Source organism: Bos grunniens, chromosome 15 (genome assembly GCF_055505025.1).
Source record: "Bos grunniens cultivar Pamir isolate PY7600 chromosome 15, Bosgru_T2T1.0, whole genome shotgun sequence".
NCBI classification, from domain to species: domain Eukaryota; kingdom Metazoa; phylum Chordata; class Mammalia; order Artiodactyla; family Bovidae; genus Bos; species Bos grunniens.
The window spans coordinates 46,786,547-46,858,635 of NC_141179.1; the positions used below are offsets into that span (position 1 = coordinate 46,786,547).

At 39.8% G+C, this 72,089-nt stretch overlaps 4 protein-coding genes, 1 non-coding gene and 1 pseudogene across 5 annotated transcripts; 2 read left to right on the top strand and 4 right to left on the bottom strand.

The window, feature by feature from the left end:
• The first annotated feature begins 5,831 nt into the window (after nt 1-5,831).
• LOC147357864 (olfactory receptor 2D3-like) lies at nt 5,832-6,797 on the top strand. The gene has a single exon (XM_086340379.1). It carries the CDS (start codon nt 5,874-5,876, stop codon nt 6,795-6,797), a length of 924 nt encoding a protein of 307 aa, XP_086196505.1. The 5' UTR covers nt 5,832-5,873.
• Nucleotides 6,798-16,360: 9,563 nt separating this feature from the next.
• Nucleotides 16,361-20,048, bottom strand: LOC147357865 (olfactory receptor 2AG1-like). The gene has a single exon (XM_086340376.1). It carries the CDS (start codon nt 17,396-17,398, stop codon nt 16,466-16,468), a length of 933 nt encoding a protein of 310 aa, XP_086196502.1. The 5' UTR covers nt 17,399-20,048; the 3' UTR covers nt 16,361-16,465.
• A 1,659-nt stretch (nt 20,049-21,707) lies between these two features.
• LOC147357866 (U6 spliceosomal RNA) lies at nt 21,708-21,813 on the top strand. The gene has a single exon (XR_015142539.1). It is a non-coding gene; the product is annotated as a U6 spliceosomal RNA (small nuclear RNA).
• Nucleotides 21,814-25,013: 3,200 nt separating this feature from the next.
• Nucleotides 25,014-26,578, bottom strand: LOC147357867 (olfactory receptor 2AG1-like). The gene has a single exon (XM_086340371.1). It carries the CDS (start codon nt 26,227-26,229, stop codon nt 25,285-25,287), a length of 945 nt encoding a protein of 314 aa, XP_086196497.1. The 5' UTR covers nt 26,230-26,578; the 3' UTR covers nt 25,014-25,284.
• A 19,365-nt stretch (nt 26,579-45,943) lies between these two features.
• Nucleotides 45,944-47,281, bottom strand: LOC147357868 (olfactory receptor 2AG1-like). Its single transcript, XM_086340372.1, has one exon. The coding sequence runs from the start codon at nt 47,279-47,281 to the stop codon at nt 46,337-46,339; it is 945 nt and encodes a 314-aa protein (XP_086196498.1). The 3' UTR covers nt 45,944-46,336.
• A 20,812-nt stretch (nt 47,282-68,093) lies between these two features.
• LOC147357869 (olfactory receptor 2AG2-like) lies at nt 68,094-69,064 on the bottom strand (annotated as a pseudogene).
• Between the last annotated feature and the right edge of the window lie 3,025 nt (nt 69,065-72,089).

A 72,089-nucleotide genomic window follows, 5' to 3' on the forward strand; every position in this document is an offset into this window, starting at 1 on the left:
AATTTTGTCAAAGGCTTTCTCTGCATCTATTGAGATAATCATATGGTTTTTCTTTTTCAATTTGTTAATGTGGTGTATTACATTGGTTGATTTGCAGATATTGAAGAATCCTTGCATCCCTGGGATAAAGCCCACTTGGTCACGGTGCATGATCTTTTTAATGTGTTGTTGGATTCTGATTGCTAGAATTTTGTTAAGGATTTTTGCATCTATGTTCATCAGTGATATTGGCCTGTAGTTTTCTTTTTTTGTGGGATCTTTGTCAGGTTTTGGTATTAGGGTGATGGTGGCCTCATAGAATGAGTTTGGAAGTTTACCTTCCTCTGCAATTTTCTGGAAGAGTTTGAGTAGGATAGGTGTTAGCTCTTCTCTAAATTTTTGGTAGAATTCAGCTGTGAAGCCGTCTGGACCGGGGCTTTTGTTTGCTGGAAGATTTTTGATTACAGTTTCAATTTCCGTGCTTGTGATGGGTCTGTTAAGATTTTCTATTTTTCTTCCTGGTCCAGTTTTGGAAAGTTGTACTTTTCTAAGAATTTGTCCATTTCTTCCACATTGTCCATTTTATTGGCATGTAATTGTTGATAGTAGTCCCTTATGATCCTTTGTATTTCTGTGTTGTCTTTTGTGATCTCTCCATTTTCATTTCTAATTTTATTGATTTGATTTTTCTCCCTTTGTTTCTTGATGAGTCTGGCTAATGGTTTGTCAATTTTATTAATCCTTTCAAAGAACCAGCTTTTGGCTTTGTTGATTTTTGCTATGGTCTCTTTTGTTTAGTAGAATGAAAGAAATCTTAAAAATTAGGGCAGAAACATTCAGTTCTTTCTTTTTAAAATCAGGTTATGTATTTTCTTGCTATTGTGCTGTTTGAATGAATGTGTAGAGATTAAAACTGAAGTAAAATAAGTTTTTTTTTATAGTATGCACTTTTGTTGTAATGCTCAGAAAGGTATTCTACTACATGAGATCAATGGATAATTACCTTATTTTTAAATGTTTAAGGTTATTTATATGTGTGTATCCATGTGTAATGAACAGACACATATCCTTCACCCTTCTGGAATGTTTTCTTTGTAATGAATGAAGTGGACACATTTCATTTGTTTGTCAACTCTAGACATACCTCAGAGATACTATGGGTTCGGTTGCAGACCACTGCAATGAAGTGAGTATTGGAATAAAGTGAGTCATGTGAGTTTTTTGGCTTCCTAGCACATATAATAAAAGTTATATTTACACTAAACATACTAAAGACTATTAAGTGTGCAATGACATTATGTCTAAAAAACCAATTTACATGCCTTAATTTAAAAATACTTTATTGCTAAAAATCTAACCATTATCTGAGTCTTCAGCAAGTTACAATCTTTTTACTGGTGGAGGGTTTGAAATATTGTGAGAATTACCAAAACATGATATAGATACACTAAGTGCAAAAATGCTTTCTGGAAAAAGTGGTGCAAATTGACTTGCTCAACTCAGAATTGCCACAAATCTTCAATTTATTAAAAAAAAAAATGCAGTATCTGCAAAGCACAGTAAAGTGAAGTGCAATAAAAAAAGGAATGCCTGTGGTCAATTATTCCAGCGTGATTTGCTGAATAATATGTGCTTTACTGACTTATCAGAAGCATTTACACAATTCTTGCACAGCCTTTGAAGGTTCTATTTCTATTCTGATCCAGTGATATATCTTTCCATTTTTACATTATTCTAATATTATTTTCATTGTTACAATTTGTATTGCTTGTACTGTATTATCATTGTAATTCATTCAGGTTTTTCATTTTAAATAATTTAAATTTTCTTTTTTACTTAGAAAATGCAGGCTGCATTGTACAAGTCAAACAATACAGACAGGCTTAAAAAGTAAAAGTGTGATCTCAGTCACTTGCCCTGCTCCCTCAAGAAGTCTACTTTCTGGGGATCATCACTGTTAATAGAATAATTTCTATTGATCTATAAATCATGTATACAAACTATTCTTCTATAGCACAATAGACTTTGTAAGAATCCTTAAATATGGTTATTTTTATTTTTTATGCTTGAATTTTGAGAAAAAGCTGGGTTCTAATGTTAGACTTATCTGACAATAATTTCCCTTTTAGACTTTCAGTAATAAAGGAGCTTTTAAATAGCTATAAGTATATTTTATTATGTCAAACTCTAATAAGTTAGATGATCAAATTATCAAAACTGATTAATGCATTTGAATCTTATTATTAGGTATTTGACATTTTATTTACTATTCTCTTCACTTTCATATATGTTTGGAAATTTCCATAGTAAGACTTTCAAAAAGAGAGAAAAACATGACTAAATCAAAGTATTAAGTTTGTCTTTGCCCTTCATTCCATATACCTAGAAGCCTCTCATCATCCCCTATCATATTTGGCCTTAACATTGAATTCTGCTAGCAACACAGATCCACTTCCAAAGGATGAACAAAGGGCAAAAGAAAGAAAAGTGTAAAAACAGGGAGAAGAAGCATTTTCCTCACTCAGACCTAGCAGCCATGTGTTACTATGCTTTGTCCTTAATTTTCCTAATCTTTCAGTTACCTCTAGATTACAATCCCATTACTGTAATGGGATATTATATAATATTATGGGCTAGCTTTGTTTACTGTCTTAATTTCTTTAAATGGTTTGTATGTTATTTAATGTTTACATAAGCACTATAAGATATGTTTTATTAATCTCATCATTTTGCAGATGAGGAAAGCAAGGCACAGAAAAGCCAAGTAATTTGCTATTGGTCACACATCAACCAGAAAAACTAGGATTTAAACCCTGTAGTTTAACTGCAGAGCCCCAACTGCCAATCCGTGAGTTATGCTGTCTCCTGACAAATGGCAGCAGCCCATGAGCAGTTGACTCTCACTGTAGGAGAAATGACTGTGGGAACACAGATATACCACAAATATACATGTATACACAGATACACACACCCATTCACACTCCATTTAAAAGTTTAAAATTGTCACACATACAAAGTGTGACAATTTATGTATTTATGTTATACAGTTATATATAATTGATTTTGTAAGTCCTTTATATATTGAGGGTAATTTTAAAATTCTGTTAAAGTGTTTGCAAATATTTTCTCAGATTTATTTATTTTAAATTTTGTTTAGAGTGGCATTCTGATATTCTTAAATTGCCAGTTTTTTTTTAATTTTTTTTATTTTATTTTTAAACTTTACAATATTGTGTTAGTTTTGCCAAATTTTTCTTTATGATTTCTTTCTCTTTGTGTGTACGTGTGTGTGTGCTTGTTTAGGAAAGTTTTTACTACCAAAGATTGAATAGACTGATAGATAAATCAAAAAATAGATAGATAATCTAATTACATAGAAAACTAAAGTGTTTTTAAAAATTAGATAATTCAGTTGGGATTAAATATTGCTTATACGACCAGTCCTGGGTGTTCATTGGAAGGACTGATGCTGAGGCTGAAACCCCAGTACTTTGGCCACCTCATGTGAAGAGTTGACTCATTGGAAGAGACCCTGATGCTGGGAGGGATTGGGGGCAGGAGGAGAAGGGGATGACAGAGGATGAGATGGCTGGATGGCATCACCGACTTGATGCACATGAGTTTGGGTAAACTCCGGGAGTTGGTGAAGGACAGAGAGGCCTGGAGCGCTGCAATTCATGGGGTCGCAAAGAGCTGGACACTACTGAGCAACCGAATTGAACTGGTACTTACATTATATGTATGTATAAATATGTTTATATAAACATGTATGTTCTAAAGTTAATATCCAATTGTTCTATATCATTTAGAAGTGATACACTTCAGATGCCACATTTGTAAAATATAAAATTTTCATACATACTAGGAAATGTTTCTGTTCTATAATATATTTATTGGTCAAATGCTTTATGCCAGTTCAGTACACACTTATTAGTAAGGAAGGAAATTTTTATTATATATTTTTATCTGGTTGGATATGTTTCCTCTGTTCCCTCATTTTTCTTTTCCACACCTCATTTTCTACTATAAAATTATGAATCTAGAAGAAATTAAAAATAAGTTTATTAAATTCCAGACTTCCCTGATGGCTCAGAAGGTAAAGCCTCTGTTTACAATGCAAGAGACCTGGGTTCGATCCCTGGGTTGGGAAGATTCCCTGGAGAAGGAAATGGCAACCCACTCCAGTACTCTTGTCTTGAAAATCCTGTGGATGGAGGAGCTTGGTGCAGGCTACTGTCCATGGGGTTGCAAAGAGTCCGGCATGACTGAGCGACTTCACTTTCACTTTATTAAATTCCATTACAAAAATCTGTGAATTTGGTTGGAATTTCAATGAATTTATGGATGAATTTGGATGAAATGAACATCTTTACAAGATTATGTTCCATGTAAGTCAGACACAACTTAGCGACTGACTGAATTGATGCATAAAATTAATCTGCCTATTCACTTATTCAAATATAATGTTTCATGGTTTTCTTCACATAAGTCTTTGAATGTTTTTTAACTGCACACTGTTAAGTTTAGCAACTGTGAAGGAATTCTTTTTTTTACTAAAATTTCTACTTACTTTTCACTTACTCATCTTACTAAACTTGCTTTGGATCCTTTTGCGTTTTTTAAAGATGTACAATTAGAGATCTGGAAATAGTCAGTTTTCTCAATATTTTTCCTTGAATTCTCTCTATTGTCCTTTAGGCAGGACTCCTCAAAATGCTTTAAAATATGTTCAAATATGCCTGTTATTTGTGTGCCTATAAATATGAGTTTGAGTTAACTCCAGGAGTTGGTGATGGACAGGGAGGCCTGGTGGGCTGCAGTCCATGGGGTCACAAATAGTCAGACACGACTGAGTGACTGAACTGAACTGATAAATAGCTCCGCCATAGTGGATGAGCTCTAAAACCCTTAAAATGGAGAAAGTCTGTGGATTTATCTTCAAGGAGTGGAGAGAACTGAGCTAAACCTTAACCTTCTCTACAACCAGTTTTTTAGTAGGAAAGGAACATAATTGCAGGATATAGAAAGGGTGACAAAGGCTTAGATGAACCAGTTTGAAAATTTCTGAGTCTTTGTTTCATCATCTGTATTTGGGGGATAATAATAATTAACTCATGGAATTAAGATTTAAAATTAAAAGGATAAAGAAACAATAATGACTGGCCCCAGGAGAGTGCCTGACACATGATAATTAGTATGAATCTTGCCAAAAGGCTTTGTGCAAAGAGAGAGAAAAGAGTGTTGAGGACAGAATAGGGCATATTTAAAGGACACCACAGAGTACAATGACCAAAGAGGCAGCTATTTTTACTGATGCGCCTCAGCGTCCTCCTCACATTGAGAACAAATGACAGATGAATTTGTTTAAGGGCCGGGATTACAAACAACAATATCTTCCTTTAACTTCCCTTTCCTGGCTTCAGAGCACTTGTTTAGGATTACTTTGTAAATATAAAGACAAAAATCTGCCTTCACAAATGTTGTCAGTTTGCAGCATAAAAATCTAACTGGTTTAAAGCAACTGCAGTATGTTTGTTTCCCAAATTTATGTAAAAGAAAGGATGCACTGTGAGCAGCTCTTAAAATCTTCTCAGAACTATGTGTAGTCCAGCCAAGGCTCGGTCACATAGTATATTCAAGATGATTGCTGGCTCTCTGGTTCTACTGAAAGATTCAAGGGCAGAGAAAATCAGAAATGGATTTCAACTGTCAGAACTACCAAGCAAAAAGAAAACTCTTTCTTCTAACATATGGAAGCAAATAAAAGTTGGAAGTCAATGGCCCAGTTTTGTTTATTGATTGATAAAATACTTGTTACTCAAATAGTTTTTAACTGATCAATATGTGTGTGCTTTTTTTTCTTGGTGTTGACCTATAAAGAATATTAAATATTCATGGAAGAAGGAAACCAAACATATGTGACTGAATTTGTCTTCCTGGGCCTTTCACAGGATCCACACACACAAGTCCTGCTCTTCTTCCTTTTTCTGATCATCTACCTGCTGACTGTGCTGGGAAATCTGCTTATTGTTGTGCTCATTCACATAGATTCCAGGCTCCATACACCCATGTACTTTTTCCTTAGAAACTTGTCCTTTGCTGATCTCTGTTTTTCTACTACTACAGTTCCCCAGGTGCTAGTTCACTTCCTAGTAAAAAGGAAAACCATTTCCTTTGCTGGATGCTCAACACAGATAGTTGTTTTACTTCTGGTTGGGTGTACTGAGTGTGCACTGCTGGCGGTGATGTCCTATGACCGGTATGTAGCTGTCTGCAAGCCCCTGCACTATACCACCATCATGACACATCGGGTATGTGCCCAGCTGGCCACAGGGTCCTGGACCAGTGGAGCATTTGTGTCTCTGGTGGACACCACATTCACGTTGTGTCTGCCCTACCGAGAGAACAATATCATTAACCATTTTTTTTGTGAACCTCCTGCCCTCCTGAAGCTGGCTTCTGCGGACACCTACAGGACAGAAATGGCCATCTTTGCAATGGGTGTGGCCATCCTCCTAGCTCCTGTCTCCCTGATCCTGGTCTCCTACTGGAATATCATCTCCACTGTGATCCAGATGCAATCTGGGGAGGGACGGCTCAAGGCTTTCTCTACCTGTGGCTCCCATCTCACTGTGGTTGTCCTCTTCTATGGCTCAGCAATATTTACCTACATGAGACCGAACTCCAAGATAATGAATGAAAGAGATAAAGTGATCTCTGTTTTCTATTCAGCAGTGACACCCATGCTGAACCCCATCATTTATAGTCTGAGGAACAAGGATGTCAAAGGGGCTCTCAGGAGGGTGACTGCAAAATAGTGTTTTTGAAAGTGGGAATCTCTGATTTTGATGACAATTTTAGGTATGCGGAGAGAAGCGACTTTTTTATAAAATTTTCCCATTTTCATTCCATTCCTACACTTCTGTTTTCTTCTCCTATTTTCCCACGTCTTCTCAAATAAGTTCAGCATATTGCCTAATCAAGGCAAGGGACCTTGATAGACACAGGAGAGTAATATAGAAAGGAAAAGAAGGGAGAAAAATATAGGAAGAAAGGGAAAGAGAAAAGAAAGGAAGGAAGGAAATGAAAGGTTGATGAATAAACAGTCACTACTCTTCAAGCCCATACAAGCTAATAAGGAAATCAAAACAAGTAGACAACTATACATCAAAAAAACAAAGATGCAAACAAAACTATCACAAATACAAGATTGTATTTCTGGCAAATGGATTCATTTTCTTCATACTTGCATGCATTCATCAAATATATTTTGATTACATCATATATTTCAGGTATATTTCTGGAAGATCAGGCTATAGATGTAAAAAAAATAAAGTCTTGATGGTGTTATATTTCTAGCATAGCTTAAAATTCTCATTTTAACAATATCTGAAATTTTAAAGAGAGAATATTTAAGGAACAGCAAATGGCAGAATTTTTCTAAGAGTATGTATATGTTGAGGGAGAGGGTGGGAAGATTTGGGAGAATGGCATTGAAACATGTAAAATATCATGTATGAAACGAGATGCCAGTCCAGGTTCGATGCACGATACTGGATGCTTGGGGCCAGTGCACTGGGACGACCCAGAGGGATGGTATGGGGAGGGAGGAGGGAGGAGGGTTCAGGATGGGGATCACATGTATACCTGTGGTGGGTTCATTTTGATATTTGGCAAAACTAATCCAATTATGTAAAGTTTAAAAATTAAATAAAAATTTAAAAAAAAGAAAGAAAATAATGAGCTATAAAGACGAAAGTAAGACAGAGTCTAGATTGAGAAATACTCTTTTTTTGTACTGAAGAATTTGCCTAGCACGTAATTCTGAAAATGCTGAATATGGGTAATTTATAAGACAGTAATAGATAGTGAGGATGAAGTTAAGAAAATGAGAACTGTGGCCCTACTTTATGCCTTGGTAAGGCATTTATAATGTAAACCATAGTTTTACGTATTATGACAAAATGATTCCTAGGTCGTTTTTTGAAAATATTGTTCAATACACAGTGGGGTAGGGAAGTAGATCTTAGGAATCTCCTTTTGTAATGAGTCCCAAATGATTCTTAAGCACACTAAAAATTGTACACTGCATTTTAGGTAATGGAATGGCTTTTGTAGAAGCAAATTGTATCATTTTTTGCTTAATATCTGATTCATCCATTAGGCTGCAAATTCCATGGCCGTAAAAACCGTGACTGCTTTGTTGATCTCTATATTATCATTTATAGTAAACTATCCAGCCATTGTTATTGCTCAAGAAATACCATTTTCAAATGAATGGATAAAGCTAGAGTTTAAAAGAGAGATATGGGCTGGAGAAATAGATCTTCAAGTTTACTGTAAATAATTGCAAGTGAAATTTGACATATCTCAGGATATATGCCAAAGGTTTTAATCAGAAAACCAAGCTTATGCATTGCAATCTTGAAGGAGTTATATTAAAATGCAAATTCTTGGTCCTATTATAGACCACAGGGGTGGCAAAGATGGAGGCAATACAGATGTTTTGTAACAATATCCCAAGGTAATTCTGAAGTGCAATCGTGGATGAGATGTGATGTTCAACAAAGATAGTGGGAAAGAATCCAAGACAGAACCTTGCAGTTACCAACATTTCAAGGTGGAAGTATAGCCAATGAAGTCTGAGGCAGCAAGAATCAGAGAAACAGATGGAGTGTCAGATGTGGTGAGAGGAGTGACCGTCCAGGAAAGATTTCTCAAATGACTCAGAGTTTTATGTATTATTGATAAAAGCCTATTGAATTCATCAATTTTGTCATTATTGACCTTGGCAAAGATTATTACAGCAGAATAATTGAATGGCATAATTATAGACTTTTGGAAATCATACAGAATCAATTTGTGAGGAGGCAACTTTTAAGTTGAAAACTGAAGGATGAAGGAGTCAACCAGATAAACGTGTGATGGGGGATGGGGTGGTGGTGGTAAAAGGCTAGAATCCTTTTCTTTTTACTAAGAGAGGCTTTTCTCACCCCTAATATAACAAAAATATTATATGTCATCTTCCAGTTCTAGTTCTAGTTTTGATACCCCAAATCTGGATTCACCTTTTGGTGGGTATCAAGTCAAAAGACACAGCTAAGGCAAAGTCAAGAGAAGGAAGGATTTCTTGTTTCTTGACTTTTCTGTATTCTTTTGCTCCCTTAAGATCATTAATTGCTGAGACCTGCTCAAGGGCTAGCAGTATGGCCAAACTTAGAGCACAAAATGGTTTAGGTGAAAAATGGCTTCTTCCTATGTCAAGAAAGCCATGCCTGGTTCTCTTTATACAGTGATCCCCTACCTTAACTGCTCACAGTTTTCCTTTATGTAAAATAATACTATTTGCTTTAGCATAGTAGTCAGCACACTTTTTCTGCAAAGGGGTAAAAACTAAATACATTCAGGCTTTGCAGGCCATACTGTCCCATCACAGCTACTATTGCAGTGGGACAGCAAGTCATGGACAATACAAAAATGAATGTGTTCCCACACAACTTCCCTGGTGTGTTTACCAGTCCCTGTTCTAACACATAAATCTCAGATCTCAGTGGTTTAACAAGCAGAAGCTTATTTTTCACTTACACAAATTCTAGTTGAGGGATGGAGTGGAAGATGTGTAGACCTAGGTTGACAGAAGTTCTGCTGTTTGCAGGTTTCATGGTTATCTTGCATGTCAATATCCAGAAAAATGAAGATTAAAAGGTTTTTCATTGGTAGGCTTTGTGCCTTAGGAGGAGCACACATCATATTCCACTGGTTGAAGTTCAATCACATGGTCCCACATATGCACAGAAACAAGAGGGACATGAATCTGGGGTGGGCAGCCTGACATTAGACTGTTTTAACCATTAGATCTTAAAAAAATCTGGAATTTATTTTAGGAGAATATATATATATATATATATATATATATATATATATATATATTCATGTATTGTGAATTAATATGGTACTATTTTCTTAAATATTTAGCCAGTTTTTCTAGTATCATGGTTACTCATCTTTTCCCATTAATATCAAATACACCATAAAATACACTAAATTTCAATATGAATATTACCTATTTATCAACTACTACACTTTATTATATTTCAATTACTGTAGTTTTAGTTGGTAGGACATATCTCTTATATATCATCTATTCTACAATTTTCTACTTCTTAGCTTGTCCAAATTCACTTTTTAAAATGCCATTAAAGCTTTGATAGTTATAAATTTGAATTTATAGGTTATTTAGCAAAAAACTAATATACTGTATTTAAATAAAATAGTAATCTTTGTATGTACGAACATAGCATATTCCTTTATTTCATCAGTGAAGATATATACATGCACTTACATGCATATACATTGCTATTGTAGAGACTATTCTACATCCATACCTCAATTTTTATGGAGAAGAAGCTATGACACACACATAGCAGAGTCCATGCTCTCACGGAATTTTCATTTTGGAAAGTGGAAACAGAGAGTGAGCAGGTAAACCAAGGTGTAAGAAAGTTTTGCATGATAAATACAATGAAAAAAATTAAAACACAGAGTGTGATAATGCCTTTTGGTTTGGGTGCATGCCACTTCAATCAGTAACCTTTTTGAAAAGTTAAGATTTTTAAGATGAGATGTGAATGACAAGAAGTAGTAAGACAAGCAGATCTGACAGAAAAACAGGCTAGGACAACAGCTACAAACTGGCTCTAAAGCAGAAATAATTTTGAACCGTGTAATGGACAATAGGGAGGTCAAAGGAGTTAGAGTGAATGTAAGAGAGCATGGTTTCAAATATGGACTGACTGGTAGACACAGTGAGATCATGTGTATCCTTCTTGAAAAGTGAAATGCTCTGACATGTTTATGATGGTCAATCTTAAACCATCATGAATAGTTTAAGGAGGGAGAAAAGGAGAAAGCAGATTATAGAGGGAAAACAATGGAAATAAGAAATAGCTACTATGGAACAATAGGCACCAGATTATGGTGACTGGACTAAGATGCTTTGGGGAGAGACTGCAACAAGTGCCCTCATTTGGAATGTATTGCATGGATGAAACCAACAGGATTTACTGGAGTCAATAAGCAAAAAGAAAAAACAATGTCTATCATTTGTTGTACTATAAATGGTAGCAGCACAACATGTTTAAGCTACTAGAGAATAAGCATGTGTTTGTATGTGCATGTGAGTCCTCCTTTTCAGCATAAATACATATCTGTAGACTCACACATCTACACATGTCAAACATACCTTTTGCAAGTGTAAGGATATTTCAATATAGCCTTGAGATAATGGAAAACTAATCTTGTTTGTGTGCTTGTTTATTGTGAAATAATAAACATATCTGTTTACTTACAGCCTTTGCTGATGCCTTGTTTTTCTTTTACTCATTTCAGTATTTTCGGAATTTTAGGCAGCATTAAAAAGTCTCCATGTCAAAAACAAAACAAGGAAAGATAAACAAATAAAAAACACCTGTTGCACTGTCCAAACTGGGGAGTTTCCATGATGGCTGATGTTTGGAAAAAGGAGGAGTGAACATGATGCAAATACATCCAAACCACTACTAGTGTGGGCATTAAACTAGGCTGCTGACATGATCTTTTAAAAAGGTTGTGTGTGCATGCTCAGTCACTCAGTCGTGTTCAACTTTTTGTGACTCACCCGGACCATAGCCCAGTAGGCTCCTTTGTTTCTGGAATTTTCCAAGCAAGAATACTGGAGCAGGTTGCCATTTCCTCCTCCAGGGTATCTTCCCGACCGAGGGATCAATGTCTCCTGCATCTCCTGCATTGGCAGGCGAATTCTTTACCACTGAGCCACCTGGGAAACCCTTTTAAGAAGGTCAGTTGGTCTAAAATTTGTACAAAACTCAAGTCCCTGACCCTGATAACTACATCTCATCAGCTGTATGGTCCTTGTTTAGGCTTCCCAGTTGAAACTTTCTTTTTTGGGACCTTATATTGGTTCACTATGGACTCCTCCAAGTCAGAAGTCATGTCTGAAGTTTGCAAAACCTCCCTCCCCATTTAATACTGTAGTTAATTGGGAAAACAAAGAGTAAATTTTAAATACAATGTGATCAAATAACAAATGCTGGAGAGGGTGTAGAGAAAAGAGAACCCTTCTACACTGTTGGGTAGAATGTAAGTGCAGCCACCCTAGAAAACAGTATAGAGATTCCCCCAAAAGAGAAAAATTGAATTACCATATGATCCAGCAAGCCCACTCTTGGGCATCATCTATCTGGACAAAACTACAAGTCAAAAAGCTACATGCACCCCTTTGTTCATACCAGCACTATTCACAATAGCCAAGATGTGGAAATAAACTAAATGCCCATTACCAGATGAATGGATGAAGATGCGATATAGGTATACAATGGACTACTACACAGCCATAAAGAAGAATGAATTAATAATTAAGTATAATTACAATATTTAATTATGATATAAATAACTATAATTAAATAATTATATTATATTGAATACAATTAGTATGTATTTATTTACTTAATTATATACTTGATTTAATATTAATAATTAATTATAATTATCATGTGCTGTGCTTAGTTAGTCATGTCTGACTCTTTGTGACCCCATGGACTTAATTAACAACAAATGCATTAATTCATTCTTTTTATGTCTGAGTAGTATTCCATTGTATATATGTGCCATACCTTCATCTGTTCATCTGTTAATGAGCATTTAGGTTACTTCCATGTCTTGGCTATTGTGTGGAGTGCTGATACGAACAGAGGAGAGCATGTATCTTTTTGACTTGTAGTTTTTTTGACATGTATCTTTTTGACTTGTAGTCCAGATAGGCGCCCAGGAGTGGGATTGCTGGAGCATATGGTAACTCAGTTTTTTTTTTTTTTTTTTTAAGAACCACTAAAAGGTTCATCTAGTCAAGGCTATGGTTTTTCCTGTGGTCATGTATGGATGTAAGAGTTGGACTTTGAAGAAGGCTGAGCGCTGAAGAATTGATGCTTTTGAACTGTGGTGTTGGAGAAGACTCTTGAGAGTCCCTTGGACTGCAAGGAGATCCAACCAGTCCATTGTGAAGGAGATCAGCCCTGGGCTTTCTTTGGAAGGAATGATGCTAAAGCTGAAACTCCAGTACTTTGGCCACCTCATGTGAAGAGTTGCTCATTGGAAAAGACTCTGATGCTGGGAGGGATTGGGGGCAGGAGGAGAAGGGGACGACAGAGGATGAGATGGCTGGATGGCGTCACTGACTTGATGGACGTGAGTCTGGGTGAACTCCTGGAGTTGGTGATGGACAGGGAGGCCTGGCGTGCTGAGATTCATGGGGTCGCAAAGAGTCGGACACGACTGAGTGACTGATCTGATCTGATACTGTTTTCTATAGTGGCTACACTAACTACATTCCCACCAACAGTGTCGGGGCATTCTCTTTTCTCCACACCCTCTCCATCATTTGTTATTTGATCATATTGTATTTAAAATTTACTCTTTGTTTTCCCAATTAACTACAGTGTTAAATGGGGAGTGGAGTTTTTGAAAATTTGGGACAGGACCTCTGACTTGCAGGAGTCTATACTGAACCAATTTAAGGTCCCCAAAAAGAAAATTCAACTGGGAAACCTAAGCAAAGACCATATAGCAGGGACAAGGACCTTGAGTTTGAACAACTTTTAGACCCACTAACCTTCTTAACGGAGAAGGCAATGGCACCCCACTCCAGTACTCTTGCTTGGAAAATCATGTGGACAGCGGAGCCTAGTAGGCTGCAGTTCATAGGGTCGCTAAGAGTCGGACACGACTGAACGACTTCCCTTTCACATTTCACTTTCACGCATTGGAGAAGGAAATGGCAACCCACTCCAGTACTCTTGCCTGGCGAATTCCAGGGACAGGGGAGCCTGGTGGGCTACCATCTATGGAGTCACACAGATTCGGACATGACTGAAGCGACTTAGCAGCAGCAGCAGCAACCTTCTTAAAAGGGTGGTTATAGGAAGATGGGGGCTTCACTGATGGCTCAGGTGGTAAAGAATCTGCCTGCAATGCAGGGCACTGGGTTTATTCCCTGGGTCAGGAAGATCCCCTGGAGTAGGGAATGGCTACGAACAAAGCTAGTGGAGGTGATGGAATTCCAGTTGAGCTATTTCAAATCCTGAAAGATGATGCTGTGAAAGTGCTGCACTCAATATGCCAGCAAATTTGGAAAACTCAGCAGTGGCCACAGGACTGGAAAAGATTAGTTTTCATTCCAATCCCAAAGAAAGGCAATGCCAAAGAATGCTCAAACTACTGCACAATTGCACTCATCTCACACGCTAGGAAAGTAATGCTCAAAATTCTCCAAGCCAGGCTTCAGCAATATGTGAACCGTGAACTTCCTGATGTTCAAGCTGGATTTAGAAAAGGCAGAGGAACAAGAGGTCAACTTGCCAATATTCGCTGGATCATGGAAAAAGCAAGAGAGTTCCAGAAAAACATCTATTTCTGCTTTCTTGACTATGCCAAAGCCTTTGACTGTGTGGATCACAATAAACTGTGGAAAATTCTGAAAGAGATGGGAATACCAGACCAGCTGACTTGCCTGTTGAGAAACCTATATGCAGGTCAGGAAGCAACAGTTAGAACTGGACATGGAACAACAGACTGGTTCCAATTAGGAAAAGGAGTACATCAAGGTTGTATATTGTCACCCTGCTTATTTAAATTCTAGGCAGAGTACATCATGAGAAATGCTGGGGTGGAAGAAGTACAAGCTGGAATCAAGATTGCCAGGAGAAATATCAATAACTTAGATATGCAGATGACACCACCCTTATGATAGAAAGTGAAGAGGAGCTAAAAAGCCTCTTGATGAAAGTGAAAGTGGAGAGTGAAAAAGTTGGCTTAAAGCTCAACATTCAGAAAATGAAGATCATGGCATCTGGTCCAATCACTTCAAGGGAAATAGATGGGGAAACAGTAGAAACAGTTTCAGACTTTGCTTTTTGGGGCTCCAAAATCACTATAGATGGTGATTGCAGCCATGGAATTAAAAGACGCGTACTCCTTGGAAGGAAAGTTATGACCAACTTAGATACCATATTCAAAAGCAGAGACATTACCTTGCCAGCAAAGGTCCATCTAGTCAACGCTATGGTTTTTACAGTGGTCATGTATGGATATGAAAGTTGGACTGTGAAGAAAGCTAAGCACTCTTGAACTGTGGTGCTGGATAAGACTCTTGAGAGTTCCTTGGGCTGCAAGGAGATCCAATCAGTCCATTCTAAAGGAGATCAGTCCTGGGTGTTCTTTGGAAGGACTGATGCTAAAGCTGCAACTCCAATACTTTGGCCACCATATGCAAAGAGTTGACTCATTAGAAAAGAATCTAACACTGGGAGGGATTGGGGGCAGGAGGAGAAGGGGACGACAGAGGATGAGATGGCTGGATGGCACCACCAACTCGATGGGTGTGAGTTTGAGTGAACTCCGGGAGTTGGTGACGGACAGGGAGGCCTGGCGTGCTGTGATTCATGGGTCGCAAAGAGTCAGACACGACTGAGTGACTGAACTGAACTGAACTGAACCCACTCCATTATTCTTGCCTGGAGAATTCTATGGACAGAGGAGCCTGGTTGAACTACACAGTTCATAGGGTCACAAAGAGTTGAACGTGACTGAGTGACTAACACTTTCACTGTTGGAGACATGAGTTCAATCCCTGGGTCAGGAAGATCCCCTGGAGAAGGCAGGTGGCAACCCACTCCAGTGTTCTTACCTGAAAGATACCACAGACAGAGGAGCCTGGTGGGCTACAGTCCAAAGGGTCACAAAGAGTTGGATATGACTAAGCAGCCAAGCACAAGCGCACAACAGGAACATGGATGGAAATAGAGATCATCATACCAAGTGAAGTAAGTCAGAAAGAGAAAGAAGAATACCATAGGCTATCACATGTATGTGGAATCTAAAGTATAACACAAAGGAACCTACTTACAAAATAGAAACAGACTCACAGACATAGACAACAGACTTCTGGTTGCCAAGAAAGAGGGAAGGAGGAGGAGGGGTAGACTAGGAGTTTGGGGTTAGCAAATCAAACCATTACATACAGAATGAATAAACAAGGTCTTACTGTATAGCAGAGGAAGTTATATTCAATATCCTGAGATAAGCCATAATGGAAAAGAATATAAAAATGAATATATATATATATATAACTGAGTCACTTTGCTATATAGAGAAAATCAATACAATATTGTAAACAAACTATAATTCAATAAAAATAAAAAAATGAATACTTACATAAATACAGTCTAATACATATCTCAGAAATTCACAGAAAGACAATTTAAAATAGCATTTGACAAGTAAAGCTACATTCTTCATTTTCTATTAAAAGACATACTCTCCACTATGGTGCTTTTGCCATGAATATTTCATTTTTAGCAGAAAAACTTCTGACTTTGAGGAGGAATGAATTCTGGTGTCAAGCTATAAGCTCTCCCAAGATGGTGAAGTGTGTTCATAGCATATATTTTTGTAGGACCCTCCTCAAGGCCCCCATAACCTCTTTATTCCTCAGGCTGTAGATGAGGGGGTTCAGGGCTGGGGTGACCATCGTGTAGAAGACAGAGATGATGTTGTCCTGCTTGGGGCTGTGCAGGGAACTGGGCAGAACATACATGAATGTGGCAGCTCCATAGAACATCCCGACCACAGTCAGGTGGGAAGAGCAGGTGACCAGGGCTTTCTGCCTCCCTTCATTTGAGGGCATGTGGAGCACAGTAAGTAGGATTAGTGTGTAGGAGGCAAGAATAGCAACAAGAGGTGGAATCAGGAAGGTCACACCAGTCACATACAACATGAGTTCATATCTAGAGGCATCTTCACAGGCCAACTTCAATAGAGGTGGAATCTCACAGAGTAGGTGGTTGATTTTCCGGGACCTGCAGAAAGGGAAGTGCATGGTATACAGGGTATGACATAACGCATTCAAGGAGGCCAGGACCCAGGGTGTGGCCATCATGAGCCAGTAGACCCTTGGCCTCATGAGGACCATGTAGTTCAGAGGATGACAAATGGCCACATACCTGTCATAGGCCATGAAGGCCAGTAGGAGGTCCTCTGCACCACCCACTGTCAGTGCCAGGAACATTTGAAGGGCACAGCCCCCAAAGGAGATGGTGTTTTCACTGAGCAGAAAATCTATGATGGCCTTGGGAGTGACAACAGATGTGAAGAGGAGGTCCATGAGAGAGAGCTGCCTGAGCAGGAGGTACATGGGCACGTGGAGCCAGGCATCCATTGTGATGACCAGGAGCAGCAGGCCATTGCTGGTGAGGGCCAGCATGTACAGGACTGAGACTGTGGCACAGAGCAGCCCAGGAAACCCACTGTTATTCAGAATCCCCAACAACATGAAGTCACTTCCCAGGGTGGAGTTCCAGTGCTCCATTCTTGTGTTATTTCTTTAGTTGCCTAGAACCAAGTAGATTCTTGGTGAATTTTTGTTATGATGGCTCCATAGTTTTGTAACATCAGAGGCCCTGTAGGATGGCCAATCCAATGGTAACTGATTTTTCCTCTTGATCTCTCAATTTGTGACTCTTTATATCTTGCTAAAAAGAACCCATCTAGTTGGAGAATAAGCATCACAGTAATAGATAAACAGTAAGAGGTCACTAGATGAGAATATTATTCAGGATCTAAAACCTAAATATATATCTCCCCAGAAAGATCAAATCACCTCTCTCATAACAATAAAGCAATATTCTGACATCCATGCTTCTGATTTTTCTGGTACTTAGGTTTTAAGTATAATGTTTAATCAAATGATTTACATGCCCAGTCTGCTCTGCATAGGCCTATTTTGAAAATGTAATACTAAAACAGGTACAGAAATGTGATTTCAATAAAGCACCTCAATATACTTCCCCAAATGACTTATGTTGACTTTGCTTACAGCATTCAAAACTGTAGTCAGAGCCTCATTAGAAGAGATAAAGTATGTCCAACTTAGTTCATTGGACCAGGCTTTCGCTCTCTATGAGCCTAAGAGAGAAGGGATTATAGACTGTCTGCGACTAGAGATTGTTGAGTTTGAGGTACTGTCACTATTAGAGCTAAACCTTTAGGATCAATGCAAATAAAAAAGGGTTTTTTTTTTTTTTTTAATAGGTTATGATAAAATGTCAGCCTGAGATTACTGAGAAATATGATAAAAAATAAAGACCTACTCAAGAAATTCAGATTGTTTTGGGCAGAAGTGGTAAAAGATGTCAGAAGCAAAAGAGTTTGTGTTGTATGCTGTAATCAGGCTCAATAATTCTAGCTTTTCTCTCTTGCACCTTATCCAGATCCCCATTCTCCCTCCTGCAGGGCCAGGGTACCTACACACCACTGAGGAGCCACAAAGAGGAGGAAGATGAGTTCCTGTTCTGGCACCTGCTCTTGGGGTGTGGTACCCAATCTGAAGGAGAAAATCAAAGAGACAGGGATCTGAGGTTGACAGAAATCAGCCTCATGCATCTTAGGAATTGGGCAGATAAATCCAACTCTGAATATAGGAATCTGTAAGTGAAACATATTTCTCTGTCATTTCCCTCCACTGTGTCACAGATTTGGCATTTACTGGTTTCTATTAGTCCCTATGGGGTTTACAGGATTTTGATGGTAAAAAGGTGTTAGAGCATGTGATAGACCTATCAGGTGCTTTTTAAAGTTCCTTTGGAGGCATTTATTATAATCTAAGTGTAAATACATTTATCAGGAGCCAGAAAAAGTACATGGGGTCTGAAGACAGCTCCTGATGCTTTCACCAGGAAGTAGATACCCTGGCCTGGGATGTAGCATAGAATCTTCTGTCAGTCCTCACTGATTCCTCTTCATGTTTAGAAAGCCAAGAATAGAGGGAGTTGGGGTGAGGTTTAGAGCCCAAGCACCAGAGATCCTAGAAGACAGAGTAGCTGAAGTTCTTAGGTCTGCACTGGGCTTCATCTTTTAAGAGGCTGTCCCCTGAAAGTGAGCCAATATTCTTACCTCAGGTGGTTGAGAAACCCAGCTGCTTGACCACACAGACTACCCAGGGGATTGAGGGTCACGGAAGATCCAGTAGAAAAGGAGAAGGACGGGGACTTCCCTGGTGGTCCAGTGGTCAAGACTCTGTACTACTACTGCAGGGAGCAAGGGTTCAAGCCCTGGTCTGGGAACCAAGATCCCACATGTTCTACAGTGCAGGCAAAGGAGTTGAATAAATAAAATAAAGTAAAATAAGTTTTTTATGAAGAGAAGGAAGATACGACCTTTCCAGCAGTATTCAATTTGTAAAATTTTGGCTAAGTTGGGTTAGAAGTCTGAGGAGTTTGACCAAGAGAAGTATAGGACTCCTGTTCCTTCAGTTCCTCTGCAGATGTGCTCTGGAAATGTGGCACTTACAGATAGAGAGCTAACTGAGTCCTTGGGCCTTGGAAGTTTCTATGGAACAAGAATACGGCTTACCTCTTCTCAAGCCTGTAGAGAATTAGGAGAAACTTCTAATTCAGAAGCTGTGTGCTTCTGTCACACAGCTCCTCAAGTAAGAGGCTCATTAGCTATGATGCATTTGTCAGACAAAGTTCATCGGTACTGATGCTACTCTTGCTGGGGTCTGGGAGAAAAATTGAAAGCAGTGGGAATCTGGAGGAAGTAGATATTAGAAGGGCTGCTCAGAGGAGACCCAGTAATGACTGATCTCACTGTCCCTGGGGCCAACACCGAGCCAGGGCCTGTCCTGGGGGAGGCTGCCCAGTTTCCTCATCTCATAACCCCACCCCCTCTATTCTACCCCTGTGTTTAGAGGGACGTAGCCTAACTTCTCAGCAGAAATGGTCTCCCCTAGAAAAGCTGGTTGTAGAAACAGGATGGTAATGAATCCCTTTGGGCCTGTTTCCTGGTCCTGTATCCCTGCACTCTTCTCTCACTAAATGAGCTTGGAGGCCCTGGGTTTCTATGTCACCTAAGGGAGGCACTGATGGCCTGTTTCCAAATTACGACAGAACTGAGCAGAAAGTAAAGGTCCCTTTCATGGTCAGCCAGCCCTCTACCCCAGATTTAAGGTGGGTTTTAGGGCATCTGTGAAATGTTGCTTCTCACCTCCATAGCCCTGGCCTCTCTCATCATCCTCTTAGAATGGACTATTTAAATCAATATGACTGTGCTCTGTGAAGTCTGTAATTATCAGGTCTTCTCTTCATTGACCTTTGTGTGAAAGTCACTCAGTCGTGTCCAACTCTCTGTGACCCAGGCCTAGGGGAATTGCAATCCAAGCCAGAATTCTCCAGGCCAGAATATTAGAGAAGGTAGCTGTTCCCTTCTCCAGGGGATCTTCCCAACCCAGGATTCAAACCCAGGTCTCCTGCACTGCAGGCACATTCTTTACCATCTGAGCCACCTCTGGCGATCTGTTGTATCTTCTACATAAGTTTGTGTATTTGGTGTTATTATTGTCTGCCACCAGTAACATCTGAAGAGAAAGTATGAAAATCTGTGAATATTGGGCAGGAGCCACAAAAAGAAATAGAGACAGTACTGAAGTTGGAGAATGTTAGTGTTAATGAAAATCTTTCAAATGCTCTCAGAAAAAAATGACAGATTTCCCACGGACAAAGACAGATACAGACAGAAGATAGTGGAATTTTAACTGCCAGTAATCAGACAAGAAATAAACACCTTCAAAAGCAATGAGGGAACATAACTGCCCCCACTTAGAGTTCTCTCTATGCATAGATAAAGTATCACTAGAGAGTGAGAACAAACTACAAACAGAATCACAAGACTTTACCACCAAAGATGCCCAATAAAATAATTTCAGCAAGAAAAAGTGTGATGCCTAGGGATGTTTACAACACAGGAAGCAATAGTGAACACGGAAACTGACTCAAGAAATGTGTTGCTAATTTTAACTGACCAATAATAAATATATTTGTATTTCAAAATAGTACAATTGAAATTCTTGACAAAAATCAAGAGATGGCAGGGGAATTTTTCCATTGGTACTTAAATAAGGCTGTCAAAGGAGAATATTAAAAACTTCATATATATTTATCTCCAATTATTATTTCCCACATTTTTTCATTTTTATTAAGGAACAATTTTCATACAGGAAAGCTCACCATTTTTAGTACAGGTTTTGACAAATATATATAGTATATAACCACCATCAAAAATCAAGATAGAGAAGTTGTACTGACTCCCCAAATTCTCTGTTGCCCTTTGGTATTCATATCCCACCCTCACCCAAACTCTTGCTAACTCTCTGATTTGTTTACTGTTGTTCTTATTTTCATATTTTTCTGCATGTTATATGAATGGTTTCAGATATTTTGAGTCTAGCTCCTTTCACTTAACATAATATGTTTGAGATTCATCTAAATTCTGCTATTATTCTGTTACCACTTTTTGCTGAGCAGTGTTCAGTCATATGGGTGTATCATAATTTGTTTATCCATTCACCAGTTAAAGGACATTCGTGTTGTTTCCAGTTTCTGTTGTTTGTGGAAAAAGTCATTCTAAATATTCACATGTAGGTTTTTGAGTAAACATAAGTTGCTATCCACTTGGGTAAGTACCTTGTAGTGAGCTTGCTCACTTATGATAAGTGCATTAAGTTGATAAGGAACTGTTTTCCATTGTAACTAATCCATTTCATTCCGAATTTTATTCTCATTTTTCATTCTGTTAAGCAATAAAATATAGAGTCTTTAAATTCTGATTAAAAGTGAAGAAAAGTGCTTACTTTGGCAGCACATATACTGAAATTGGAACAATACAGAAAAGATTAGTGTGGCCCCTGTGCCAGGATGACAAAAGATTCATGAAGTGTTCAAAATTTTTGTTCATTGCAATACTATTCACAACTGCCAGGACATGGAAGCAACCTACATGTCCACTGACAGATGAATGGATAAAGAAGGTGCAGTACTTATATACTAATACAGTGAAATATTAGCCATACACAGGAATTTGAGTCAGTTCTAGTGAGATGGATGAACCTGGAGCCTGTTATACAGAGTGAAGTAAGTCAGAAAGAGAAAAACAAATGATGTATATGAACACAAATATGGTATCTAGAAAAATGGTACCAATGAACCTATTAATATTTGTAGGGCAGTAATAGAGATACAGACATAGAGCACAGCGGGGGAAGGAGAGGGTAGGACGAGTTGAGAGAGTAGTATTGAAACACACATTTCGGAAGTCCGAAACATACATTACCACAGGTAAAATAGACAGCCAGTGGGAATTTGCTGTATGACACAGGGAGTTCAGTCCAGTGTTCTGTGACAACCTAGAGGGATGGGATGGGGTGGCAGGTGGCAAGAGGGAAAGGACGTGTGTAAATCTATGGCTGACTCATGATGACATATGGCAGAAATCAACACAACATTGTAAAGCAATCATCTTGGTATTAGCATTTAAAGAAAAAAGAAGAGTTTGGGGTAATGAGCAGGGTCATTTAAGCAAGTAAACAAGGATGTGCAATTCAAGACAGAAAGTCATTTGGGGACACACACACACACACACACAGAGTTGGAAACTGAAAATTAATGAGTTAAATCCTGACTATTTAGCAATTCTGGAAATATTCTTAAAATTATTAAAAGTCTTTCTGAGATATGTAGATTATAAAGATTTATTGTATCTTCTATGGAATGTAGCTGTTAATCACTATGCCCTTTTAGGCTCATTGGTAATCGTTAGTAATAGTATTAAAATTCACATTTTATAAAATACATGAACAGTCATTTCTTTGGCAGACAGATAAGTCATACACCTCTGTCACTGTTTGACAAGCTCTACTCTAGTGCTGAGGGATTGAGTGAGGGCAGCCTGATTATGGTGGCATGAATCGTGAATGGTAGAAAAGCATCAGAAGCTATAGGTACAGTTAAGTCTTTCAAGACTATTTGCTCTGAGAAATGGAAGGGGGAGCCTCTTTAAGATGGGAGATACTGGAGCATGTGTTTAACCTGTAGTAAATGTTCTTGTAAGGAGGAAGATGATACAGAGGGAAGCAGGAAATTCCAAGACCAGTATCTTTGAGAAGTGAGAGAGCCTGGCTGAAGAGTACTATTGGAGGATCTGGCCACTGATGGCCTCTTTTTTATTTGACAGTGGAATATTAGTCATAAAAAAAAGCAATTCTACCACTTGTATAGCAATGTTGATGGACCTAGAGAATGTGATGGGCTCTTCTGAAAGAAAAAACACTATGTGCAGACGGGCTGGTGAGTGTGGTATTGGAAGGTGAGGGAGTCCTATATGACGCCTTCTCTTTTCTCAGTGATGCAAAGTCATAAGCTAAGAGTCAAGGGCATTTTTTAAAAGAATAACAGATTTATTAGGGTAGGGCAATAGGATACTATGTCCCTGGAATTTAAGACTGAGTATTGCAAAAAGACATTATTTCCAAATCAGTGTGTGAGTTACATGCAATTGCAATTAATATAGAATTTTTTAGACATTTAGCAGATGACTCAAAAGTTCATCAGGAGGAATAAACAGATGATAAAACTTTAAGAAATATGAGGAAATATGAGAAAGGATACCCCTTACAAAACACAGAAACTAGAGAACATACCCAGAAATACTCCCTACTGCTCTACTTCTAAAAAGAGAGTTTATAGTCAAGGGGTTGTAAATAATAGTGAGAAGATCCATGATAGGAGAAAGTTATTAAGGAAGCTAAAAGTAAAATCAGCTATTTAGAAACATATTAACTTAAAGTTTCACCATCCATCATGTACCAAAATAACTGCAGAGAAATTAAAGCTAATGTCACTTGTGAGATTATTAAAGAGATCTAAGAGAAATATGCAAATTTCTCTGAACAAACAATGGGAATTGTAATGGCACAATTACCTTAAAAATACAAAGGAAAATATGAATATATGAAACTACATAAATATTGTAGCACTTCTCTATCCAACAGACTCCACTACATATCTAATTTTAAACCTCAGTAATAAACTAAAAATAAATGTTGGAACATGAATAACTGTCAAATTGTTGGGGACCTTTGTCTATAAAGAGCTAAAATAAAGAGTTAAAATAAAACCAAGTAAGTAATATAAATGAAAACATCTGTTACATTTTCATTGATATGTTTAATAAATTAGCAAATAGTTCATATAATGAGATAGCCCTAGAAAGAGTACAGTGAGGCAGGCACTCCCACATAATGCTAGCCAGTATGCAAACAGTTTCCAGCTTTCTCAGAAGCAGTCAGCTCTGGCTCTTTGTAAAGAATTAATTTTTTTTTTTTTTTTGCCTATATCCAGTAATTTCACTTCTAAAAATTTGACCTACCATAGTAAGAAAATTTGGGGGAACAAAATTAAATGTAAGCAAATCCCTAAATACATTATATAGGATTCAAATGATGATACTACATAGTCATTTATATTGATCATTTATCAAGACTATTTACTAGTTATTCATATAACAGCTAGCACATATTAAGCACTATTTGCCAGGCTCTGGTCTAAGTGTGTAATTATCTTATTCAAGTCCCTACAAAACATCATGAGGTTATCATAAATCCTATTATTATCACCACTTTTCAGATGAGCAAACTGAGACACAAATGATTCAATTTAATGTTCACAGATGATAAAGTGATAGCAGAGATTACACTCGGCACTCTGACCCCCTCCCTCCCTCCCTCCTCCTCTTCTCTCCACCCCTACCCTATAGTGTTCCCTCTTCACAAGAAGAAGCTTCACCAAATTTTAAATGATAAAGCAAGACCTTAACCAACATGTACAGAACTATTTGGTAAACTGCATGTATGAATAACCCAAAAAAGTGAATGCCAAACTTGAGAGTCCCTTGGACTGCAAGGGGATCCAACCAGTCCATCCTAAAGGAAATCAGTCCTGACTATTCATTGGAAGGACTGATGCTGAAGCTGAAGCTCCAATACCTTGGCCACCTGATGAACTGACTCATTTGAAAAGACCCATGATGCTGGGTTTTATTGGTTTCTGTCTTTTAATTTTAAATTAAGTCACTATTAAATTTTCCCATTTGGATTTTTCCATTATCTCAACAAAAACTGTCCCTTGAAACTGAAGTAGATGCATAGACACAAACTGATTCTTCTTTCCAAATAATTATTTAAACAACAGCTACATAACAGACAAGAAGTCCAGTATATCTAAGAATCTTATTCAAACAAGAGAAGTCTTCCTCTGATTTTAAGAGGCTATTGGAGTTTGCTCAGACTAAATCTACTGCTATTGATGACTGATACATGATATTGACTGAAACTTAGTCCCCTAGCATGTCTATTTTGTAACTGTGTCAGGAGTGTGTCCGCAGCATGTATTTTTGTAGGACCCTTCTCAAGGCCCCCATGACCTCTTTATTCCTCAGGCTGTAGATGAGGGGGTTCAGGGCTGGGGTGACCATCGTGTAGAAGACAGAGATGATGTTGTCTTGCTTGGGACTGTGGAGGAAACTGGGCAGAACATATATGAATGTGGCAGCTCCATAGAACATCCCGACCACTGTCAGGTGGGAAGAGCAGGTGACCAGAGCTTTCTGTCTCCCTTCATTTGAGGGCATGTGGAGCACAGTAAGTAGGATTACTGAATAGGAGACAAGTATAGCAACAAAAGAGGGAATCAGAAAGGTCACACCCATCACATACACCATGAGTTCATATCTGGAAGTATCTGCACAGGCCAACTTCAACAAAGGTGGAATCTCACAGAGCAGGTGGCTGATCTTCCGGGACATGCAGAAAGAGAAGTGCATGATATACAAAGTATGACCTAAAGCATTCAGGGATGCCAGGACCCAGGGTGTGACCACCATGAGCCAACAGACCCTTGGCCTGATGAGGACCATGTAGTTCAGAGGATGACAAATGGCCACATACCTGTCATAGGCCATGAAGGCCAGTAGGAGGTCCTCTGCACCACCGAGGGTCAGTACTAGGAACACCTGAAGGGCACAGCCCCCAAAGGAGATGGTGTTTTCACTGAGCAGAAAATCCACAATGGCCTTGGGAGTGACAACAGATGTGAAGAGGAGGTCCATGAGAGAGAGCTGCCTGAGCAGCAGGTACATGGGCACATGGAGCCGGGCATCCATTGTGATGGCCAGGAGCAGCAGACCATTGCTGGTGAGAGCCATCGTGTACAGGACTGTGATTGTAGCGCAGAGCAGCTCAGGAGACCCACTGTCGTTCAGAATCCCCATCAATATGAAGCCACTTCCCAGGGTGGAGTTCCAAGGCTCCATTGTGTTGTTTCTTTAGTTGCCTGGAAACAAATGGATCCTTGGTGAATTTTTGTTATGATAGTCTCATAGTTTTATACCATCAGAGTTCCCATAGGATGGCCAACATGAATCCAGTGGGATGATGCCTTTCCCAGTGGTAACTGATTTTTTTCTCTTAATCTCTCAGTTTCTGACTTTTTAAATTGTATCTTGATAAACAAAGAGCCCATCTAATTGGAAAATAAACATCACTGTAAGAGCTAAACATTAAGAGATTACTACATGAGGATTATTCAGGACATCAAACCTGAACATGTATCTCCCTAGAAAGTCAAATCATCTCTTTCACAACAATAAAGAAATATTCTACTACACATGCTCCTGATTTTTTCTGGTACCTATGTTTTAAGTAGAATGTTTAATCAATAATTTATATACCCAGTCAGTGTTCTGCATAAGTCTTTTTTTTAATTGATTTTCTGAAACAGGCAGGGAAATGTGATTTCAATAACGCACCTCAATATACTTCTCCACATAATTTGTGTTATTCATCCTACCTTCTCACTTTTGCTTAGACTCAGATCCCCATTCTCCCTTTGACAGCGCTAGGGTATCCACACTGGATTGAATGGCCACACAGAAGGAGAAGAAGAGCTCTTGATCTGGAAATGGCTCTTGGAGTGTTGCACCCAATCGCAGGGAGAAAACAGAGAGCCAGGCACCTGAGAATGACAGGAATCTGTGTTGCTCAGCATGGGAACTGGGTAGATAAGTCCACTTTTGAACACAGTGAAGCATATTTCTAAAAATCAATTTCCTCTATTGTGTCCTATATTTTGATGTTTCACTAATTGCCATCAATCTCTACAAGGTCCACAGAATTTTGATGGTAAAAGGTATTAAAGCATATCACAGACCTTTCATCTACTCTTAAATGTTCCTTTGGAGGCATTTATTGTAATGTAGGTGCCAACAGTTTTATCAAAGGTCAGCAAAGTCTATGGAGTTTAAAAGCAGGTCCTGAGGCTTCCACCAGGAAGCAGATACCCTGGTCTGGGATATAACTTAGAATCTTACAACAGGCTGTAAGATTCACTGATTCCTCCTCATGTTTAGAAACCCAAGAATATAGGAGTTTGGGATGGGGTACAGACCAAAGCACCATAGAACTTGGAAGTCAGAGTAGCTGAAGTTCATATGTGTGCACTGGGCTCCATCTCTCAGCTCAGCATTCCTAGAAGCTGCACACTTTCCTGAAAGTGAGACAACACCCTTACTGTGGGAAGCCAGCTTCCTGAGCACACAGTCTGTCCTGGAGATAGTCTGAGTGAAGGAAGTTCCAGTAGAAATGGAGAAGGAAGACAGGCACTTTCTAGCAATATTCAGTTAGTTTTTTGCTAAGTCGAGTTAGAAGTCTGAGGTATCTGACCAAGGTAGGTGTCAGGCTTATTCTGTTCCTTCAGTTCTTCTGGAGGTCTTCTCTGGAAATGCAAAAATGCAGAAAGAACATCAATACAGTCCTTGGATAGCTTCTATGAAACAAGAAGATAGCTTTCCTGTTCTCACACCTGTGGAGAATTATAAGAAGCTGCTTCTGTCACACAGTTCCCCAAGTAGGAGGCCCATCCAGCTCTGCAGCATTTGTCTGACTGGGTTGGTGGGTACCAATGCTCAGACTTTCATTTACTCTTGCTGGGGAATGGGAGAAAAATGAAAGCAGTGGGAATCTGGAGGAAGTAGATATTAATTAGAACGGCTGCTCATAGAAGACACTGCAATGACTGACCTCACTGTCTCTGGAGCCAACACTAAGCTAAGGCCTCTCTTGGGGGAGGCTGCTTGGTTTCCTCACCCATGACCCCACTTCTCTACTCTATTCTACCCTTGTGTGCAGAAGGACTTAGCCTCTCAGCTGAAATGACCTCCCCTGGAGGTTGGTCCAGGACACAGGGTGGGAATCAACCCCTTTGGACCTGTTTCCTGGCCTTGTATCCCTACACTCTTCTCTCACTAAATGAGCTTGGAGGCCCAGGGTTTCTATGTCACCTAAGGGAGGCACTGATGGTGCATTTCCAAACTACTGACTGAATTGAGCAGGAAGCAAAGGTCACTTTCATGGTCATCAGTCCTCTGCCACAAATTTAAGGTGGGTTTTGGGGCATCTATAGCATCTTGCTTCCCATCTCCACTCCTCTGGCCTCTTGACAAAAGATTAATCTCCAAAACAGACAATCAGTTCAGGCAGCTCAATATCAGAAAAACAAACAACCCACTCAAAAAGTGGGCAGATGACCTAAACAGACATTTCTCCAAAGAAGCCATTTATTATGGCTAATAAATACATGAAAAAAAAATATTCAACATCACTTATTATTAGAGAAATGCAAACCAAAACTACAATGAGGTTATCAACTCACACCAGTCAGAATGGTAATCATCAAAAAATCTACAAAAAATAAATGCTAGAGAGGGTGTGGAGAAAAAGTAACCCTCTCGCACTGTTGGTGGGAATATAAATTGATTCAGCTGAAGGAGGAAACAGACAGAGCTGGACTCCATCTTAGGCCAGGCTGCGAACATTAGGCTACACACATGGTCACCCTCCCAATGGACTCTGAACTTTGTGCCCGGTGTCTACAGAAATGGCATACCAATGGAAAACCAGACCCCTGGATAAAAGAGCCTCAGGACTTGTACTTGGACTCTCCATTGCCTAAAAGAATATGCTAATTATCTCTGTAACAGAACAAAGTGGTAAATTCCATTATGTTTATCGGGATATGACCACAGGCCTATCGATAAATATCCACTGTTTATCTAGTCTTGTGACACATGAATCACAGGTTAACTTTGATTGTATCTCTCTTTTACCTTGTCCAGACTAGTTTCAAGGAATTTGGGGAGGTGGGTTTGAGCAAGTACACTTAGGGTATATAATAAGGTTTTCACAAAAACTGGTCAGGGTCCTTGGCTAAGAGGAGAATCTGCCTTGGGCCCGCCCGTGTAATAAACTGCACTCCACTATCTGCGTTGTCCTTCTGAGTGAGTTTGTTTCCCAGAACGTGTGGCTACAAGAGTTGTCCACCACCAACTCTCCCGGAGTTTACTCAAGTCCATTGAGTCCAAGATGCCATCCAACCATCTCATCCCACCTTTGTCGTCCCCTTCTCCTCCTACATTAAATCTTTCCCAGAATCAGGGTCTTTTCAAATGAGTCAGTTCTTCGCATCAGGTGGCCAAAGTACTGGAGTTACAGCTTCAGCATCAGTCCTTCCAATGAATATTCAGGATTGATTTCCTTTAGGATGGACTGATTGGATCTCCTTGCAATCCAAGGGACTCTCAAGAGTCTTCTCCAACACCACGGTTCAAAAGCATCAATTCTTCGGCTCTCAGCTTTCTTTATAATCCAACTCTCACATCCATACATGACTACTGGAAAAAACCATAGATTTGACTAGACAGATCTTTCCTGGCAACTCTGCATTTTAATATGCTGTCTAGATTGGTCATAACTTTTCTTCGAAGGAGTAAGCATCTTTTAATTTTATGGCTGCAGTCACCATTTGCAGTGATTTTGGAGCACAAAAAAATAAAGTCTCTCACTGTTTCCACAGTTTCCCCATCTATTTGCCATGAAGTGATGGGACCAGATGCCACAATCTTAGTTTTCTGAATGCTGAGTTTTAAGCAAACTTTTTCACTCTCCTCTTCCACTTTCATCAAGAAGCTCTTTAGTTCCTCTTCACTTTGTGCCCTAAAGTTGCTGTCATCCGCATATCTGAGGTTATTGGTATTTCTCCCAGCAATCTTGATTCCAGCTTGTGCTTCCTCCAGCCCAGCATTTCTCATGATTTACTCTGCATAGTAGTTAAATAAGCAGGATGACAATATACAGCCTTGATGTACTCCTTTCCTGATTTGGAACCAGTCTGTTATTACATGTCCAGTTCTAACTGTTGCTTCCTGACCTGCATACAGATTTCGCAGGAGGCAGGTCAGGTGGTCTGGTATTCCCATATCTTTCAGAATTTTCCACAGTTTATTGTGATCCACACAGTCAAAGCTTTGGCACAGTCAATAAAGTAGAAGTAGATATTTTTCTGGAACTCTCTTGCTTTATCCATGATCCAGCAGATGTTGGCAATTTGATCTCTGGTTCCTCTGCCTTTTCTAAAACCAGCTTGAACATCTGGAAGTGCACAGTTCACGTACTGTTGAAGCCTGGCTTGGAGAATTTTGAGCATTACTTTGCTAGCGTGTGAGATAAGTGCGATTGTGCAGTAGTTTGAGCATTCTTTGGCGTTGCCTTTCTTTGGAATTGGAATGAAACCTGACCTTTTCAGTCCTTTGGCCACTGCTGAGTTTTCCAAATTTGCTGGCATATTGACTGCAGCACTTTCACAGCATCATCTTTTAGGATATGAAAGACCTCAACTGGAATTCCATCACCTCCACTAGCTTTGTTTGCAGTGATGCTTCCTAAGGCCCACTTGACTTTTCATTCCAAGAAGTCTGGCTCTAGGTGAGTGATCACAGCATTGTGATTATCTGGGTCGTGAAGAACTTTTTTATATACTTCTTCTGTGTATTCTTGCCACCTGTTCTTAATATCTTTTGCTTCTGCTTCTGTTGCTGCTTCTGCTGCTAAGTCGCTTCAGTCGTGTCCGACCCTGTGCGACCCCATAGATGGCAGCCCACCAGGCTCCCCCGTCCCTGGGATTCTCCATGCAAGAACACTGGAGTGGGTTGCCATTTCCTTCTCCAGTGCATGAAAGTGAAAAGGGAAAGTGAAGTCGCTCGGTCGTGTCCGACTCTTAGAGACCTCATGGACTGCAGCCTACCAAGCTCCTCCATCCACGGGATTTTCCAGGCAAGAGTACTGGAGTGGGGTGCCATTGCCTTTTCCATCTGCTTCTGTTAGGTCCATAACATTTCTGTCCTTTATTGTGCCCATTGGCATGAAGTGTTCTCTTGGTATTGTTGTAGCCATGCGTTCTGGGAAACAAACTCACTTAGAAGGACAATGCAGATAGTGGAGTGCAGTTTATTATACCAGCGGGCTCAAGGCAGAGTGTCCTCTTAGCCAAGGACCCTGACCAGTTTTTGTGAAAACCTTATATACCCTAAGTGTACATGCTCAAACCCACCTCCCCAAATTCTCTGAAACTAGTCTGAACAAAGGAAAAGAAAGGTTCAATCAAAGTTAACCTGTGATTCGTATGCCTTAAGCCACGTAGTTAACAGTGGGCAATTATCAATAGGCTTGTGGTCATACCCCAATAAGCATAATAGAATTTATGATTCTATTCGTTTACATAGATAATTAGGGTATTATTTTAGGCGACAGAGAGTCTAGGTACCAGCCCTGGGGCTCTTCAACCTGGGGGCTCTGATTTTCCAGTTTGTATGTTGTTTCCATAGATACAGGGCATATAGCTTTAATTCCACAGTGCGGCTCAAAATGGAGGCCTGCTTTCAAGATGGAACCTGTTCTGTCTGTTTCCTCCTTCAGTATCTCTGATTTGCTTGAAGAGATCTCTAGTCTTTCCCATTCTATTGTACCCTCTATTTCTTTGCATTGATCACTGAGGAAGGCTTTCGTATCCCTCCTTGCTATTCTTTGGAACTCTGCATTCAGATGGGTATATCTTTCCTTTTCCCCTTTGCCTTTCTCTTTTTTTTCTTTTCACAGCTATTTGTAAGTCCTCCTCAGAAAACCATTTTGCCTTTTTGCTCTTCTTTTTTGGGGGGATGATCTTGATCCCTGCCTCCTGTACAATGTTACGAGCCCCCATCCATAGTTCTTCAGACACTCTGTCTATCAGATCTAATCCCTTGAATCTATTTGCCATTTCCTCTATATAATCATAATGGATTTGATTTAGGTCATACCTGAATGGTCTAGTGGTTTTCCCTACTTTCTTTAATTTCAGTCTGAATTTGGCAATAAGGAGTTCATGATCTGAGCCACCATCAGCTCCCGGTCTTGCTTTTGCTGACTAGATAGAGCTTCTCCATCTTTGGCTGCAAAGAATATAATCAATCTGATTTCGTTGTTGACTATCTGGTGATGTCCACCCGTAGAGTCCTCTCTTGTGTTGTTGGAAGAGGGTGTTTGCTATGACCAGTGCATTCTCTTGGCAAAACTCGATTAGCCTTTGCCCTACTTCATTCTGTACTCCAAGGCCAAATTTGCCTCTTACTCCAGGTATTTCTTACCTTCCTACTTTTGCATTCCAGTCCCCTATAATGAAAAGGATATCTTTTGGGGGTGTTAGTTCTAGAAGGTCTTGTAGGTCTTCATAGAATCGTTCAACTTCAGCTTCTTCAGCATTACTGGTCCCAGCATAGACTTGGATTATTGTGATACTGAATGGTTTGCCTTGGAAATGAACAGAGATCATTCTGTCGTTTTTGAGATTGCATCCAAGTACTGCATTTTGGACTCTTTTGTTGACTGTGATGGCTACTCCATTTCTTCTAAGGGATTCTTGCCCACAGTAGTAGGCAAGAATCACCAGTAGGATTCATGGTCATCTTAGTTAAATTCACCCATTCCAGTCCATTTTAGCTTGCTGATTCCTATGTTGACGTTCACTCTTGCCATCTCCTGTTTGACCACTTCCAATTTGCCTTGATTCATGGACCTGACATTCCAGGTTCCTATGCAATATTGCTCTTTACAGCATCAGGCTTTACTTCTGTCACCCATCACATCCACAACTGAGTGTTGTTTTTGTTCTCGATCTGTCTCTTCATTCTTCCTGGAGTTATTTCTCCACTGATCTCCAGTAGCATATAGGGCACCTGCCAACCTGGGGAGTTCACCTTTCAGTGTCCTATCCTTTTGCCTTTTCATACTATTAATGGGGTTCTCAAGGCAAGAATACTGAAGTGGTTGGCCATTCCCTTCTCCAGTGGACCACGTTTGGTCAGAACTCTCCACCATGATCCATCTTGAGTGTTGCTACATGGCATGGCTCATAGTTTCACTGAGTTAGACAAGGCTGTGGCCCATGTGATCAGATTAGTTAGTTTCCTGTGACTCTGGTTTTTAGTCTGTCTGCCCTCTGATTGAGAAGGATAAGAGGCTTATGGAAGCTTTCTGATGGTAGAGACTGACTGAGGGAGAGTTCAGTTCAGATCAGTCGCTCAGTCGTGACCAACTCTTTGCCACCTCATGAACTGCAGCACGCCAGGCCTCCCTGTCCATCACCAACTCCCAGAGTTCACTCAAACTCATGTCCATCGAGTTGGTGATGTCATCCAGCCATCTCATCCTCTGTCATCCCCTTCTCCTCCTGCTCCCAATCCCTCCCAGCATCAGAGTCTTTTCCAATGAGTCAACTCTTTGCATGAGGTGGCCAAAGTACCAGAGTTGCAGCTTTAGCAACATTCCTTCCAAAGAAAACCCAGGACTGATCTCTTTTAGAATGGACTGGTTGGATCTCCTTGCAGTCCAAGGGACTCTCAAGAGTCTTCTCCAGCACCACAGTTCAAAAGTGCTCAGCTTTCTTCACAGTCCAACACTCACATCCATACATGACCACTGAGAAAACCACATGCTTCAATAGACGGACTTTGGTTGGCAATGTAATGTCTCTGCTTTTCAATAAGCTATCTAGGTTGGTCATAACTTTCCTTCCAAGGAGTAAGCATCTTTTAATTTCATGGCTGCAATCATCACCTGCAGTGATTTTGGAGCCCCCCAAAAATAAAGTCTGACACTGTTTCCCCATCTATTTCCCATGAAGCAATGGGACCAGATGCCATGATGTTAGTTTTCTGAATGTTGAGCTTTAAGCCAACTTTTTCACTCTCCTCTTTCACTTTCATCAAGAGGCTTTTTAGTTCCTCTTCACTTTTTGCCATAAGGGTGGTGTCATCTGTATATCTGAGGTTATTGATACTTGTCCCAGCAATCTTGATTCCAGCTTGGGCTTCTTCCAGCCCAGTGTTTCTCATGATGTACTCTGCGTATAAGTTAAATAAGCAGGGTGACAATATACAGCCTTGACGTACTCCTTTCCTGATTTGGAACCAGTCTATTGTTCCATGTCCAGTTCTAACTGTTGCTTCCTAATCTGCATATAGGTTTCTCAAGAGGTAGGTCTGGTGGTCTAGTATTCCCATCTCTTTCAGAATTTTCCACAGTTTATTGTGATCCACACAGTCGAAGGCTTTGGCATTGTCAATAAAGCAGAAATAGATGTTTTTGGAACTCTCTTGCTTTTTTGATGATCCAGCAGATGTTGGCAATTTGATCTCTGGTTCCTTTGCCTTTTCTAAAATCAGCTTGAACATCTGGAAGTGCACAATTCACGTATTGCTGAAGCCTGGCTTGGAGAATTTTGAGCATTACATTACTAGCGTGTGAGATGAGTGCAATTGTGTGGTAGTTTGAGCATTCTTTGGCATTGCCTTTCTTTGGGATTGGAATGAAAACTGACCTTTTCCAGTCCTGTGGCCACTGCTGAGGTTTCCAAATTTGCTGGCATATTGAGTTCAGCACTTTCACAGCATCACCTTTCAGGATTTGAAGTAGCTCAACTGGAATTCTATCACCTCCTCTAGCTTCATTCGTAGTGATGCTTTCTAAGGCCCACTTGACTTCACATTCCAGGATGTCTGGCTCTAGGTCAATGATCACACCATCGTGATTACCTTGGTCATGAAGCTCTTTTTTCTACAGTTCTTCTGTGTATTCTTGCCACCTCTTCTTAATATCTTCTGCTTCTGTTAGGTCCATACCATTTCTGTCCTTTATCGAGCCCATCTTTGCATGAAATGTTCCTTTGGTATCTCTAATGTTCTTGAAGAGATCTCTAGTCTTTCCCATTCTGTTTTTTCCTCTATTTCTTTGCACTGATCGCTGAAAAAGACTTTCTTATCTCTTCTTGCTATTCTTTGAAACTCCGCATTCAGATGTTTATATCTTTCCTTTTCTCCTTTGCTTTTCACTTCTCTTCTTTTCACAGCTATTTGTAAGGCCTCCCCAGACCGCCATTTTGCTTTTTCACATTTCTTTTCCATGGGGATGGTCTTGATCCTTGTCTCCTGTACCATGTCACGAACCTCTGTCCATAGTTCATCAGGCACTCTATCTATCAGATCTAGTCCCTTAAATCTATTTCTTGCTTCCACTGTATAATAATAAGGGATTTGATTTAGGTCATACCTGAATGGTCTAGTGGTTTTCCCTACTTTCTTCAATTTCAGTCTGAATTTGGCAATAAGGAGTTCATGATCTGAGCCACAGTCAGCTCCTGGTCTTGTTTTTGCTGACTGTATAGAGCTTCTCCATCTTTGGCTGCAAAGAATATAATCAATCTGATTTTGTTTTTGACCATCTGGTGATGGCTATGTGTAGAGTCTTCTCTTGTGTTGTTGGAAGAGGGTGTTTGCTATGACCAGTGCATTTTCTTGGCAAAACTCTATTAGCCTTAGCCCTGCTTCATTCCATATTCCAAGGCCAAACTTGCCTGTTACTCCAGGTGTTTTTTGACTTCCTACTTTTGCATTCCAGTCCCCTATAATGAAAAAGACATCTTTTTGGGGTGTTAGTTCTAAACGGTATTGTAGGTCTTCATAAAACCGTTCAACTTCTGTTTCTTCAGCGTTATTGGCTGGGGCATAGACTTGGATTACTGTGATATTGAATGGTTTGCTTTGGAAACGAACAGAGATCATTCTGTCATTTTTGAGATTGCATCCAAGTACTGCATTTCGGACTCTTTTTTTGACCATAATGGCTACTCCATTTCTTCTAAGGGATTCCTGCCAGCAGTAGTAGATATAATGGTCATCTGAGTTAAATTTACCCATTCCAGTCCATTTTAGTTCACTGATTCCTAGAATGTCGACATTCACTCTTGCCATCTCCTGTTTGACCACTTCCAATTTGCCTTGATTCATGGATCCTTGATTCATGGACCCTTCCAGGTTCCTTGCAATATTGCTTTTTACAGCATCGGACCTTGCTTCTGTCACCAGTCACATCCACAACTGGGTATTGTTTTTGCTTTGGCTCCATCCTTCATTCTTTCTGGAGTTATTCCTCCACTGATCTCCAGTAGCATATTGGGCCCCTACTGACCTGGGGAGTTCCTCTTTCAGTATCCTATCCTTTTGCCTTTTCATACTGTTCATGGGGTTCTCAAGGCAAGAATACTGAAGTGGTTGGCCATTCCCTTCTCCAGTGGACCACATTCTGTCCAATCTCTGCACCATGACCGGCCCGTCTTGGGTGGCCCCATAGGGCATGGCTTAGTGTTGAGTTAGACAAGACTGTGGTCCATGTGATTAGATTGACTAGTTTTCCTTGATTATGGTTTCAATGTGTCTGCCCTCTGATGCCCTCTTGCAATACCTACCATCTTACTTGGTTTCTCTTACCTTGGACGTGGGGTATCTCTTCACAGCTGCTCCAGCAAAGTGCAGCCGCTGCTCCTTACCTTGGACAAGGGGTATCTCCTCACTGCCGCCCCTTCTGACCTTGAACATGGAGTAGCTCCTCCATGTTCTGAGGGGGAAACTGGGTCTTATTCTGATGGGCAGGGCCAGGCTCACTAAATCTTTAATCCAATTTTCTATTGATGGGTGAGGTTGTTTTCCTTCCCTGTTATTTACCCGGGGCCAAACTGTAGTGGAGGCAGTGAAGATAATGGTGACCTCCTTCAAAAGGTCCCATAAACGCTCTGCTACACTCCATGCCCCCAACCCTGCAGCAGGCCACTGCTGACCCATGCCTCTGCTAGACACTCCTGGGAACCCATGGGCAAGTCTGGGTCAGTCTCTTGTGTGGTCACTGCTCCTTTCTCCTGGGTCCTGGTGCCCACAGAGTTCTGTCTGTTCCCTCCAAAAGTCTGTTTCCCCGGTCCTGTGTAAGTTCTGGTGGCTCTATTCTGGGGTTAATGGCAACCTCCTCCAAGAGTGCTTATGTCATACCCAGGTCTGTGGCACCCAAAGCCCCTGCCCCTGTGGCAGGCCACTGCTAGCCTGTACCTCCAACACAGTTCTGTCTCAGTCTCTGTGGGATCTCTGGGTCCTGGTGCGCACAAGATTTATTTGAGCCCTCTGAGCATCTCTGGCACGTATGGGGTTTGATTCTAAATGTGTTTTTGCCCCTCTTACCAGCTTGCTGGGGCTACTCCTTTGCCTTTGGACATGGGGTATCTTTTCTCAGCCGCCGCTCCAGTGCTGTGCTGTATAATCACTTCCACTGTATCATAAGGGCTTCCCTGATAGCTCAGTTGGTAAAGAATCCGCCTGCAATGCACGAACCTCGATTCAATTGCTGGGTCGAGAAGACCCACTGGAGAAGGGATAGGCTACCCACTCCAATATTCTTGGGCTTCCCTTGTGGCTCAGCTGGTAAAGAATCTCCTTGACATGCGGGAGACCTGGCTTCAATCCCTGGGTTAGGAAGATCCCCTGGAGAAGGGAAAGGCTACCCAGTCCAGTATTCTGGCCTCAAGAATTCTATCGATTGTACAGTCCATGGGGTCACAAAGAGTTGGACACAACCAGTCCCATCACTTCATGACAAATAGATGGGAAAACAATGGAAACAGTGACAGACTTTATTTTGGGGGACTCCAAAATCACTGCAGATGGTGACTGCAGCCATGAAATTAAAAGATGCTTACTCCTTGGAAGAAAAGTTATAACCAACCTAGACAGTATATTAAGAAGCAGAGACATTACTTTACCAACAAAGGTCCATCTAGTCAAAGCTGTGGTTTTACCAGTAGTCATGTATGGATGTGAGAGTTGGGTTACTAAGAAAGCTGAGAGCTGAAGAATTGATGCTTTTGAACTGTGGTGTTGGAGAAGACTCTTGAGAGTCCCTTGGAAAGCAAGGAGATCCAATCAGTCCGTCCTAAAGAAATTAGTCCTGAATATTCATTGGAAGGACTGATGCTGAAGCTGAAACTCCAATACTTTGGCCATCTGATGCAAAGAACTGACTCATTGGAAAAAATCCTGATTCTGGGAAAGATTTAAGGTGGGAGAAGGGGATGACAGAGGGTGAGATGGTTGGATGGCATCACCAACTCAATGGACGTGAGTTTGAGCAAGCTCCAGGAGTTGGTGATGGACAGGAAGCCTGGTGTGCTGCAGTCCATGGGTTGCAAAGGTCAGACACGACTGAGCAACTGAACTGAACTGACTGAACATTAAATCCCTTTTCAAAGCAGATAGGATATAAATAAAAATTTTTAAATTCACAGAAAAAAATCAAGACGACAGGGGACTTTTTTCTATTGGTACTTAAAGAAGGATGTACAAGCAGAATATTAAAAATTTTATTCAATTATTTCTTACTTTTTAAATTTTTATTAAGGCACAAATTTTTACCCAATAAAATCTGCCTCTTTTTGTATACGGTTTTGCAATTTTTGACAAATGTATATAATAGCATATGTAAAAAGGGAAAGTGAAAGTGTTAGTCTGTCAGTCTTGTCCAACTCTTTAAGACCCTTTGGACTGTACCTCACCAGGCTCCTCTGTCCATGGGATTCTCCAGCCAAGAATACTCGAGTGGGTTGGCATGTGCTCCTCTAGGGGTCGTCCTGAGACAGGAATCAATCCCACATCTCTTGAGTCTTCTGCAGTGCAGGTGGTTTCTTTACCTGCTGAGCCATCAGAGAAGCCCATAATAGAATAATACCACCACCAAAACCAAGATATAAAAGTTGCCTCAATGCTGCAAATTCTCTGGTGCCTTTTGATAATCATCCCATGCTCACCCAAGCCCTTGGGAACTCTCTGATCTATTTAGAGTCTCTCCTATTTTTTCCCTACATGTCATATGAATGGTATCGGATACTTTGAGTATTGCTTCTGTCACTTAGCATAATATGTTTTAGATTCATTCAAATTCTGCCATCTATTAATAGTCTGTTCTCATTTTTTGCTAAGTAACATCCAGTTGTGTGGCTTTATCATAGTTTCTTTATCCATTCACCAGTTAAAGGACATTTTTGTTGTTTCTGGTTATTGTTGTTAGTGGAAAAAGCCATTATAAACATTCATGTATAGGTTTTTGAGTGACTATAAACTGTTATTCACTTGGGTAAGTCCCTTGTAGTAAACTTGCTCTGTTGTGTGTTAAGTATGTGTTTAATTTGATTAAAAACTGTCCATCTGTTTTCTGTAGTGACTGAACAATTTTATTCTCATTTTGCATTTTTAAGCTATAAAATATGGGTTTTTAAATTAAAAATGAAGCGCATGTTGCCTGAAGTTTTAAATTGCATGTCTCCCTAATTAGTATTTAAAGATAAAATGAAGAGTTTGGGAGAATGAGCAGGATTATTCATGCAAGTAAAAAGAAGGTGCAATTCAAGAGAGAAAGTCATACAGGGACACACACATACACTTAGGCCTGGAGACTGAGAACCTTAATGATAGTTAAGTCCTGTCTAGTTAGCATTCTGAAACTATTTACAATTATTTAATTTTTTCTGAGATATGTGGACTATAAAGATATACTGTATCTCCTATGGAATATAGATTTTAATCTCTAAGCCCTTTGAGGCTCATTGGTAATCACAGGTAACGATTCTAAAATTCACATTTTACACTTTTATAAAATATATACTATTATTTCTTTGTCAGAACAGATGAGACATATACCTCCGTCACTCTTGATATGCACGACTACAATGAGGTAGGGAGGGGAGGTGCTGTTGGCTGTAGAGGGGAGCCTGATTACAGTGATATGAGTTGTGAATGGTAGAGGAGGACCAGAAGGTGTAGGTACGGTGAAGTCTTTTAAGATGATTTGCTCTGAGGAATGGGGTAGTACTAGACCAGTACTAGAGACACCCTCTACCACTATACTTACAAGAAGAAAATACATAGTCAAGCAATTATAAATAATAGTAATAATAAATGCAAAATAGGTAAAGATTATTAGGAATGCTAACAGGAAAATCAGCTATTTAGAAAACAACTAACTTAAAGTTTCACTATCCATAATGTATTTAAATAATATCAGAGAGATTAAAGTTTATTAAGCAAATCTAAAGATTTATGGCAATATTATCTGAATTAAAAATGGAAATTGTAAGGGTACTATCACCTATAAAATACAAAGGAAAAAATGAATCCGTGACATTTTGTAAATGTTGTAACACTTCTCTATCCAACATATCCTACTACATATGTAATAAACTGAAAATAAATGTTTCCACGTATATAACTGCCAAATTGTCTAGGACCTTCCCTGACTTCACTGGTGGCTTAGATGGTAAAGTGTCTGCCTACAATGCAGGAGACCTGGGTTCGATCCCTGGGTCACGAAGATCCCCTGGAGAAGGAAAGGGCAATCCACTCCAGTACTATTGCCTGGAAAATCCCATGGACAGAGGAACCTGGTAGGCTACAGTCCATGGGGTCGCAGAGTCGGACACGACTGAAGAACTTCACTTTGTCTATATAGGGCTACAGAAAAATCATTAGAATAAAACAAAATAAATACTATAAGTGAAAACACCTGTTACTTTTTGTTTATGTGCTTAATAAATTATCAAAGGGAGTTTATATAAGACAGGATGGAAAGAGTACAATGAGGCAGAGACTCTCACAAAATGCTAGCCGGCATGCAAAAGGTCTCTAACTTTCTCATAAACAGTTAGCTCTTTAAAATAAGAATTTCAAATAGTTTCTTTGCTTATATTCCATTTTTTACCCTTCAAGAATTTGACCTCACTTAAAATATACCCTTACGTAGAAAATTTGAAGGGAAAAAATTAAATGTAAGGAAATCCCTAAATACATTATAGAGGATTCATATGATGCTATTATGTAGTCATTTGAAATGAAGTTTTATCAAGACTATTTATTAGATATTCATATAACAGTTAGCATGGTTTAAGAACTATTTGCGAGGCACAGGTCTAAGTGCATTATCATCTTATTCAAGTCACCCTAAAACACGAAATCATCATGAGTCTTATTATTATCACTGCTTTTCAGAGGAACAAAATGAAAAATGAATGGTTTAATTTCTGTTCAAAGATACACAGGTATACATGGTGAGCAGAGATTAAACTCAGAACTCTGGCCACCTACCTCCCTAAGCCCCCCAGCCCTACACTATAATGTCCTCTCTCCAAAGGAAGAAACTTCACCAAATTTCAAGCAAAAAAAAAGCAAAACTTTGGCCAAAATGTACATAGCTATTCAGTAAACTGCATATAGATAAGCAAAAATGAATAGAAAAACTTATAGGTTTTCTCTTTCTCAATTTCTGAATTTTCTGTTTATATAATGAACTTGGACTAGTTCCACAGATTATTAGCTTTTATATTATCATTGATCTTAATACACCAAGTAATTTAAGACAGCTTCTGAAAAGAAAATATTTCTGAGTTTTAAAAAAGCACTACCTCCCCAAATAATTTCAATTAGGTGAGCCAGGAAAGTTCACAGTTTTTGTTATAAATATTTCCACACAGGTAAATCAAATGATACAAATAAAGCATATCTAAATTAGCATAAGGTGAATTATAATGATAGCTTTCCTTTCCTGTGGACACAAACAAAGAAATATACTCACCATACAATTGTTATGATTTTTTTAAATTTTAATTTAATTTTTAAACTTTACAATATTGTATTAGTTTTGCCAAATATCAAAATGAATCCGCCACAGGTATACCTGTGTTACCCATCCTGACCCTCCTCCGTCCTCCCTCCCCATACCCTCCCTCTGGGTCATCCCAGTGCACCAGCCCCAAGCATCCAGTATCGTGCATCAAACCTGGACTGGCGACTCATTTCATACATGATATTATACATGTTTCAATGCTATTCTCCCAAATCTCCCCACCCTCTCCCTCTCCCACAGAGTCCATAAGACAGATCTATACATCAGTGTCTCTTTTGCTGTCTCGTACACAGGGTTATTGTTTCCATCTTTCTAAATTCCATATATATGCGTTAGTACACTGTATTCGTGTTTTTCTTTCTGGCTTACTTCACTCTGTATAATAGGTTCCAGTTTCATCCATCTCATTAGAACTGATTCAAATGTATTCTTTTTAATGGCTGAGTAATACTCCATTGTGTATATGTACCACAGCTTTCTTATCCATTCATCTGATGATGGACATCTAGGTTGCTTCCATGTCCTGGCTATTATAAACAGTGCTGCAATGAACATTGGGGTACACGTGTCTCTTTCCCTTCTGGTTTCCTCAGTGTGTATGCCCAGCAGTGGGATTGCTGGATCATAAGGCAGTTCTATTTCCAGTTTTTTAAGGAATCTCCACCCTGTTCATAGTGGCTGTACTAGTTTGCATTCCCACCAACAGTGTAAGAGAGTTCCCCGTTCTCCACACCCTCTCCAGCATTTATTGCTTGTAGACTTACGGATTGCAGCCATTCTGACTGGCATGAAATGGTACCACATAGTGGTTTTGATTTGCATTTCTCTGATAATGAGTGATGTTGAGCATCTTTTCATGTGTTTGTTAGCCATCTGTATGTCTTCTTTGGAGAAATGTCTATTTAGTTCTTTGGCCCATTTTTTGATTGGGTCATTTATTTTTCTGGAGTTGAGCTGTAGGAGTTGCTTGTATATTTTTGAGATTAGTTGTTTGTCAGTTGCTTCATTTGCTATTATTTTCTCCCATTCTGAAGGCTGCTTTTTCACCTTTCTAATAGTTTCCTTTGTTGTGCAGAAGCTTTTAAGTTTAATTAGGTTCCATTTGATTATTTTTGCTTTTATTTCCAATATTCTGGGAGGTGGGTCATAGAGGATCCTGCTGTGATGTATGTCAGAGAGTGTTTTGCCTATGTTCTCCTCCAGGAGTTTTATAGTTTCTGGTCTTACGTTGAGATCTTTAATCCATTTTGAGTTTATTTTTGTGTGTGGTGTTAGAAAGTGTTCTAGTTTCATTCTTTTACAAGTGGTTGACCAGTTTTCCCAGCACCACTTGTTAAAGAGATTGTCTTTAATCCATTGTATATTCTTGCCTCCTTTGTCAAAGATAAGGTGTTCATATGAGCATGGATTTATCTCTGGGCTTTCTATTTTATTCCATTGATCAATATTTCTGTCTTTGTGCCAGTACCATACTGTCTTGATGACTGTGGCTTTGTAATAGAGCCTGAAGTCAGGTAGGTTGATTCCTCCAGTTCCATTCTTCTTTCTCAAGATCGCTTTGGCTATTTGAGGTTTTTTGTATTTCCATACAAATTGTGAAATTATTTGTTCTAGCTCTGTGAAGAATACCGTTGGTAGCTTGATAGGGATTGCATTGAATCTATAAATTGCTTTGGGTAGTATACTCATTTTCACTATATTGATTCTTCCAATCCATGAACATGGTATATTTCTCCATCTATTAGTGTCCTCTTTGATTTCTTTCACCAGTGTTTTATAGTTTTCTATATATAAGTCTTTAGTTTCTTTAGGTAGATATATGCCTAAGTATTTTATTCTTTCCGTTGCAATGGTTAATGGAATTGTTTCCTTAATTTCTCTTTCAGTTTTCTCATTATTAGTGTATAGGAATGCAAGGGATTTCTGTGTGTTGATTTTATATCCTGCAACTTTACTATAATCATTGATTAGTTCTAGTAATATTCTGGTGGAGTCTTCAGGGTTTTCTATGTAGAGGATCATGTCATCTGTAAACAGTGAGAGTTTTACTTCTTCTTTTCCCATTTGGATTCCTTTTGTCTCTTTTTCTGCTCTGATTGCTGTGGCCAAAACTTCCAAAACTACGTTGAATAGTAATGGTGAAAGTGGGCACCCTTGTCTTGTTCCTGAGGAACAAGACTTTAGAGGAAATGCTTTCAATTTTTCACCATTGAGGATAATGTTTGCTGTGGGTTTGTCGTATATAGCTTTTATTATGTTGAGGTAAGTTCCTTTTATTCCTGCTTTCTGGAGAGTTTTTATCATAAATGGATGTTGAATTTTGTCAAAGGCTTTCTCTGCATCTATTGAGATAATCATATGGTTTTTATTTTTCAATTTGTTAATATGGTGTATTACATTGATTGATTTGCAGATATTGAAGAATCCTTGCATCCCTGAGATAAAGCCCACTTGGTCATGGTGTATGATCTTTTTAAGGTGTTGTTGGATTCTGATTGCTAGAATTTTGTTAAGAATTTTTGCATCTATGTTCATCAGTGATATTGGCCTGTAGTTTTCTTTTTTTGTGGCATCTTTGTCAGGTTTTGGTATTAGGGTGATGGTGGCCTCATAGAATGAGTTTGGAAGTTTACCTTCCTCTGCAATTTTCTGGAAGACTTTGAGTAGGATAGATGTTAGCTCTTCTCTAAACTTTTGGTAGAATTCAACTGTGAAGCCATCTGGACCTGGGCTTTTGTTTTCTGGAAGATTTCTGATTACAGTTTCAATTTCTGTGCTTGTGATGGGTCTGTTAAGATTTCCTATTTCTTCCTGGTCCAGTTTTGGAAAGTTTTGGAAAGTTGTACTTTTCTAAACGTAAAACCAGAAACTATAAAACTCCTAGAGGAGAACATAGGCAAAACACTCTCCGACATACACCACAGCAGGATCCTCTATGACCCACCTCCCAGAATATTGGAAATAAAAACAAAGATAAACAAATGGGACCTAATTAAACTTCAAAGCTTTTGCACAACAAAGGAAACTATAAGCGAGGTGAAAAGACAGCCTTCAGAATGGGAGAAAATAATAGCAAATGAAGCAACTGACAAACAACTAATCTCAAAAGTACACAAGCAACTCCTACACCTCAATTCCAGAAAAATAAATGACCAAATCAAACAATGGGCCAAAGAACTAAATAAACATTTCTCTAAAGAAGACATACAGATGGCTAACAAACACATGAAAAGATGCTCAACATCACTCATTATCAGAGAAATGCAAATCAAAACCATTATGAGGTACCATTTCACACCAGTCAGAATGGCTGCTATCCAAAAGTCTAGAGAAAAGGGAAGAAAAGGGAACCCTCTTACACTGTTGGTGGGAATGCAAACTAGTACAGCCACTATGGAGAACAGTGTGGAAATTTCTTAAAAAACTGGTAATAGAATTGCCTTATGATCCAGCAATCCCACTGCTGGGCATACACACCAAGGAAACCATAATTGAAAGAGACACGTGTACCCCAATGTTCATCACAGCACTGTTTATAATAGCCAGGACATAGAAGCAACCTAGATGTCCATCATCAGATGAATGGATAAGAAAGCTGTGGTACATATACACAATGGAGTATTTCTCAGCCATTAAAAAGAATACATTTGAACCAGTTCTTATGAGGTGGATGAAACTGGAGCCTATTATACAGAGTGAAGTAAGCCAGAAAGAAAAACACCAATACAGTATACTAATGCATATATATATGGAATTTAGAAAGATGGTAACAGTAATCCTGTATACAAGACAGCAAAAGAGACACTGTTTTATAGAACAGTCTTTTGGACTCTGTGGGACAGGGAGAGGGTGGGATGATTTGGGAGAATGGCATTGAAACATGTGTAATATCATATATGAAACAAGTCGCCAGTCCAGGTTCGATGCACGATACTGGATGCTTGGGGCTGGTGCACTTGGACGACCCAGAGGGATGGTATGGGGAGGGAGGAGAGAGGAGGGTTCAGGATGGGGAACACATGTATACCTGTGGTGGATTCATTTTGATATATGGCAAAACCAACACAATATTGTAAAGTTAAAAAAAAAAACTCAAGAAAAATACACAACACATGACTCTCACTGCTATTATATTTCCAATGCTCACTTGAAACCTGGGAACTTCCACATTCTGTTTTATTCATTTCTGTACTTTAATTTTCATTTTGTGGTATAAAAATGGCCCATTAGCTTTTCCCACTCTCTCAACATAAGTATTTGTACAAATGTAGTCACAAATTGATTACTCTTTCCAACTAATTGTTTTAACAACCATCTACCTAATAAACAAGAAGCCCAATATGTCTTATGAGGCTACTTCTCTCTACAATTGTCTAAGAATCCAGTCAAATGAGAGCAGCTCTCCTCTGATGTAAGAGGTTATTGGAGTTTGATAAGACTTCTATAAGCTACCATTATCACAGCCACATGATACTTAGTTCCTACCACCTCCACTTGGCAACTCTGTCAGGAGTGTGTCCACAGCATATATCTACCCAGGATTCTTCTTAAGGCCCCCATGACCTCTTTATTCCTCAGGCTGTAGATAAGGGGGTTCAGGGCTGGGGTGACAATCGTGTAGAAGACAGAGACGATGTTGTCTTGCTTGGGACTGTGGAGGGAACTGGGCAGAACATACATGAATGTGGCAGCTCCATAGAACATCCCGACCACAGTCAGGTGGGAAGAGCAGGTGACCAGAGCTTTCTGCCTCCCTTCATTTGAGGGCATGTGGAGCACAGTAAGTAGGATTAGTGTGTAGGAGGCAAGGATAGCAACAAGAGGAGGAATCAAGAAGGTCACACCCATCACATACACCGTGAGTTCATATATGGAAGTATCTGCACAGGCCAACTTCAACAGAGGTGGAATCTCACAGAGCAGGTGGCTGATCTCACGGGCTTTGCAAAAGGGATAGTGCATGGTGTACACAGTATATACAATGGCACTAAGGGATGCCAAAATCCAGGATGTGGCCACCATGAGCCAGCAGACCCTTGGCCTCATGAGGACCATGTAGTTCAGAGGATGACAAATGGCCACATACCTGTCATAGGCCATGAAGGCCAGTAGGAGGTCCTCTGCACCACCCAGGGTCAGTGCCAGAAACATCTGAAGGGCACAGCCCACAAAGGAGATGGTGTTTTCACTGAGCAGAAAATCCATGAAGGCCTTGGGAGTGACAACAGACGTGAAGAGGAGGTCCATGAGAGAGAGCTGCCCGAGCAGGAGGTACATGGGCACATGGAGTCGGGCATCCGTTGTGATGGCCAGGAGCAGAAGGCAATTGCTGGTGAGGGCCAGCATGTACAGGACTGTGACTGTAGCGCAGATCAGCTCAGGAGACAAACTGTCATTCAGAATCCCCATCAATATGAAGCCACTTCCCAGAGTGGAGTTCCAGTGCTCCATTCTGTGTTGTTTATTTAGTTGCCTAGAACCAAGTAGATTCTAGGTGAATTTTTGTTAAGATGGTTGCAACATTTTGTAACATCAGAGGCCCCACAGAATGACCAATATGAGTCCAATATGGTGATTCCTTTCCCACTGGTAGCTAATTTTATTTCTTGATCTCTGTTTCTGAATCTTTTAAGTATCTTGAAAAGAACCATCTGAATGGAGAACAAGCATCACATTAACAGCTAAATATTCAAAGATCACTAGATAAGAATATTATTCAGGATATCAAACCTGAATATGTATCTCCCCAGAAATTCAAATTACCTTTCTCATTGCAATATATCATTATTCAGGTATGCATGCTCTTAATAATTCTTATACCTATGCTTTAGGTATAATGTTTGACTGATGATTTAAGTACCCAGTCACTGTTCTGTGTACCTATTTTGAATATGAAATACTAAAACAAGAGCATCGGTGTGATATCAATAATGTACCTCATTATTTTTTTCCATACACCGTATGTCCACATTGATTTGCAGCCCCCAAAGCTATAAACAGCCTTATTAGAAGAGCTAAAGTATGCATCTTAGTTCACTGGACCAGCCCTACAGTCTCCATGTGCCAAAGAGGGGAGATAATTTAGATTGTCTGAGACTATGGAATAGTGTGCTTGAGGTGATGTCACTTTCAGAACTTAACCTTTAAAATCAAGGCAAACATAGCTGTTTATTTTATGACATATTATAATAAATGTGACCCTGGGATTACTCAGAAATATGAAAAACATAAGGAATTGATGAGGAAGCTCAGATTGTTTGGGGGAGAAATAGGGGAAATTGTAGGAGAAAAAAGAGCATGTGTTGTATTTGTAACAAGCTCATTAACCTTAGCTTCCCTCTCTTACACCATTTTGAGTCCCCAAACTACAGAGCCAGGGTATCCAGACTGCATTGAGGACCCCCAGGGGGAGGAAAAAGAGCTCCTGTTCTGAAAGCTGCCATGGGAGTCTGGGACTCATTCTCAGAGAGAAGCTTTCTAGAACAGGGACATGAGATTGACAGAAATCAGTCTCACGCATCATGGAAACTGGGCAGATAAATCCAGATTTGAACATATCTTAAAAAGTCTGTAAGTGAAGCATATTTCTAAAACTCACTTTCCTCTATTATGTCATATATTTTGACATTTCCCTAGTTTCCATTGACTTCTACAAAGTCCACAGAATTTTAATAGTAAAGAGGTACTAAAGCATGTCACAAAACTATCATCTGATCTTAAATGGTCCTTCAGAGGCATATATTATAACATAGCTACAAATATTTTTATCAGATGCCAGCAAAGCCTGATCTTAATGCTACCACCAGGAAGCAGATACCCTGGTCTGGGATGTAGCATAGCATTTTCCATCAGGCCTCACTGATTCCTCCTCATATTTAGAAAACAAAGAATAGAGGAGTTTGTGATGAGGTATAGAGCCCAAGCACCAGAGAACCTGGAGAACAGAGTAGCTGAAGTTCTTGGGATCTGCACTGGGCTCCATTTCTCAAGTCAAAATTCCTCAAGACTGCCCTCTTCCCTGAAAGTGAGACAATACTCTTACCTGAGGTGGTTAAATGCCAGCTGCCTGACAACATGGACAACCCTGGGGATTGTTTGAGGGTCAAAGAAGATGCAGTAGAACACAAGAAGGAAGATGGGACTTTTTCAGCCATATCCAATAGGTTTGATTTTGCTAAGCGATGTTAAAAGTCTGAGGGGTCTGACCAAGGTCGATTAGGACTCCTTCCATTCCTTCAGTTCCTCTACAGGTCTGCTCTGGAAATGCAATACTTGCTGACAGAGCCAACTGAATCCTTCTGACTTGGAGAGCTTCTACAGAACAAGAGTATAGCTGTCCTGTTTTTACACCTGTGGAAAAGTAAAAGAAACTGCTTCTGTCACACAGCTCCTCAAGTAAAAGTTTCATCTATCTATTGTGCATTAGTCAGACAGAGTTCATGGGTACTGACGCTCAGACTTTTATTTACTCTTGCTGGGGTCTGGGAGGAAAAATGAAAGCAGTGGGAATCGGGAGGAAGTAGATATTAGAAGGGCTGCTCAAAGGAGACCCTGCAATGACTGATCTCACTGTCCCCAGGGCCAACACGGAGCCAGGGCCTGTCCTGGGGGAGGCTGCCCAGTTTCCTCATCCCATGATCCCACTCCCTCTGTTCTACCCCTGTGTTTAGAGGGACTTAGCCTAGCCTCTCAGCTGAAATGGCCTTCCCTGGAAAGGCTGGTCCAGGAAACAGGATGGTAATGAGTCCCTTTGGGCCTGTTTCCTGGCCCTGTTTCCTTGTACTTTTCTCTCACTAAATGAGCTTGGAGGCCCTGGGTTTCTACGTCACCTAAGGAAGACACTGATGGCCCATTTCCAAATTACCGACTGAAATGAACAGGAAGAAAAGACCCTTTCGTGGTCAATCAGTCCTCTGCCCCAGATTTAAGGTGGGTTTTGAGGCATCTGTGGGACGTTGCTTCCCACCTCCACCCCCCTGGCCTCACTTATCATCTTCTTAGCCTGGACTATTTAATTCAACATGACTGTGCTCTGTGGAGTCTGTAATTACCCAGTCTTCCCTCCATGACCTTTGGCAATCTGTCTTGTCCTGTACATACGTATGTGTGTTGGTGTTATATTGTGTGCCACAAGTGACATTTGAAGAGAAAGTGTGCGACTTTGTAAACATTGAGCAGGCAATAAAAAAAGTTATCCAGACAGTACTGAATATGGAGAATATCAGTGTTAATGAAAATCTTTAAAATTCTCTCAAAGAAGCAAGACAGATTTCCCACTGATAAAGACAGAAGGTAGTGGACTTTTCACTGGAGTCATAGGACAAAAGAGAAATATCTTCAAAAGTGCTGAGGGAACATAACTGCCCGCACCAAGAGTTCTCTGCATGGATAAAAGCATCAGTAGGGAGTGAAAAAAAAATTACAAACAAAAGTATAAGGCTTTACCACCAAAGATGCTTGAATATAATAATTTTATCAAGAAGGAAGGTGATGCCTAGGGATGTATATATATTACAGGGAACAATGATGAACACAGTAATTGGCTCAACAAATGATCTGGCAAGTTTAATTGACAGAATAAATACAATTGTATTTCAAAACTATAACACTAAACTCTTGACAAAAAACAATATGGCAGGGGACTTTTTCTACTGGTACTTAAAGAAGGTCGTAGAAGCAGGATATTAAAAGCTTCATATCCTTTTATTTACAATTATCTTTTCCTATATTTTTTTCAGTTTTACTAAGGTATAGTTTTCATACAGTTAAATTCACCTTTTGTAGTATATAGTGCTGCAAGTTTTCATAAATGTATATTTGTTGTTCAGTCACTAAGTTGTGTCTGACTCTTTTGCGACACCATAGACTGCAGCTTGCCAGGTTTCTTTGTCCAGGGGACTTCCCAAGCAAGAATACTGGAGTGGGTTGCCGTTTCCTTTTCCAAGGGCTTTTCCTGACCCAGGGATCAACCCATATCTCCTGCACTGGCAGATTCTTTGCCACTGAGGCACCAAGGAAGCCCATATATAGTATACAGCCACCACCAAAATCAAGATATAGAAGTTGTATCAACCTCCCAAATTCTCTGGTGTCCTTTGGTAATTATATCCTGCCCTCCACAAGTCCCCTGCCAACTCTGATCTGTTTACCATTGCTACTATTTTTCTTTCTTGCCTTTTCATCATGTCATATGAATGGTATCATACACTTTGAGTATAACTCCTTTCACTTAGTATAATATATTTGAGATTCATCCAAATTCTGCTGATTATTAGAAGCCTGTTCACACTTATTGCTGAGTAGTGTCCATTTGTAAGGATGTATCATAGCTTGCTTTTCTATTCATCAAAGACATGTGTGTGTTCTTTCTGATTTGTGTTGTTTGTGTAAAAAGCCATTACAAACATTCAGGTGCAGATTTTCAAGTGAACATAAACTGTTACTCACTTGGGTAAGTATCTTTCAGTGAGCTTGCTCAGTTTTCTGGTAAGTGTTTTTTGTTTTTTTTTTTTAATTTAATTTTATTTTTAAACTTTACAATATTGTATTGGTTTTGCCAAATATAGAAATGAATTCGCCACAGGTATACATGTGTTCCCCATCCTGAACCCTCCTCCCTCCTTCCTCCCCATACCATCCCTCTGGGTCGTCCCAGTGCACCAGCCCCAAGCATCCAGTATCATGCATCGAACCTTGACTGGCAACTCGTTTCATATATGATATTATACGTATTTCAATGTCATTCTCCCAAATCTTCCCACCCTCTCCCTCTCCCACAGAGTCCAAAAGACTGTTCTATACATCAGTGTCTCTTTTGCTGTCTTGTATACAGGGTTATTGTTACTGTCTTTCTAAATTCCATATATATGTGTTAGTATACTGTATTGGTGTTTTTCTTTCTGGCTTACTTCACTCTGTATAATACGCTCCAGTTTCATCCACCTCATTAGTACTGGTTCAAATGTATTCTTTTTAATGGCTGAGTAATACTCCATTGTGTATATGTACCACAGCTTTCTTATCCATTCATCTGATGATGGATATCTAGGTTGCTTCCATATCCTGGCTATTATAAACAGTGCTGTGATGAACATTGGGGTACACGTGTCTCTTTCAATTCTGGTTTCCTCGGTGTGTATGCCCAGCAGTGGAATTGCTGGATCATAAGGCAATTCTATTTCCAGTTTTTTAAGGAATCTCCACACTGTTCTCCATAGTGGCTGTACTAGTTTGCATTCCCACCAACAGTGTAAGAGAGTTCCCCGTTCTCCACACCCTCTCCAACATTTATTGCTTGTAGACTTTTGGATTGCAGCCATTCTGGTGTGAAATGGTACCTCATAGTGGTTTTGATTTGCATTTCTCTGATAATGAGTGATGTTGAGCATCTTTTCATGTGTTTGTTAGCCATCTGTATGTCTTCTTTGGAGAAATGTCTATTTAGTTCTTTGGCCCATTTTTTGATTGGGTCATTTATTTTTCTGTAGCTGAGCTGTAGGAGTTGCTTATATATTTTTGAGATAAGTTGTTTGTCAGTTGCTTCATTTGCTATTATTTTCTCCTATTCTGAAGGCTGTCTTTTCACCTTGCTTATCGTTTCCTTTGTTGTGCAGAAGCTTTGAAGTTTAATTAGATCCCATTTGTTTATTTTTGCTTTTATTTCCAATATTCTGGGAGGTGGGTCATAGAGGATCCTGCTGTGATGTATGTCGGAGAGTGTTTTGCCTATGTTCTCCTCCAGGAGTTTTATAGTTTCTGGTCTTACGTTGAGATCTTTAATCCATTTTGAGTTTATTTTTGTGTATGGTGTTAGAAAGTGTTCTAGTTTCATTCTTTTACAAGTGGTTGGCCAGATTTCCGAGCACCACTTGTTAAAGAGATTGTCTTTAATCCACTGTATATTCTTGCCTCCTTTGTCAAAGATAAGGTATCCATATGTGTGAGGATTTATCTCTGGGCTTTCTATTTTGTTCCATTGATCTATATTTCTGTCTTTGTGCCAGTACCATACTGTCTTGATGACTGTGGATTTGTAGTAGAGCCTGAAGTCAGGTAAGTTGATTCCTCCAGTTCCGTTCTTCTTTCTCAAGATAGCTTTGGCTATTCGAGGTTTTTTGTATTTCCATACAAATTGTGAAATTATTTGTTCTAGCTCTGTGAAGAATACCGTTGGTAGCTTGATAGGGATTGCATTGAATCTATAAATTGCTTTGGGTAGTATACTCATTTTCACCATATTGATTCTTCCAATCCATGAACATGGTATATTTCTCCATCTATTAGTGTCCTCTTTGAATTCTTTCACCAGTGTTTTATAGTTTTCTATATATAGGTCTTTAGTTTCTTTAGGTAGATATATTCCTAAGTATTTTATTCTTTCCATTGCAATGGTGAATGGAATTGTTTCCTTAATTTCTCTTTCAGTTTTCTCATTTCTAGTGTATAGGAATGCAAGGGATTTCTGTGTGTTGATTTTATATCTTGAAACTTTACTGTAATCATTGATTAGTTCTAGTAATTTTCTGGTGGAGTCTTTAGGGTTTTCTATGTAGAGGATCATGTCATCTGTAAACAGTGAGAGTTTTACTTCTTCTTTTCCAATTTGGATTCCTTTTATTTCTTTTTCTGCTCTGATTGCTGTGGCCAAAACTTCCAAAACTATGTTGAATAGTAATGGTGAAAGTGGGCACCCTTGTCTTGTTCCTGACTTTAGAGGAAATGCTTTCAATTTTTCACCATTGAGGATAATGTTTGCTGTGGGTTTGTCATATATAGCTTTTATTATGTTGAGGTAAGTTCCTTCTATTCCTGCTTTCTGGAGAGTTTTTTATCATAAATGGATGTTGAATTTTGTCAAAGGCTTTCTCTGCATCTATTGAGATAATCATATGGTTTTTATTTTTCAATTTGTTAATGTGGTGTATTACATTGATTGATTTGCGGATATTGAAGAATCCTTGCATCCCTGGGATAAAGCCCACTTGGTCATGGTGTATGATCTTTTTAATGTGTTGTTGGATTCTGATTGCTAGAATTTTGTTAAGGATTTTTGCATCTATGTTCATCAGTGATATCGGCCTGTAGTTTTCTTTTTTTGTGGCATCTTTGTCAGGTTTTGGTATTAGGGTGATGGTGGCCTCATAGAATGAGTTTGGAAGTTTACCTTCCTCTGCAATTTTCTGGAAGACTTTGAGTAGGATAGGTGTTAGCTCGTCTCTAAATTTTTAGTAGAATTCAGCTGTGAAGCCGTCTGGACCTGGGCTTTTGTTTGCTGGAAAATTTTTTATTACAGTTTCAATTTCTGTACTTGTGATGGGTCTGTTAAGATTTTCTATTTCTTCCTGGTCCAGTTTTGGAAAGTTGTACTTTTCTAAGAATTTGTCCATTTCTTCCACGTTGTCCATTTTTTTGGCATATAATTGTTGATAGGAGTCTCTTATGATCCTTTGTATTTCTGTGTTGTCTGTTGTGATCTCTCCATTTTCATTTCTAATTTTATTGATTTGATTTTTCTCCCTTTGTTTCTTGATGAGTCTGGCTAATGGTTTGTCAATTTTATTTATCCTTTCAAAGAACCAGCTTTTGGCTTTGTTGATTTTTGCTATGGTCTCTTTTGTTTCTTTTGCATTTATTTCTGCCCTAATTTTTAAGATTTCTTTCCTTCTACTAACCCTGGGGTTCTTCATTTCTTCCTTTTCTAGTTGCTTTAGGTGTAGAGTTAGGTTATTTATTTGACTTTTTTCTTGTTTCTTGAGGTATGCCTATATTGCTATGAACTTTCCCCTTAGGACTGCTTTTACAGGGTCCCACAGGTTTTGGGTTGTTGTGTTTTCATTTTCATTCGTTTCTATGCAAATTTTGATTTCTTTTTTGATTTCTTCTGTGATTTGTTGGTTATTCAGCAACGAGTTGTTCAGCCTCCATATGTTGGAATTTTTAATAGTTTTTCTCCTGTAATGGAAATCTAGTCTTACTGCATTGTGGTCAAAAAAGATGCTTGGAATGATTTCATTTTTTTTTTTGAATTTACCAAGGCTAGATTTATGGCCCTGGATGTGATCTATCCTGGAGAAGCTTCCATGTGCACTTGAGAAAAAGGTGAAATTCATTGTTTTGGGATGAAATGTCCTATAGATATCAATTAGGTCTAACTGGTCTATTGTATCATTTAACGTTTGTGTTTCCTTGTTAATTTTCTGTTTAGTTGATCTATCCATAGGTGTGAGTCAGGCATTAAAGTCTCCCACTATTATTGTGTTATTGTTAATTTCTGCTTTCATACTTGTTAGCATTTGTCTTACATATTGTGGACCTCCCGTGTTGGGTGCATATATATTTATAATTGTTATATCCTCTTCTTGGATTGATCCTTTGATCATTATGTAGTGACCGTCTTTGTCTCTTTTTACAGCCTTTGTTTTAAAGTCTATTTTATCTGATATGGGTATTGTGACTCCTGCTTTCTTTTGGTCCCAATTTGCATGAAAAATCTTTTTCCAGCCCTTCACTTTCAGTTGTATGTGTCCCCTGTTTTGAGGTGGGTCTCTTTTAGACAACATATGTAGGGGTCTTGTTATTGTATCCATTCAGCCAGTCTTTGTCTTTTGGTTGGGGCATTCAACCCATTTACATTTAAGGTAATTACTGATAAGTATGATCCCATTGCCATTTACTTTATTGTTTTGGGTTCAAATTTATATACCCTTTTTGTGTTTCCTGTCTAGAGAATATCCTTTATTATTTGTTGGAGAGCTGGTTTGGTGGTGCTGAAATCTCTCAGCTTTTACTTGTCTGAGAAGCTTTTGATTTCTCCTTCATACTTGAATGAGATCCTTGCTGGGTACAGTAATCTGGGCTGTAGGTTATTTTCTTTCACCACTTTAAGTATGTCTTGCCATTCCCTCCTGGCTTGAAGAGTTTCTATTGAAAGATCAGCTGTTATCCTTATGGGAATTCCCTTGTGTGTTATTTGTTGTTTTTCCCTTGCTGCTTTTAATATTTGTTCTTTGTGTTTGATCTTTGTTAATTTGATTAATATGTGTCTTGGGGTGTTTATCCTGTTTGGGACTCTCTGGGTTTCTTGGACTTGAGTGATTATTTCCTTCCCCATTTTAGGGAAGTTTTCAACTATCATCTCCTCAAGTATTTTCTCATGGTCTTTCTTTTTGTCTTCTTCTTCTGGGACTCCTATGATTCGAATGTTGTAGCGTTTAATATTGTCTTGGAGGTCTCTGAGATTGTCCTCATTTCTTTTAATTCGTTTTTCTTTTTTCCTCTCTGATTCATTTATTTCTACCATTCTATCTTCTAATTCACTAATCCTATCTTCTGCCTCTGTTATTCTACTCTTTGTTGCCTCCAGAGTGTTTTTTATTTCATTTATTGCATTATTCATTATATATTGACTCTTTTTTATTTCTTCTAGGTCCTTGTTAAATCTTTCTTGTATCTTCTCAATCCTTGTCTCCAGGCTATTTATCTGTGATTCCATTTTTATTTCAAGATTTTGGATCAATTTCACTATCATTATTAGGAATTCTTTATCAGGTAGATTCCCTATCTCTTCCTCTTTTGTTTGGTTTGGTGGGCATTTATCCTGTTCCTTTATCTGCTGGGTGTTCCTCTGTCTCTTCATCTTGTTTAAATTGCTGAGTTTGGGGTGTCCTTTCTGTATTCTGGCAGTTTGTGGAGTTCTCTTTATTGTGGCGTTTCCTCACTGTGTGTGGGTTTGTACAGGTGGCTTGTCAAGGTTTCTTGGTTAGGGAAGCTTGTGTCGGTGTTCTAGTGGGTGGAGCTGTATTTCTTCTGTCTGGAGTGCAATGAAGTGTCCAGTAATGAGTTATGAGATGTTTATGGTTTTGGGGTGACTTTGGGCAGCCTGTATCTTGGAGCTCAGGGCTGTGTTCCTGTGTTGCTGGAGAATTTGTTTGGGATGTCTTGCCCTGGAACTTGTTGGCCCTTGTGTGGTGCTTGGTTTCAATGTAGGTATGGAGGCGTTTGATGAGCTCCTGTCAATTAATGTTCCCTGGAGTCAGGAGTTCCCTGGAGTCAGGGTTTGGACTTAAGCCTCCTGCTTCCAGTTATCAGTCTTATATTTACAGTAATTTCAAAACTTCTCCTTCTATACAACACCATTGATAAAACATCTATATGAAAGATGAAAAGTTTCTCCACCATGAGGGTCACCCAGAGAGGTTCACAGCATTACATGGAGAAGAGAAGAGGGAGGAGGGATTTAGAGGTGACCCGAATGAGATGAGGTGGAATCAATAGAGGAGAGAGTAGGCTAGCCAGTAGTCACTTCCTTATGTGCACTCCACAACTGGACTGCTCAGAGATGTTCATGGAGTTATACAGAGAAGAGAAGAAGGAGGAAGGAGACAGAGGTGGACAGGAGGATAAAAGCGGGGAATGAAAAGGAGGGAGACAGATCCAGCCAGTAGTCAGTTCCCTAAGTATTCTCCACCGTCTGGAACACACAGAAATTCACAGAGTTGGATAGAGTAGAGAGGGGTTAGGGAGGAGACACAGGTGATCTGGTGGAGAAAAAGGAGAGTCCAAAGGGAGAGAGAGCAGTCAAGCCAGTAATCTCGCTCCCTAGTGAAAAATGGGTACTGAAGATTGGGTTCTTAAAAGTACAAAATTGGTAACAAATATATAAAAGCAAAAATTAAAAATCTAGAGTAGAGTTTGGATTTTCAAAAATACAATGTTAAGGAAAAGAAGAAGGAAAAGAAAGAGAGAGAGAGAGAAAAAAAAAAGTTGCAAAAATTATAAAGAAAATATAGGTACAAAATTGATAACAAATACCAAAAGCATAAATTAAAAATCTAGAGTAGGGTTTGGAATTTCAGATATACATGTTATATAAAAGAAGAAGAGAAAGAAAGAGAGTGAAAAAGAAAAGTCACAAAAATTATTTTAAAAAAAATATAGGTATAAAATTGATAACAAATACCAAAAAGCTGAAATTAAAAATCTAGAGTAGAGACTGGAATTTCAAAAATACAATGTTAAAGAAAAGCAGGAAAAAAAAAAAAAAGGTCACAAAAATTATAAAAAATATATATATTAAGTTTGCTTTAAAAAAATAGGGTCTTTTTATTTTTTTGCAAAGTAATAGTAGGTTATAAAAGTGAAAATTAAAGGAATAATAGAAGACTTAAAATTTTTTTAAAATTAAAAGAAAGAAAGAATGATCGTAAACATAGTAAAACTATATCTAGGACTTTCTCTGGTTTTGTTGTGGGTATTGTGGGTTCAGTTCTTTTTCGGCTAGTTCCTTGGTCCGACTTATATTTCTCAAGATCTATAGGCCCCTTCCTATGAAGTCGGTACTAACCACAGGGTTTTAATCTATTGCCTATAGCTTCCAAGGCAGTTCCCTCTGTTATAGCTTCTTCTGTTTGCCGGTCTCTTCAGTGTCTGGTTTCTGCCCTGACACAAAGGGGACGGTGGTGGACACTTTTTTTTTTTTTTTTAGGCTCACTTGTTCAGTTGCCCTGTGGGGAGGGAGGGACACTGCAAACAAATAACACTGGCGTGTGCTCGCAGTGCCTCAGCTACACTGGGTCTGCCCCCACTCACGGCGCATGTAGTCTCCCTGCCCACACTGCTCAGGCTCTAGGTTGCTCTGCTGGGAACCATCCATGGCCGGCCCTGGGCTGCCTGCACCTCCCAGGTCCAAGCCACTCAGGTTCAGGCACTCGGGTAGTCCTCAGAGGCGCAGATTCGATGGGCCTGTGTTTTGTGCCCTCCCAGGTCCGAGCAGCTCAGGTGATGAGGTGCTTGGCAAGCGCGATTGCTGCAACTTATCGCCTCCCCGCCACTCAGTTATCTAGGTGTACAACCAGCGCACCTTCTCAGGCGGATGTTGACCGTCCAGACTCCCAAGAAGTTTTAGTTAGCAAAGAAGCCTGCTTATAGTTTTATAGATAACGTCTCTCTGGGGCTGCAATTGCCCCCTTCCGGCTCTGGCTATCTGTCACCAGAGGGGGATGGTCTGCAACTGGCTATCTCTGTTCAGTCTTTTGTTCCATTCCTGGCCTGGCGGTGTCTTAGGTTAGGGCTGGCTTTTCGAGTGGTAGATATACCACAGTCTGGTTTGCTAGCCCAAATTATTTCGCTCAGATAGCACTCAGGGTATTCAGGCCAGATGCTTACTCTAAGCGATGCAGCCCGCGCCGCCCCTCCCTGCCCAGCCCCTGCTTGCTAGTGGCGGGTGCAGGCGTCTGCGCTGCTTCTCCGCTGGGGGAGTTACCGTAGGGCTCGCAATCTGCGAGTTTTAATTGTTTATTTATTTTTCCTCCCTGTTATGTTGCCCTCTGTGCTTCCAAGGCTTGGCACAGATTCGGCAGTGAGGTTTCCTGGTGTTTGGAAACGTCTCTCTTTTTAAGACTCCCTTCCCAGGATGGAACTCCATCCCTCCGTCTTTTGTCTCTGTTTTTTTGTCTTTTATATTTTTTCCTACCTCCTTTTGAAGACTTGGGTTGCTTTTCTGGGTGCCTGATGTCCTCTGCTGGCATTCAGAAGTTGTTTTGTGGAATTTACTCTGTGTTTAAATGTTCTTTTGATGAATTTGCGGGGGAGAAAGTGTTCTCCCTGTCCTACTCCTCTGCCATCTTAGCTCCTCCCCCCGGTAAGTATATTTTTAAGGAATTATCTTCCATAGTGACTGAACCATTTTCATTTGCAATTTTATTTTCATTTTGCATTCTACTAAATTGAAAAATATAGGCTCTTTAAGTTGTTATTCAAAATGAGGGAATTATTTCCTCAACCCTTAAACCTCATATCTTTCCAATAAGCATTTTAGAAAGTAAAAAAGGAGTTTTGGGAAATAAGCAGAATTTCTTATGCCTGTAAGGAGTGAAATTCCAGAGAGAAAATCAAGTAGGAACACACACACTGAGTATAAGACTAAAAACATTAATAGAATTCAGTATAGTTAGCAGTGTTGGAAGTTCCTACAAATTGTTCAAAAATTTTCTGAGACATGTAGATTATAAATATTTGTTGTATCTTCAATGCAATTTATTTTTTAATCTCTAAAACCTTTTTATGGTCATTGGTTATCATGGGTAATTAAAGTTCACATTTACCATTTTATAAAATATACAAACTATATTTTCTTTGTTGGATGATGAATCACAAACCTGTCTTTACTGACAAGCACAACTGCAGTGCTCCAGGTGTGGCGTGGAAGAGGACCTGATTAGAGCGGCACGTGTCCTGAATCGTAGGAAAGGGCCTGAAGCTATGCATACAGTTAGGCCCTAAAAACATAGTTTATGGTAAGATGATTTGCTCTGAGAAATGGAGTAGGAACTGGAGAGGAGAATATGACTTCAAAGAAGAATTCTTTAAGATGGCGGTTACTGGAGCAAGTGTGTAAACTGTAGCAAATATTTCTGTAAAGAGATGTTGCAGAGCAGAAGCAGATAATTCTAATACCTATTTCTTTGAGTAGTAAGAGAACTTGGTTCAAGAGAACTTAGTGTAGTGTTTGGTAAATTTTAACAATGAAAAATAACTCAGCCATTTAAGAAGAGTGAAATTCTGTCATTTGTAGCAACATGGATTGTCCTGGAGAATATGATGGGCTCTTCCAAAGATCAGTGTGCAGCTATGTGCAGCTATGCTAGTCAAGCTGGTAGTGGAAGATGACGAAGTTCTGTATAACTACTCCCCTTTTCCCTGCAATGTAGGATGCAAGTCATAAGCAAAGAGTCAAGGTGTGCAATAGTATTTTTAGGGAATAACAAACAAATTATATTGGGTGAGGCAAGGGGGTACTACATTCCTGGGAGTTAAGGATGAATACTGCAAAAAGATAGCATTTCCAAATCAATGTATGAGTTAAATACAATTGCAACAATATAGCAGTGGGTTTTTTGGACAGTTAGCAGATGATTCAAGAATTCATCAGGAAGAATAAACCGATGATAAAACCTCAGAAAATTTTGGTGAGGAAAAATGGAAACAGAGACTTTTTATTGACCAATGGAACTAAAGAACAGGAGCATAAACATTCTCTACTGCTAGACTTACAAGACAGCATATAGTCAAGCAATTATAAATACAGTAATAGTAATAATAAACACATACTATGGAAAGGTGATTAAGAATACTAATAAGAAAATCACCTATTTAGAAACACAATTAACTTAAAGCTCACCATTCATCATATACCTAAACTGCAGATTAAAAAGTCAAATGTCACTTATGAAATTATTAAGCAAGTCTAAAAGAAATTTGAAAATATTTTCTGAACAAAGAATGGGAAATGTAAGGAACTACAAACAGCTACAAAAAAAAAAAAAAAAAACCCTCATTAGATGAAGCAAAATAAGTAATATAAATGAAAACACCTGTTAAATTTTCATTGATATGTTTAATAAATAAGCAAAGCAAGTTCAAATGATAAGACAGCTCCATAAAGTGTACAATAAACAGGCACTTCCAGCTCAACATTATGACAGAATGGAAAGGGTTTCTAAACTACTTGTTAGTAATCTGGCTCTTTATAACAAGAATTTAAAAGTAGTTTCTTTGCTTACACCCCACTACTTCCACTTCTACAATTTGACCTAATGTAAAATATACCCTTATGTAGGAAAATTTGGTCGGAGAAGGCAATGGCACCCCACTCCAGTACTCTTGCCTGGAAAATCCCATGGATGGAGGAGCCTGGAAGGCTGCAGTCCATGGGTTCGCTAAGAGTCGGACACAACTGAGCGACGTCACTTTTACTTTTCACTTTCCTGCATTGGAGAAGGAAATGGCAACCCATTCCAGTGTTCTTGCCTGGAGAATCCCAGGGACGGGGGAGCCTGGTGGGCTGCCGTCTATGGGGTCGCACAGAGTCGGACATGACTGAAGTGACTTAGCAGGAAAATTTGGAGAGACAAAATTAAGTGTAAGGAAATCCCTAAATACATTATAGCAGACTCATATGATAACATTATGTAGTCATTTGAAATGAAGTTTTATTAAGAATATTTACTAGTTATTCATGTAATAGTTAGCATGGTTTATGGAGAAGGCAATGGCACCCCACTCCAGTACTCTTGCCTGGAAAATCCCATGGACAGAGGAGCCTGGTAGGCTGCAGTCCATGGGGATGCAAAGAGTCGGACACAACTGAGCGACTTCACTTTCACTTTTTGGATACAACTGAGCTACTTCACTTTCACTTTTCACTTTCATGCATTGGAGAAGGAAATGGCAACCCACACCAGTATTCTTGCCTGGAGAATCCCAGGGATGGCGGAGCCTGGTGGGCTGCCATCTATGGGGTGGCACAGAGTCGGGCTGAAGTGACTTAGCAGCAGCAGCAGCAGCATGGTTTAAGGACTTTGCCAGGCTCTGGTCGAAGTGCCTTATCATCTTATTCAAGACTCCCTAAAACATCATGAAATCATCATGAGTTCTATTAATATCACTGCTTTTCAGAAGACCAAACTGAGAAACAAACGGTTTAATTTACTGTTCAAAGATGCACAGATCATAAAAGGAATCAATACTCTCTCCCTCCCTGCTACTGTCTCTCTTTACCCCTGCACTATAATGTTCCTTCTTCACAGAAGGAAGTTCACCAAATTTTAAACAACAACAAAGAAATAACAGAACTTTAACCAAAATGTACATAACTATTCAGTAAAATACATATATGAAAAAACAAAAAAGAGAAAACTTAATAAGTGATTTTGGCTTCTTTACCAAGTTTCAAGTTTTCTGTTTTTATGATGAATGTGGATTAGTTCCATAGATTATTATATTTATATGATCATTTATCTTAATAGATTAAGCAATCTAAGATAGTTTTATAAAGAAAGAAAGTTTTTCTGAGTTTTAACAAAGTTCAGTTCAGTTCAGTCGCTCAGTCATGTCTGACTGTTTGCGACCCCATGAACTGCAGCACGCCAGGCCTCCCTGTCCATCACCAGCTCCCGGAGTTCACCCAGACTCACGTCCATCGAGTCAGTGATGCCATCCAGCCATTTCATCCTCTGTCGTCCCTTTCTCCTCCTGCCCCCAGTCCCTCCCAGCATCAGAGTCTTTTCCAATAAATCATCACTTCGCATGAGGTGGCCAAAGTACTGGAGTTTCAGCTTCAGCATCATTCCTTCCAAAGAAATCCCAGGGCTGATCTCCTTAAGAATGGACTGGCTGGATCTCCTTGCAGTCCAAGGGACTCTCAAGAGTCTTCTCCAACACCACAGTTCAAAAGTATCAATTCTTCAGTGCTCAACCTTCTTCACAGTTCAACTCTTACATCCATACATGACCACAGGAAAAACCATAGCCTTGACTAGATGGATCTTTGTTGGCAAAGTAATGTCTCTGCTTTTGAATATGCTATCTAGGTTGGTCATAACTTTCCTTCCAAGGAGGAAGCGTCTTTTAATGTCATGGATGCATTCACCATCTGCAGTGATTTTGGAGTCCAAAGAAATAAAGTCTGACACTGTTTCCACTGTTTCCCCATCTATTTCCCATGAAGTGATGGGACAGGATGCCATGACCTTCGTTTTATGAATGTTGAGCTTTAAGCCAACTTTTTCACTCTCCTCTTTCACTCTCATCAAGAGGCTTTTGAGTTCCTTTTCACTTTCTGCCATAAGGGTGGTGTCAACTGCATATCTGAGGTTATTGATATTTCTCCCAGCAATCTTGATTCCAGCTTGTGTTTCTTCCAGTCCAGCGTTTCTCATGATGTACTCTGCATAGAAGTTAAATAAGCAGGGTGACAATGTACAGCCTTGCTGTACTCCTTTTCCTATTTGGAACCAGTCTGTTGTTCCATGTCCAATTCTAACTGTTGCTTCCTGACCTGCATACAGATTTCTCAAGAGGCAGGTCAGGTGGTCTTGTATTCCCATCTCTTTCAGAATTTTCCACAGTTTATTGTGATCCACACAGTCAAAGGCTTTGGCATAGTCAATAAAGCAGAAATAGATGTTTTTCTGGAACTCTCTTGTTTTTTCCATGATCCAGCAGATGTTGGTAATTTGATCTCTGGTTCCTCTGCCTTTTCTAAAACCAGCTTGAACATCAGGAAGTTCACAGTTCATGTATTGCTGAAGACTGGCTTGGAGAATTTTGAGCATTACTTTACTAGCATGTGAGATGAGTGCAATTGTGCGGTAGTTTGAGCATTCTTTGGCATTGCCTTTCTTTGGGATTGGAATGAAAACTGACCTTTTCCAGTCCTGTGGCCACTGCTGAGTTTTCCAAATTTGCTGGCATATTGAGTGCAGCACTTTCACAGCATCATCTTTCAGGATTTGAAATAGCTCAACTGGAATTCTTTCAACTACACTTTGTTCATAGTGATGCTTTCTAAGTCTCACTTGACTTCACATTCTAGGATGTCTGGCTCTAGGTCAGTGATCACACCATCGTGATTATCTGGGTCATGAAGATCTTTTTTGTACAGTTCTTCTGTGTATTCTTGCCACGTCTTCTTAATATCTTCTGCTTCTGTTAGGTCCATACCATTTCTGTCCTTTATCGAGCCCATCTTTGCATGAAATGTTCCTTTGGTATGTCTAATTTTCTTGAAGAGATCTCTAGTCTTTCCCATTTGTTGTTTTCCTCTATTTCTTTGCATTGATCGCTGAGGAAGGCTTTCTTATCTCTTCTTGCTATTCTTTGGAACTCTGCATTCAGATGCTTATATCTTTCCTTTTCTCCTTTGCTTTTCACTTCTCTTCTTTTCATAGCTATTTGTAAGGCCTCCCCAGACAGCCATTTTGCTTTTTTGCATTTCTTTTCCATGGGGATGGTCTTGATCCCTGTCTCCTGTACAATGTCACGAACCTCAGTCCATAGTTCATCAGGCACTCTATCTATTAGATCTAGGCCCTGAAATCTATTTTTCACTTCTACTGTATAATAATAAGGGATTTGATTTAGGTCATACCTGAATGGTCTAGTGGTTTCCCCTACTTTCTTCAATTTCAGTCTGAATTTGGCAATAAGGAGTTCATGATCTGAGCCACAGTTAGCTCCTTGTCTTGTTTTTGTTGACTGTACAGGGCTTCTCCATCTTTGGCTGGAAAGAATATAATCAATCTGATTTCAGTGTTGACCATCTGGTGGTGTCCATGTGTAGAGCTTTCTCTTGTGTTGTTGGAAGAGGGTGTTTGTTATGACCAGTGCATTTTCTTGGCAAAACTCTATTAGTCTTTGCCCTGCTTCATTCCGTATTCCAAAGCCAAATTTGCCTGTTACTCCAGGTGTTTCTTGACTTCCTACTTTTGTATTCCAGTCCCCTATAATGAAAAGGACATCTTTTTTGGGTGTTAGTTCTAAAAGGTCTTGTAGTTCTTCATAGAACCATTCAACTTCAGCTTCTTCAGCGTTACTGGTTGGGGCATAGACTTGGATTACTGTGATATTGAATGGTTGGCCTTGGAAATGAACAGAGATCATTCTGTTGTTTTTGTGTTTGCATCCAAGTACTGCATTTAGGACTCTTTTGTTGACCATTTTGGCTACTCAATTTCTTCTAAGGGATTCCTGCCAGCAGTTGTAGATATAATGGTCATCTGAGTTAAATTCACCCATCCCGGTCCATTTCAGTTTGCTGATTCCTAGAATGTCGACATTCACTCTTGTCATCTCTTGTTTGACCACTTCCAATTTGCCTTGATTCATGGACCTGACATTCCAGGTTCCTATGCAATATTGCTCTTTACAGCATCGGACCTTGCTGCTATCACCAGTCACATCCACAGCTGGGCATTGTTTTTGCTTTGGCTCCATCCCTTCATTCTTTCTGGAGTTATTTCTCCACTGATCTCCAGTAGCATATTGGGTACCTACTGACCTGGGGAGTTCCTCTTTCCATATCCTATCCTTTTGCCTTTTCATACTGTTCATGGGGTTCTCAAGGCAAGAATACTGAAGTGTTTGGCCATTCCCTTCTCCAGTGGGCCACATTCTGTCAGACCTCTCCACTATGACCCGCCTGTCTTGGGTTGCCCCACGGGCATGGCTTAATTTCATTGAGTTAGACAAGGCTGTGGTCCTAGTGTGATTAGATTGACTAGTTTTCTGTGAGTATGGTTCAGTGTGTCTGCCCTCTGATGCCCTCTTGCAACATCTACCATCTTACTTGGGTTTTTTTTTTACCTTGGGCGTGGGGTATCTCTTCACGGCTGCTCCAGCAAAGCGCAGCAGCTGATCCTTACCTTGGACGAGGGGTATCTCCTCACCGCTGCCCTTCCTGACCTTCAGGCCCTCCTGTGCCCGGGCAGCCACCGCTCCTTGGACGTGGGGTTGCTCCTCCCAGCCGCCACCCCTGGCCTTGGGTGTTCATCTCAACTATGTGACCCAAGGTGTTTTTGGAGCTTCTCAACTGAACAGATTTTAGTTTCCAGTTTTTGTTTTAAATCTTCCCAAACTGATACATTGAATGATAAAATAAAGCATATCCGCAATGGCACCCCATTCCAGTACTTTTGCCTAGAAAATCCCATGGACGAAGGGGCCTGGTAGGCTGCAGTTCATGGGGTCGCTAGAGTCGGACACGACTGAGCGAATTCACTTTCACTTTTCACTTTCCCACATTGGAGAAGGAAATGGCAACCCACTCCAGTGTTCTTGCCTGGAGAATCCCGGGTAGGGGAAGCCTGGTTGGCTGCCGTCTATGGGGTCGCACAGAGTCGGACACGACTGAAGCGATGCAGCAGCAGCAGCAAACTAATAGATATGCTTCCCAGATGGCTGAGATGGTAAAGAATTTGCCTGCCAACATGGGAGACCTGGGTTCAATCCCTGGGTTGGGAAGATCTGCTGAAGAAGGGAATGGCAACCCACTCCAGTATTCTTGCTTGGAGAATTCCATGGACAGAGAAACCTGGAGGGCTACAGTCCATGGGATCGCAAAGAGACAGACACAACTGAGCGACTAAATTTCGTTCTAAGCTAATAGAAAGTGAATTATGTTTGGTAGTCTTCCTTTCCTGTGGACATAGACATATACTTATACTTACCATGCAATTATTTTGATGTTTCAAAACAGGTCTGTATGTATGTAAAGTATATATATATTTTTAAATCAGGCAAATACACATCACATGACTCTCAGTGCTATTGTATCTCCAGTCCTCACTTGAAATCTGAGAATTTCCACATTCTATTTTATTCATTTCTATAATTTTAATTTCAGGCAGTATAAAAATGTCCCATTTAGCTTTTTTTTTTTTAATCTCAACATAAGGGCTTCCCTGGTGGCTCTGATGGTATAGAATCCGCCTGCAATGTGGGAGACTCAGGTTCGATCCCTGGGTCAGGAAGTTCCCCAGGAGAAGGCAATGGCAACCCACTCCAGTATTCTTGCCTGATGAATCCCACTGATAGAGGAGCCTTGTGGGCTACAGTCCATGCGATTGCAAAGAGTTGTACATGACAGAGTGACTAACAATTTCGCTTTAACACTTTCAACATAAGTATTTGTACAAATATAGTCACAAATCGATTATTCATTCCAACTAATTGCTTGAACAACCATCTACCTAACAAGACAAGAAGCCCAAGATATCTTCTGAAGATATTTCTTTCTACAACCAAGAATCCAGTTCAAATGAAAGCAGTCCTCCTCTGACTTTAAGAAGCTGTTGGAGTTTGCTCAGCCTGTTATTAGCTATATCATTATCACTGCTATATGATACTGAAATTGAAACTTAGTCTATCACATCTGCAGCCATGAAATTAAAAGATGCTTGCTCTTTGGAAAAAAAGCTAAGACAAACCTAGACAACATTTAAAAAGGAGAGACATTACTTTGCCCACAAAGCTCTGTCTAGTCAATTTATGGATCTTCCAGTAGTCGTGTATGGATGTGAGAGTTGAACCATTAAGAAGGCTGAGCACTGAAGAATTGATGCTTTTGAACTGTGGTGTTGGAGAAGACTCCTGAGAGTCCCTTGGATTGCAAGGAGATCCAACCAGTCCATCCTAAAGGAAATAAGTCCTGAATATTCATTGGAAGAACTTATCCTGAAGTTGAACCTCCAGTTCTTTGGCCACCTGATGTGAAGAGCCAACTCATTACAAAAGACCCTGATGCTGGGAAAGATTGAAGGCAGGAGGAGAAGGGGATGACAGAGGACAAGATGGTTGGATGGCATCACCTACTCAAATGACGAGTTTGAGCAAGCTCCAGGAGAAATGGGGAAGGACAAGGAAGCCTGGAGTGCTGCAGTCCATGGGGTCACAAAAAGTCAGACATCAGTGAGTGACTGAACAACAACTACCAAATCTACTTAGTAACTGTATCAGGAGGTGTGTGTATAGTATGTATTTTCCCAGGACCCTCCTCAAAGCCCCCATAACCTCTTTATTCCTCAGGCTGTAGATGAGGGGATTCAGGGCTGGGGTGACCATCGTGTAGAAGACAGAGATGATGTTGTCTTGCTTGGGGCTGTGGAGGGAACTGGGCAGAACATACATGAATGTGGCAGCTCCATAGAACATCCCGACCACAGTCAAGTGGGAAGAACAGGTGACCAGTGCTTTCCACCTCCCATCCTTTGAGGGCATGTGGAGCACAGTAAGTAGGATTAGTGTATAGGAGGAAACAATAGCAGAAAGGGGGAGCAAGATGAAAGTCACACCTGTCACATATACCATGAGTTCATATCTGGAAGTATCTGCACAGACCAACTTCAATAGAGGTGGGATCTCACAGAGCAGGTGGCTGATCTCCTGGGACATGCAGAAAGGGAAGTGCATGGTGTACAAGGTATGTCCTAGAGCACTCAGGGAAGCCAGGACCCACGATGTGGCCACCATGAGCCAGCAGACCCTCGGCCTCATGAGGACCATGTAGTTCAGAGGATGACAAATGGCCACATACCTGTCATAGGCCATGAAGGCCAGTAGGAGATCCTCTGCACCACCCAGGGTCAGTGCCAGAAACATCTGAAGGGCACAGCCCACAAAGGAGATGGTGTTTTCACTGAGCAGAAAATCCATGAGGGCCTTGGGAGTGACAACAGACGTGAAGAGGAGGTCCATGAGAGAGAGCTGCCCGAGCAGGAGGTACATGGGCACATGGAGCCGGGCATCCATTGTGATGGCCAGGAGCAGAAGGCAATTGGTGGCGAGGGCCAGCATGTACAGGACTGTGATTGCAGCACAGAGCAGCTCAGGAGACAAACTGTCATTCAGAATCCCCATCAATATGAAGCCACTTCCCAGGGTGAAGTTCCAGTGCTCCATTCTGTGTTGTTTCTTTAGTTATGTAGAACCAGATGGTCTTGATGAAAGCCTTTCTAAGGGAGATTACCCTAGTTTTGCATTGTCTCACCTCACTATGGAATTACCAATAAGAATTCCATGAGATGATATCTTTTCCTCTTGGTAGCTAGGTTTGCCTTCTGTCTTCTGAATTTATGAATATTTTCATTAAATTATTATAAAGTATCATATAAATTAGAAATAAGCATGTTGGTTATAGCCTGTCATCTTTAAATAAGATAACCGAGAGAATGAACCCAAGCAAATATCTTTGTAAATAGATAAAATCATAGCTATCTTCCCAACAAAAAAAAATACCTGCACATTGGCTTTTAATTCAGTTGCTTTTCTGCTTTAAATTTCCTTGGGATTCCAATTCTGTTTTTTTCTGCTCCCCTAGACATGACATCTGGCTTTATTTTCCGGTCTCATTGTTCTGAACAGTTTTCTCAACAGGGAACCTCTTGGCTCTTGGACCACTTGGTCTCTTGTGTTCTTGAACTGTCCTCACATCCTTGATGAGCATACTGCTACTTTACGGAAGGGAAGAGGAATTCTGTGCATGACTGAATCACTGGGATAGTATAGATTTTGGAGGTACATATTCAGGAACAGTACAAAAGATGTTTGCCTATTTTCAAGTAATGATAAGATGTTTGCTCAAGAGGAATGAGGATAGAAACGAAGGTGGTGCATGAGACTTGAAAAGATATGACAAGGTATTTGTGTTTAGGGTACATGATAGAAGGGGTGAGTTATAAAAGAGGGGGATTTATAGAAAAGGCCCAAAGCCATCCCATCACTTGAAAGTCAAATTAAGATCTTGAATTTAAAAAAAGAGATCCTCTATCTCATAGTATTAGCTGTATGAGGAAAGATGCTGTTTCTGCTGAGCCCTGAATCTATGTGGAAGTTTGAGCAGGAGAACAAGTGGTGTGTGAAACCGTGCTACTTCATTTCCTCTACATGGATGCAGACCTTTCATAGTTGGATGGAGGACTCAGGAGGCACTCTGGAAAAGAAGAGAATAATCCACCAAATGTTTCATCTTTCCTTTGCATCATCTGCGCTTACCCCTCTGTCTTCAGTTTATGTCACCAACATTGTCAACTTAGGGTTGGGACCTTTCAGTAGTTGGATGATAAAATCCTAAACTCAGAAGGCTTTTCCAACTGATCTAGTTCCTTTCATTCACTCCATAAATATTCACTAAGCTCTTACAATATACCAGGCATTATATTTGATGCTAGGGAAATTGCACGGATGTGAAATGCCCATTACATAAACACCTACACACATCTACTGGCAATGAAATACGAAGGAAAGTATAACATACTACGAGTCTAAGTGAAGTATCAGGGAAGGAAACTTTATATAATCACTTATATGTCACTTATGCAAGCTACAGGCTGCAGATGAATATAAGGCACTAAGGAAAAAGGGGTCAGAGTGCAATAACAGAGAGAGGAGACAGCACTATAAAGGTCAGAACATTGAAACAGTACAAGTGCAAGTATCCTCCTTGCACTTACGCCACAGTGACGTCTAGGCAAGAAGTCAACTAGAAAATCATCTTCGTGTAAAACTGTTTCATCATTCTTTGGGGTCTGAAATCTTTCTCTGGTCTCACAAAACCATGTATATACATTGAAACTGAGAAATAGTGACTGGAAGAACTTCTTTGCCCATTGGCAGTGACAAAAACACAAATTCAAAGACAATTCTTAGTACTGTTCCTAGTATATATATGACTTGAAATACTTTCCTTGAATTAAAAAGATGAATGGATACATTAATAAAGGGAAGAAAATAATTAACTGGTTATGTTTATCCAGATTTATGCTCCAGGAATTTGGACAGGACTTAAAAGAAAAAGCAGGACTTAAGTGGTGATACTTAGGACTCAAGATCTTTTCTATCTGCCTTCCTCCCTTTGATTCAGAGCCCTACTCTCCCTCCTTCCATCCTCTAGTTTGTCTCCACTAAGGTCATCTGAAGATAAATGCCAGAAAACATAAATGCCTACACAGGATGAGCCCCCTTTCTGGAAAACTGCTGATGATGGGTGAATACCTCAGACCAAGGGAAGAGAATAGAAACCGAGACTAACAGAGGGGCATTGTTGTACTTTATAGGAAATGGTCAGACAAAGCCAATGAAGAAGATGGAGTCAAAAATTTGGAATCACATCTTTATGTTATTACTCTGTATCACTGTTAGCATACTTTAAAATATTCACTGACTTCAATTAGCTTTTTCTGTAGCATTGGACTTTAATATCAAGCAGGCATATATGGAACAGGCACTTCAACTGATTTTAGATTATCCTCTTTTGAGATCCCAGTCTTTTATGGGTACACATCAGACCATCTGAGGCCAGGATAATCTAGGTCTAGAGATAATACTGAGACTTTTACCAGGATGCCAGCATCAGGAAGTATAGGAACCCAGGTCTTGCCAGTGGAACAGATCAATTGTGGGTATATGTAAGGGTACCTAAAGTATAGAATAGAATGGATGAGTTATAATGGCTGAGGGACTGAGAATCTAAGAGGCAGAGCAGTGAGGTCTTGACCATATATCTCAAGACTTCCAGATTCCACTTAATTTTCTTGAAACAAAGAAAGAGCCCTTACCTCAGATGGGGAGGGGTTCAGCTGCCTGAGTACATCTTCTGCCCTGTGATTCATTTGAGGGATGAAGATGTTCACAAAGATGAAGAAAGAGGTGATAGTTCTTCTGGCAGGGGAGGATGTAGGCATGTGTACAGCTGTGACTGAAATCAGAGGTCAAAGACACCTCCAGTCACATTGCCAGTCCTCTCTGGAGGTGGAAATGGATGCCAGTGAGCAGATGAGAACCTAGGCAGGATCCTGGGGAAGCAAGGAGCTAAATCTCTATGCACAAGCGAAATTCTCCCTGTGAGAAAGCCTTCAGAGCCTTGGCATCATTCTAACTGAATTCTTGAGTCCAGGTACTCAGACTTTCAGGTATTCCTATCTTACTA

Bases quoted from the DNA above. Each gene is read 5' to 3' on its own strand.
- LOC147357864 (XM_086340379.1), top strand. From the start codon at position 5,874: ATGGAAGAAGGAAACCAAACATATGTGACTGAATTTGTCTTCCTGGGC.
- LOC147357865 (XM_086340376.1), bottom strand. From the start codon at position 17,398: ATGGAGCACTGGAACTCCACCCTGGGAAGTGACTTCATGTTGTTGGGG.
- LOC147357867 (XM_086340371.1), bottom strand. From the start codon at position 26,229: ATGGAGCCTTGGAACTCCACCCTGGGAAGTGGCTTCATATTGATGGGG.
- LOC147357868 (XM_086340372.1), bottom strand. From the start codon at position 47,281: ATGGAGCACTGGAACTCCACTCTGGGAAGTGGCTTCATATTGATGGGG.